The sequence below is a fragment of the Miscanthus floridulus genome, chromosome 8 (assembly GCF_019320115.1).
Source record: "Miscanthus floridulus cultivar M001 chromosome 8, ASM1932011v1, whole genome shotgun sequence".
NCBI lineage: Eukaryota > Viridiplantae > Streptophyta > Magnoliopsida > Poales > Poaceae > Miscanthus > Miscanthus floridulus.
This window is the reverse complement of record NC_089587.1, coordinates 59,715,335-59,785,403: the sequence shown is the minus strand read 5'-3', so window position 1 is coordinate 59,785,403 and position 70,069 is coordinate 59,715,335. Positions and strand designations below refer to the sequence as shown.

General features: G+C 47.3%; 5 protein-coding genes, 1 long non-coding RNA gene and 1 pseudogene across 8 annotated transcripts in view; 4 read left to right on the top strand and 3 right to left on the bottom strand.

The window, feature by feature from the left end:
- Positions 1 to 13,191, bottom strand: part of LOC136476480 (general transcription and DNA repair factor IIH subunit TFB1-1-like) — a 13,991-nt gene extending 800 nt beyond the window's left edge. Inside the window, exons 1-18 of one of the 3 annotated variants that reach the window (XM_066474336.1) lie at positions 13,048 to 13,191; positions 12,493 to 12,571; positions 12,180 to 12,244; positions 12,033 to 12,096; positions 11,504 to 11,642; positions 10,128 to 10,203; positions 9,933 to 10,025; positions 9,728 to 9,772; positions 8,916 to 8,972; positions 8,584 to 8,739; positions 8,426 to 8,491; positions 8,150 to 8,273; positions 7,639 to 7,695; positions 7,436 to 7,560; positions 7,158 to 7,349; positions 772 to 885; positions 605 to 682; positions 1 to 4 (exon numbers count right to left, since the gene is read on the bottom strand). The exon at positions 1 to 4 is cut by the window's left edge and continues 44 nt beyond it. In XM_066474336.1, coding sequence (XP_066330433.1) covers positions 1 to 4; positions 605 to 682; positions 772 to 885; positions 7,158 to 7,349; positions 7,436 to 7,560; positions 7,639 to 7,695; positions 8,150 to 8,273; positions 8,426 to 8,491; positions 8,584 to 8,739; positions 8,916 to 8,972; positions 9,728 to 9,772; positions 9,933 to 10,025; positions 10,128 to 10,203; positions 11,504 to 11,642; positions 12,033 to 12,096; positions 12,180 to 12,244; positions 12,493 to 12,571; positions 13,048 to 13,122 — 1,609 coding nt within the window. In that variant the 5' untranslated portion in view covers positions 13,123 to 13,191. Of the gene's footprint in view, positions 5 to 604; positions 683 to 771; positions 919 to 7,157; positions 7,350 to 7,435; positions 7,561 to 7,638; positions 7,696 to 8,149; positions 8,274 to 8,425; positions 8,492 to 8,583; positions 8,740 to 8,915; positions 8,973 to 9,727; positions 9,773 to 9,932; positions 10,026 to 10,127; positions 10,204 to 11,503; positions 11,643 to 12,032; positions 12,097 to 12,179; positions 12,245 to 12,492; positions 12,572 to 13,047 lie in introns of those variants that run through there. The other 2 variants (XR_010763592.1, XR_010763593.1) reach the window with 2 other exon arrangements.
- LOC136476482 (uncharacterized) lies at positions 3,827 to 4,911 on the top strand. The gene is made up of 2 exons (XM_066474337.1): positions 3,827 to 4,296; positions 4,372 to 4,911. Exons 1-2 carry the CDS (start codon positions 3,841 to 3,843, stop codon positions 4,909 to 4,911), a joined length of 996 nt encoding a protein of 331 aa, XP_066330434.1. The 5' UTR covers positions 3,827 to 3,840.
- A 72-nt stretch (positions 13,192 to 13,263) lies between the features above and the next one.
- On the top strand, positions 13,264 to 14,131 carry LOC136469157 (uncharacterized). The gene is made up of 2 exons (XM_066467466.1): positions 13,264 to 13,275; positions 13,481 to 14,131. Exons 1-2 carry the CDS (start codon positions 13,264 to 13,266, stop codon positions 14,129 to 14,131), a joined length of 663 nt encoding a protein of 220 aa, XP_066323563.1.
- Positions 14,132 to 33,942: 19,811 nt separating this feature from the next.
- LOC136476479 (uncharacterized) lies at positions 33,943 to 38,883 on the top strand. The gene is made up of 3 exons (XR_010763591.1): positions 33,943 to 34,078; positions 36,950 to 37,167; positions 38,702 to 38,883. It is a non-coding gene; the product is annotated as an uncharacterized lncRNA (long non-coding RNA).
- LOC136476478 (ABC transporter B family member 11-like) lies at positions 34,073 to 39,378 on the bottom strand (annotated as a pseudogene).
- Positions 39,379 to 44,368: 4,990 nt separating this feature from the next.
- On the top strand, positions 44,369 to 45,238 carry LOC136469156 (uncharacterized mitochondrial protein AtMg00810-like). The gene has a single exon (XM_066467465.1). It carries the CDS (start codon positions 44,369 to 44,371, stop codon positions 45,236 to 45,238), a length of 870 nt encoding a protein of 289 aa, XP_066323562.1.
- Positions 45,239 to 47,571: 2,333 nt separating this feature from the next.
- LOC136476477 (ABC transporter B family member 13-like) lies at positions 47,572 to 53,739 on the bottom strand. Its single transcript, XM_066474335.1, has 10 exons — positions 53,219 to 53,739; positions 53,056 to 53,110; positions 52,416 to 52,591; positions 52,122 to 52,322; positions 51,735 to 51,994; positions 51,141 to 51,454; positions 50,737 to 50,960; positions 50,103 to 50,455; positions 49,350 to 49,771; positions 47,572 to 49,230 (listed from the first exon to the last, which is right to left on the bottom strand). Exons 1-10 carry the CDS (start codon positions 53,513 to 53,515, stop codon positions 47,753 to 47,755), a joined length of 3,780 nt encoding a protein of 1,259 aa, XP_066330432.1. The 5' UTR covers positions 53,516 to 53,739; the 3' UTR covers positions 47,572 to 47,752.
- Between the last annotated feature and the right edge of the window lie 16,330 nt (positions 53,740 to 70,069).

The following is a 70,069-nucleotide window of genomic DNA, read 5'->3' as shown; positions in this document are numbered from 1 at the left end:
GAACCTTCAAAATAAGTAAATTAACATCAAAGCAAATGGCATTAGAAAGAAATGCATGTCCAGAGTGAAGCTTTGCTATACCAAAAAAGACTACAAGCATGATATGGCGCACTCAAAGCTTCTCTTCTTGACATCTTAAGTTTTTAATACTCTGTGACAGTCTTCCTGGCTTTAGCCTTCCGAAACTAGCACCATAACTACATTGGTACAAAACCATCAGAACTAGGGCAACTCATAGTTTGGATAACATACTGTACAACACAATATTACAGTGTGCCACAACATTTTTCTCAGTGATGGTCCTCTGACTAAATCAGTGCACCATGCAAAATACATCAAGCAGCTGAAAACATTTTTTTAATGCAAGCTGCTGAAAACATCTAACAGAAGAAACATGGTGGATGTACAAACACTTCCTCTAGTCCTATAAATCAGCTAAGTTTGCACTTATAACATGAAATCAAGAAGTTTGTACTAATTTCCAACTAAACATTTTCTTCTTAATATAATGATATGCAGCTCTCCTGCGTGTTCGAGATAAAAAAATCCAACTGAATACACCATGGGTTACAAAACAGTGCTGATAACGATGGGGGAGATATACCTTGTTATAAAGGACTGCACTTGTTATTGGATACGATGACCAAAAATGCCGTAGCAATTCCTGGATAGCCATCCAATGCTGAGAAAATAGATAGTTTACAGAAGTTCCATCGACACAAGAGTATCCATACATACAAAACGAAACCAGTAGTGAATACAGCATCTCACATCCATAAGCTCATCCCGTGTATGTTGAGGCAGCTGACCAAGGAGACCTTCTTGAGGATTCTTGAGGTTAAGTCTCCTTGAAAGAGAAATCCCTTCGTTCAATTCATTAAGAACCTAGGCCCATACCATTTAGGTAGTTAGGATTTCCTGCTCATGCAATTTAATAGCTTAAGAACAGAGAAGCCACAGTAGCAGTAACACAACATCATGCAAACAGTTGCAAAAATATGACGAATGGACCTTTACATACACATATTACTAAGAATGGGATACTAATAAACCAAATAACATGTGTTTCCTTCTTCCTCTCTTTTTTATATGATCTTTACGTGATACATTTAGGGCGCGTTTGCGACCCTGGCCCGGAGGCCCGGCTGCGCCCGTGGGCTACAAGTTGCCATGTTTGTGGTCGATGGCCCACAAGCGAGCCTGGCTTCGCAGAGCAACACTCGACCTCTCCGCCTGGCTCTCTGGAAACGACCGAAATCCTCGTTTCTTCGGAGCCGAGCTCGTCTGCGACCCACGCGGGCGATTTTGGGCGGCGGCGGCGGGGTGGCTCGCGCGGGCTCTGGCGGGAAGGGGAAACGTCTTCGCGCGCGTCCCCGCTCTCCGCTCCCGCTCTGGCCGCCGCGCGCGAAGCGAAATGGCGGCGATTTCGCCGGCCTTTATATACGGGTTTCCACTCTCCACTCTCTCCTTCCACTCGGTGCTTGCTCTTCCACCTCCCTCGTGAGAGACCGGCGGTGAGTTGTGGTGCGTGGCGGCGGCAGCGACGACCTCCGGCTGGTTGTGGGTTAGGTCACTGGCGCCGAGTTTCTTCGCCGCTTCCCCGCTCCGGCTGCTGCTGGGACTCCGTGGCAGCGGTGTTCCTCTTCTTCTCCGTCCGCATCTGCTTCGTCTTTTTCCCGATCTGCATCCTCTACTTCCAGATCTGCCTCCTCTCCGTTGTTTGGACCCCGAGCCAAGGTGAAATCGACCCCCAATCTTCTTTTTTGTGGTGCTTCTTGAACCTATTAGGGTTTCTTGTTCGTTGCTGTTCATGATCTGTTAGGGTTTCATACTTGTTATAACTGCTTCATGCTTCTATTAGGGTTACTTGTACCTTGCTGTTCTTGATCTGTTGGGCTCATGATATGTTAGGGTTGTTGATCTGTTTTAGATTTGTATTGTACCTTGCTGTTCATAACTGTTTGATGCAGTTGTTAGTGTTACTTGTACCTTGCTGTTCTTGATCTGTTAGGGATGTTGATCTGTTTCTGATTACTATTGCTTTGAGTTTTTTGTTCCATCATTGGTCGATGATGTTGTCCACATAGTACTGGGAGGCATCACATAAAGATGCAGCCGTGCTTTTGTTGGCATGCATTCATTTCACATTCATGTTGATGCCTAGCAGGGCTCATTAAGCTGAAATTATGTTACATTTTTACATGCTTGTAGATGGATCTGTCTTTGAGCCGTGACATGCTGTGTAGGAAGGCAGCTGCCTTGACTGTTGTTATGGTTACCTTTGTATCCACTAGGCTGAAAAGGAAAACCCCTGAACCTGAAACCCCACTGCCTGATCCTATAGCACTGGCCCTGATTAGGGATGAAAATGAACAGCATAGACAGAGAACACTGAGAATGATATACAATTCCACTGATTCAGAGTGTATTTCTATGATTAGGATGAAGAGAGTTGCTTTTTTTAAGTTAGTGAGAACTTTTAGAGAGAGGAGTCTTGTCACTGATAGGGAGGGGGTGTCAGTAGAAGAGCAGGTTGCCATGTTTTTACATGTTGTAGGGCACAACCAAAGATTTAGGGTTGTCCACCAGTCCTTTAGGAGGTCCATCCAAACTGTCCACAAGCACTTCCATCAGGTGTTGTATGCTGTGGGTGAGCTTAGGAATGAAATGATAAAGCCAGCTAGCACTACCACTCACCCAAAGATTCTTGAAAGCCATACATGGAATCCATATTTTAAGGTAATTGTATACCCTGGGTTCATTAGTTACATTAGACCTGTTGCAATTACTGACCCATGCTTTTTAGGATGTCATTGGCTTTATAGATGGCACTCATTTCCTAGCAAGGGTTCCTAGGCGCATGCAACAAGCTTTTAGGGGTAGGAAAAAGGATCCCACCCAAAATGTGATGGTAGCTGTGAATTGTGATCTGAAATTCACTTGTCCTGGCTGGCTGGGAGGGCTCTGCCCATGATGCAACTGTTTTGGCAAATGCTGTAGCCAGGGAAGATAGCTTGAGTTTGCCAGAAGGTAATTGCACACCAACACTAATTACATATTCCATGGCCTATTAACACACACTCTCACAGTAGATGTCTTGTGTAGGTAAAATGTTCTTGGTAGATGCTGGGTATGCATGCAAAAATGGTTTCCTACCTCCCTACAGGGGGGTTAGGTACCATTTGTCTGAGTATGGCCCAAGGAACAGGCCCACCAATGCAAGGGAGCTCTACAACCTTAGGCACTCATCACTTAGAGTGACTGTGGAGAGGGCTATAGGTGCACTGAAGGGCAGGTTTAGGATCTTGGACAACAAACCCTTCCACAAGTATAGGACACAAGTGAAGCTTGTAGTTGCCTGTGCCATTTTGCATAACTGGATCCTAGGTTTTGGCATTGATGAAGTAGTTCCTGATGAGGAAGGTTTCACTACTTCTGCTGATCCAACCAACCTGCCCCCAGCCCATCTGGACCAAGACTCTGTTGACATGGCTGAAATAAGGGATGCCATTTGCAATGCTACGTGGGAAGGGAGGAGAACAAACACTAGTTGATGTAATATGTTCTTGAATTTAGTTTCTGTACCCTGCTATGGAACTCATGTGTGTCATGGTGATGTAATAATTTGGTGGACAAAGCTGAGACCAATTTTATGCTTCATTCATTCTGTTCTTGAAACATTCTGTTCTTCATGATCTATTAGTCTGTGGTTAGTTCATACAACTGTTAATATTGTTGTCAGTCTGTTCTTGACTAATTCTGTTGTTGATTTCATTACATGCCAGTCCTAGGATGGATTCAGGTGCATTTGAGGGTGGGTTTGTTGCTGGTACTTCAGTGATGGAGCAGCTCATCAATGGTGGTTCTGCCCCTGTTGTAGCTGGTGCTGGTGCTAGTGCCGCTGCCCCTGTTGCAGCTGGTGCTGGTGCTGGTGCTGCTCCAGGTGCAGCAAACCCTGTTGATGTTGCTGCTCCTGTAGCTGGGAATGGGGCTGTGAGGGCAATGAGGTGGACCAACACCACCTCTGGCTTTGTGCTAAGGAGGATGGCTGCCCTTGTTAGTGATGGTAGCAGGCCCGAGAAGGTTTTCAAGGACAAAGATATAAATTCTGTGGCCAAAGCCCTCAAGCAGTTCTGTGGGGAGGTTGTTAGCCCAACTCAAGTGTACAACCACTTGAGGAAGTGGAGGCAGAAATGGGCTAGGGTGAGCAAGTTGAAGGACCTTAGTGCTGCTCTTTGGGATGACCAGGCTCATGCTATCATGCTTGAGCAAGAGCACTACCTTGGCCACTGCAAGGTAGCAGTTTGATCTCGTCTTTGCCTTGACTACCTACATTTGCCTTTCTTAAACTACATTTGCCCAACTCTGCAGGACCATCCTAAAGATGCAGAGTTTCTTAACTGCCCTATTAGGTTCTACACTGAGATGGAGGCTATCTTTGCTAATGCCATGGCCACAGGCAAGTTTGCACTTGGGTCTGGTGAAGCCTTAGGGCAGAACCAGGCTGACAGTGTTGGTGCCAAGGCTGATGGTCCTCCTTTGACCCACACCAAAGTTCCCAGTGAACAGGGAGGGGATAGCAAGGCCACTGAACTGCTTCCTACCTCCTCAGCTGCTGGCCCAAAGAGGAAGAGAGGGAACTTCTATGAGGAGGAGATGCTCATGTTGACTAACATGTCAGATGCTGTGAACAATGTGGCCAATGCTCTTAGGGAGACTGGACCTGCCCATGTTGATGCCAATCTGTACCTTGCTGTGATGGAGATGCCTGGCTTCAGTGAGGAGGCACTTATTGTTGCCTACACCTTCCTCCTGGACAACAAGGCCCAAGGCAGGGGCTTTGTGAACATGAGTGATGCCCATAGGGCCCTTTGGCTTAGGACCTTCCTAGCCAAAAACTACTATGTGTAGTTCCACTACACATGAAGGGCTAGAAGGCCAGGAGGGGGTTGACTGTAGAGATGTATAGTTCCTCCACCCCCCTCACCCACTCTCTCTTCTTTTGACAACATGACCTTTTGTGCAGTTTGCTTGTTCTTTTGACACCTGACCTTGATGGTGTAGTTTGCCTAGGAGGGTGGCTAACAATAGGCAAGGATTTGGGAACATTTGAGCCCTTGCTGTTGGGCTGAACTTGGTATTGTAAGAAACTTATCTGTAGCCTCTGTTGGCTACTTTTTATTTGATAACTAGTTGCCTATTTTTGTTGTTTATGCCTCTGGTGGTAACTGTGGGATTTAAAGGCCTATGATGCATAAAACAAACTTGAGGTGGCTACCTTATTCTTGTTTTGATGGTTTTGTTGTTGTGCTTTCTTCTTTATTTGCCTATCCTTCCATTCTACACTTATGCTCAGTTGTACTCCACAGCAACAACATCCTCTTGTGATGGCTGATGGCAGTGAGTGCAACTGTTGTTTATTTGCCTCTTTATTTGGTTCTTACAATTCTTGGTAGCCACCAATGACTAAACAAGGAAAATAACAGCTGAGGCTAATTTTTTTATCAAGTTGCCGATGATGTTCACCATCATTCAAACTGAATGGTCGACTGAGGCATGTCATTCAGACCACTTACATGTTCTACATTTGGTTGGTTTCAGAGAATGCCTCCCTGCTATGTGGTCTTTGAAGGGAAGAAACCTGGGATTTATTTTACATGGTATGAGTGTGCTAAGCAAGTGCTTAGGAAAGAAGGGGCTATCTATCAGAAGTACAACAACTATGATGATGCTCTTAGAGATTTTAATGCAAGGGTACCTCAAGAACCCTTGCTGTTACCCATTCATGCCCCTCATGGGGATGCATCAGCATCCCATGAACTGGTGACAGGTCAAGGTTCTGAAATCTATCCTCATTCACCTGGGCTGCAAGGCTGTTGCAAAAATGCTGTCATCTTGATCTTATTTATGGTTGTAGTTGGTCTGTCACTCAAGCCGTTCATGTGCCACAGCTGTTGTTTTAATTAGGCCGATGATGACACAATAGGATGGATGCATTAGCTGGCTACATGCTTTCTGTTAACTTGTTGCCCTTCTCGGCTTGCCAAGGCTGATGGTTGTTGTATTTTGGCCAATGATGACACAATGGATCGATGCATTAGCTGGCTACATATCATTTTGCTGTCTCTTATCTGTTTCTGTGAACTTTTTCGTTTGTTGGCTTCAAAACTTGACTGGCCCATGCTTCTGTTCTTCTTTACTGACTTTGATTATCCCATGTAGCCAGTAATGCCATGAATTGTTAAATTAGCATGTCTGAGGCCAACTATTTCATGCTAAAACTTTGATTTGTTGTTGTAACGGTTATGGAAGAGCAACCTCATTCTCCTTTCATTCATGTCCATTTCTGTTTGTTGTTATGGGCCTGGCCGACCACAGCCAAATGACAAACACTATCTCGGTGTGGTAGTTGGTGGCGGTTAGCCTCTCAGCCCGGCTGCCTCTTCGATGACAAACACAGCCTCGCCTGAGCCGGGCTCATTGGGTACACAGGCGCAAACAAGAGCTGTTGCACCACTTGGGGCAGGCCTGCCCAGGCCTAGGCCGGTTGGGCTGGCCAGGCCGGCCAGGTACAGGGTCGCAAACACGCCCTTAGGGTTCCAAAGCTCCAGCTCCAAGACCCATGCAGAATTTAGAGATTGAAAGAAAAGGTCAAGTGGTTTAAACATCTGGCGTTCAATATAAATGATTCAACATTTCAATCAAATGCCCTCAGTTTGGCCACACATCCAACAATACCTGGACCTAGGGAATTCTTGGAGTTGGTGCTCTGCCAAACAGGCCCTTAGATACATCCTAATCGCCAATACATCCAACAGTTAACTAATTATGTTGATTACACCAATGGTAGCCTGCCTTTTACCACTGGCTTCTGTCTGTTCCCAGTTGACTAGTGGACTGAGACTGACAACCATATTTGCAGTCCTGGTGCTGGTTGACCTTTGAAACTTATAATTGGTGACGAACTGATAAAAGGATTCAAGTTGCTTTGTAGTCTTCAAAGTGTCATTATCCTAAACTATGTCTGTGCACTCCTCTTGATTTGACCGCTAACCCAACAATTTATTTAGTGCCGAATCAGCTATTACTCAATACACTGAGTAAACTAAGAAAAAGTAATAAATAAAAGAATCAAACTGTCCAGTAAAATTGTTTACCTTAAGAGCCATATCAGACTGAATAATCGGACAGTTAAGCTTATTAACTTTAATAGAAGACATTTGGTCCATTAAATGATGGAATGCTTCTTCAGTGCTCAAGCTGCAAGTACGAGCTTTTCTTCTGGCATTGCTGCCACCTAGAGATCTCAGAGCATTTGCTTGCTGGGAATCAAAATATTCTCTAGGATCCTAATAAGAAAAAAGAAGACAAATTAATACAGTATTTCTTATTTTGGTTGATATATCTACTATTACGCCATGAGCACAAGCTTTACCTTTATACAAAGTGGTGCATACGGAAGGCTTCGTGGAGCTTGCAGATCCTCTATCTCTGTCATTCTAGCCACCTTCACTAGTCTCTCATGATTAGCATCATCAACAATAGAAGTGGAAGGTGGTTCTGCAGTTAATAATTCATCAGAACACAATATATTACATGTGTAAAAGGATTCAATTGAATTCCGATGCCATCTCTAACCTTTCTTGGACCTTACAAGGGCTTCAGCTGAAGTCTTTGGATCAGTCAACTCAACATCTACAAGACAAATAAAACATAGTACACTTAATGGATTGAAAGATAGCTTAAACAATTGGCAGAATGAAAATGAACAAATAGAAATGCAACATGAAAAACGAATCTGATCAAACGAAAAAGGGAAAGAATAGACACAACAGAAAGTCACAGAACAATTACTACAATAAAGGTATAGTTTGCAAACCAAACCCAGGCTAGTCAACTTGTATAATCATGAAAGAGCTATGGCCACAATAAATTATTCAAATGGGTGGCAAACAAAATAATTTAAAATCATTTCACTCCGTTGCTGATGTGCCCTGGAATCCCTGAGAACGGTACCATCTCAAAGTCATAAATACTGAGAACGGTTACCATCTCACCCTGCTAACATCATAACATGCTTGAGCGATCAATTGTATTAAGGAAAACAAAAGAGACATCACGAAGTTTCTTCGATTGGCTCCATAACTACCAAGAGATCTCCCTTCAAGAACAACAGCTGCATGACGGTTCAGGTCCTGAGACAGCGTCCTCCTCGCCAAGTCACTGTCAGCATCGACTGTCTCTTTGTTACCATAACGGTGAATCCCATGGTCCTGAGTGTCCAAACACATAATGATTGAGCAGTAATTTTAACATAGGATAGCACTTCATTGTAAACAGCAAGCAAATATGCTCAATATGAGAAAGTCTAGAGACCGCATTTGTCTTAAAAATATAAGAAGATAATAGTAGAAAAAAATCATACCGGAAGATGAATGTAATCATCTCCAGTGTCTGCCTCCATGTCTAATGTTGGATCGACTCGTTTTATCTGCAACCAAAAATCGAGTCACTTGAAAGAAATGGCACCAACACATGGTAACAGAAAATGAATTACAACAGCAATCATTGCTAAAACTAAACCTTCATCTTTGACTCCTTGGCCAGTATATCATCATTCTTCAGGAAGATAGCCAATTCCTCATCTCCAGCAGCCTCAGCTGTTGCTGCTGCAGTGTTTTTTGTTCTAACTAGATACTCAGCTCTACAGTATTTTTCCCAAAATCGGGTTTCTGACATCTATCCTCAGAAAATATAATAAAATGAGAAGATTATGACAGAATACAGCAGAATATATAGAGCATAATGAGAAATCAGCATCGACTCATACAGAATCAGTAATAACACTAGGAAAATTTTATGCCTGAATTTTCTACAGTTCATTTTAAGATATTGATAATATAAATAGGTCTTACCTTTTTTGGAACAAAATCTAAATATGCTCTACGGACAGCAGGCTTTTCTGCAAAAATCTGGAAAATGAAAGGATATATGGCGTTAACAAGTTGGAAGAAGTGTATCTTCAAGACTTTACATATCAATTCATTGCAAAATTCAGATATACAATCATAGAATCCAGCACTTGCTTCCGTGAACAATATATGCCTCAGGTATAATGGAGTATTCTTGGGGAAACAGGACCCAGAGCAGGTAGGATTCAAAGCAAGGAAGATGGACTTTGCAGCTATGGACTAATCCTAACCTGACTGGCTGGGGTGGAAGCATAATTTTCAGTGTTCCTGCTCAATAATTACCTTTGATCGCATCAAACTCACATGCACACAATGGAAATTATATTTTCAAGATATAAAAATTGCTTAGGCCCTGTTTGGTAGGGCTCCTCCCTGGCTCCGGCTCCTTTGGAGGAGCCCTACCAAAAGCTTTAGTAGGAGGAACCGTTTGGAGCCGTTTTTCAGTGTAAAAAGGAGGAGCCCTGCCAAACACCCCCTTAATAAAGGATCACGGCATCATGCATGAAAGCTACTAAGGAAACAGAGAAGTTATAGGACTTGCTACACATTCATATACAGATTAAAAAAATCTTTGAAAGCCTTTTACTAACAAAAATGTTCAGAAACTCCATAACTCACAAAATGACATAATTTTCATTTTACAGCATAGCATAGAAATTTTGCAATTATAACAATTGAGGAAATAGAAAAATTGATGTTACCAAGCAGCATATAGGTATTAGTTCATGATAAAGAAGCAGAGTGGAAAGGCAGACCTGATGTATCATCTCAGGTGTGATCTGGAAAGTAACTTTGTTTGTCTGAAATTCTCAACATAGAAATAATAAAATAAAGTTAATTACCATCAGCCATCAGCAAATTCAGTGTCTTAGAATAGAACATAAGAAATAACATAACTTATCAATACTCTGGTACAGAATTATGGTCTACAACTACAACAATAGTATTTCAGTGACATACCCGACCATCAGTTGTTGGCTTAATATCTACTAGTGCATTCTTGAAACCTGGCCTTTGTTTTGATCTTTTATTTGCTTCATCATCAAGTAAATTCTGCAAAGATCATAAGGAAATAATGGATCAAGTGAAGAAACATAAAGTGTACAGCTAAAAATCACTAATCAAGTAACAATATACAGGATAAGTGAGTTTTACCTTTCTTGTTGCCCAAAATTCAGATTCTTGCAAAATATTTCCAAGAACAAACTTCTTATGTAATTTCTGCAATTCGCTGTAAAGGGAAATGTTAATCAACAAAACTGAGAAACATAAGAACATTTTGCCTTTTGTTGCGTATGATAATTTGCAGATTTTTTTTTTTTGCCATGTTTTCTCTAACAAATCTATGGACTTTCAAAATCCATACATGTAGCATGTTCCAGAACGGGAACAATTAATAACAGTGGTCAAAGAGATTAAAATGATAAAATCAATGGTATAATTAAAAAACAAAACAGAAACACCATCAGAATTATATGAGAAGAACAGATAGAAGAAAAACTTTGTGCTTCGTTTTAATCCTTTAGGTGTAACACTATCAATGTTCAAAAAGGTGCTAGTCGATTTCTAGGCGAAGACCCATAGCCTAGAGCCTAGGCGGGCCTAAGCGAGCCTAGGCGTTTTAATGTTTTAACTTTAATTAATACACATACATATATTACCTTAGATTATCTTAAATAAAAGAAGAAATATGAGACATGTGGACCTAAAGTTGGAAGAAAGGCCCATCAAAAGAGCCCAGCCCATCTTATTATCCATACTCCTCCGGCCCCTTCCATCCTTTTCTTATAAAAAAAGAAAGAAAAGAAAAAGCCCCTTCCATCCGCATGAACTAGCTTATCCTTATCCATCCGCGTCTCCTTCCAGCCGCACACACCCTCCGCAGCCGCAAACGCCCGACTCCGCCCTTCTCCGTCGCCGCCCGGCTCTGCTTCTTTCTCCACCGCGGCCAGCCTCCTCCCTTCCGCAGCACGTGCCCGCATGCGCCTGCCGCCGCCGCCCGCACGCGTCCGAAGCTCCTCCTCTGTCACCGGCGACCTCCACCAGGCGCTCCTCCTCCCTCACCGGCGCCGCCGACGAGCTGGCGCCGCCTAGGGGTCCGCCTACCCCCTAGGCCAGGCGGGACCCCCTCGCCTTGTGCCTAGTCGCGCCTAGGCGGACGCCTAATGTCGCCTTTTTGAACATTGAACACTATACAAGTCATTTCCACTATGGCATCCATACTACCAAAGCCAGCTTTCTGATATAGCACCATTTGCAACAAAGCTCACCAAAATGAATAATAGAGACAGGTAAAAGGTGATGCTCTAAAACTTTCTTTATCTACAAGAGCATAGGGAAAACCAAATCTTTGTCTTACAAAAAGAAAATCTTAAAGAACACTAATCAACCAAACATCTGAAATCTCAAAGAATGTAAATGAGCTCAACAATTCTAGCAGATTAAATTTGTGCCCATAATAGTGAACTATCATCAGAACATATTTCTGTGACCAAAAGAAATAGTCTGGATATATCAAATAATCACATCACCTGTCTTCTCGCAACAGTTTCACCCGTCTCTCCACTTCAGCAGCACTGAGTTGTTCCAGAGCAGCAGAAGCAACTGAGTTTTCAGGAGTCACAGTTGGTCTAGGAGGCACTATCCCTTGATGTTTGCCTAAAACCCTAGCTGCGAAGAGGATGTATTAAGTTATGGATGCATCTTATTGGGTAATAGATGCATGAAACTCAATATGGTAGCTTTCATGTGAGTCAGTGTCATATCGAACTTGGCACAGCAAATAACCCTTAATCCAGAATTTTATTATATTCCTTATAAAATAGTCACTGTTATGTTATAGTGATCTATCTTATCCTATGTAGCAAGCCAAATGCGGTCTGGCTGGAATGTGGTATCTAGTCCAATTCTTATATTGCAAGTAACTGGCATAGGAGAAAAGTTTATGTGAGAAACAGCTAAGTACTTCACCTTACTTTCATTTCATGCCTACATTAGATATCTTCCAAAGAAAATATTATCTGTTAAGTTGGCATCCACTAGCTACAAAATGAGCATTACCTACAAAGTCTCGACACAGGTCGCGGTTACCAACATTGTCAAACTCAAATATGTAGCCTCCAGCCTGAGAAAAATATATATGCATCTCATATTAACCTTGAAAACAACTAGAAATAAGGCAGAGAAAATGCTATAAATTGCTCAAACCTTGTCTTCTTTTGAAAGGTTCAATAATGCTGCTTTGTTACCCTCTACTTTGTTGAACTTGTGACCTGGATCACAGGCAACAAATCAAACTGTTTCGTTATGCAGGAAACTCTATCACAGCTTAAATTGTTATCTTGAGTCTAGTGATCATTATTTAAGGTTAAATAGTTTAAAATGACCCTGCAGTAGATATGTTATAGGTACGTGAAGATAAGTTCCACAGTTAATTAGGTATACTTAAGTACTTAACAAGTTTGTATGCCAAATCACCAGCATAACAACAGAACTTCCATGGACAAAAGTAAGTGCATACCTTTGATGGTTCGGAAATCAACATTGAACTTCATTGCCGACCGTGGATCATTAGGGGTGAAGGTGAACCTATCATCGTTCTGTAATTAGAAGGACAAGGAACCGATCATAATTGGACCCAACAGTGTATTGCTGAGCAAGGAAACGAAGCCAGACGCTAATGCAAATGGTACTAAAATTGAACAGCAAACTAAATGGTGACCATCCATACATGAAAATGCTGAAATTAGCTTGGCTCACCCCTCCGCATCCGAACCTCCAGGATGAGGAGGGCAACCCACAAAGCTACCCCTGCCCCATGGCTAGGATTTGCTACCGCTGATGAGCACAAACCCGCGGCGCCTCCACCTCCACCGATCCAATCAGCGGCTAGTCTCCACCGGGCCCTCGATTCAATTTGCCGCGCGCCCCAGAAGCCACCAACCAAAACCCTCGCCAGCAACAGCGGCACACCCCGGAGCCAGCTAGCGAACCGCGCGCGCGCGCCGGGAGGAGAGGGAGGGGAGATAGAGCCGCGCGGAGTGGGAGAGAAGGGGGAGGGGAGGGTGGCACGCACCATGCGGAGGATGCCCGCGGTGCCGGGGTCCTTGATCGTGGTCTTGTACTTGGCGCCGATCGTCATGGACCCCATCGCCGCAACCGCCGCCGCCGCGGTGGCTCGCCTCGCCTCGCGGTCTCGCTCACCGGCGTCGGAGCAAAGCCGAAGGTGCGGGGAAAAAGGGCTTAGGCAGCAAGCCTACAAGTAGAAGCAGGCTAGTGTGATTTCGGCGCGATGGGCTGGGCCGTGGGCCAGAGATTCGGTCCAGGACGGCCCATTTAACGAAGGAGAAGTGGGCATGCATTTGCCCCTTTTTCCCTGTTCATTCATGATTGCCAATCAACCAGACGAACAAAAACCAAATGTACAAGCCAAGAAGTGATAAATTGGAGCAGAAATCGCCAGGGTTTTATTGATCCTTGCAGTAATTTGCTTGTGGCTGCATTCGCAGGAGCCGTCGGGGAAGCACGCGGTGCTGGCGGTGCAGACGATCCGCAACAACATCATGGCGTCGACAGCCATCACCCTGAGCTCTCTGATCGCCGTCCTCATGTCCAGCGGCAACGGCGGAGACGCCACTGCCACCTCCAACAACAACAGCAACAGCGGCGGGCTCCTCCCGGGCGCGCCGCTGGTGGTGGGCGCGACGGGCGCGCCGGCGCTGTCGGCCAAGTTCTTCGCGATCCTGGTGTGCTTCCTGGTGGCGTTCCTCCTCAACGTGCAGTCCATCCGGTACTACAGCTACGCGAGCGTGCTCGTGAACGTGCCGCCGCCGCGCTGCCGGGCTGCCGTCGGGTACGTCACGGACATGCTCAACCGCGGCAGCTACTTCTGGTCGCTGGGCGCGCGGGCGTTCTACTTCTCCTGCCCCGTCTTCCTCTGGCTCTTCGGCCCCATCCCGATGTTCGTGGCGTGCGTCGCGTTGGTCTGCGCGCTCTACTTCCTCGACGTGTGTGGGAGGAGGAGGAAGGCGGCGACGGCCATGGCCACCATTGTATTAGTGATGACGAGAGGTCAAGACAAGGGAAGGATGCAGAGCAGCAAGTGTAGAGATGAATGTGCTAGCATTTTTAGGCTAGAAGCAAACAATATTTCGAGATGAGTGAAATACACTGGCGGCCTTTAACTTGTCGGCCTGTGCCAGTCTGGTCCACGAACTTACAAACGCGGAAAATAGGTCCCTGAACTTGTCAAGTTATTCACCGTAGGTCCATTTCCCATCCGGCGCGGCCTCCAGGTGACGTGGCAGCGCCAGCATGGCGGACGAAGCACGTGAGCCGCATGTTTCAATGTAGGCCCCTCACGTCAGGGTCGCCCCCTACCTCCCGCTCCACACGGGACGAACGCCGTCGCCGGCAGCGCTTGGACCACGCCTGGACACGCCCTTCTCCCGCGTCCCCTGCACAACCGAGCACCCTGCGTGGACCCTTTCTATGCGCCGCAGCCCCTCGCCCCGAGCCGCTCGTCCCGCAGCGCCGAGTCAGAGATCCGCCATTGTCGGCATAGACCGAGCTCCTTGACCGGCCTTTCCTCTCCTCCCGCGGTCTCTCTCTCTCCCTCTAAAATGGTGCCTAGAGTGTCGCGTGAGCACTCCGCACTCACTCCGCTTCTCCCCATGCTCCCTCTCTCGCTCTACAGGCGCCGCCGCCTCATCCCGAGCTAGTAGCGCCGCTGCCGCCGTCGCCGTCGATCTCCTCCTCTGCCGCTTTCCAGCATACGCGAGCTTGTCGACGAGCTTCGGGGCGTGCTAAGGCACCCTCCAGTGCTCCCGCGCTCTTCCTCTCCCTCTCTGCGCGTCACTCTGGCTCGCCGGAGCTGCGCCGCCGCAGCCGAGCCGCCTCGCCGCATGTACCGCCGCCTCCGGATGTCCTCCGCAGCGGGGAATGTCCTAGGCGAGTTCGCCTCGTCGCGCTCTCCACCCCCGTGTAACCCGCACAGGCGCTAGCGCTCCACAGCGCCACCCTGCCGAGCTCGCCGTTGCCGGCCATGGGCGCCGTCGCGTCTCGCGTCTCCCGGTCCACCAAACAGTGTGGACGCAGCGCCACCCCGCCGCGTTCGGTATTGAAACGTGCGGCTCACGTGCTTCGTACGCCACGCTGGCGCTGCCACGTCGCCTGGAGGCCGCGCCAGATGAGAAATAGACCTGCGGTGAACAACTTGACAAGTTCAGGGGGCCATTTTCCGCGTTTGCAAGTTCGTGGACCGGACTGGCATAGGTCGACAAGTTAAAAGGCGGCCAGTGTATTTCACACATTCCAGATCGATATGGTACTGGCTACTGACGAAGTGAGAGTGAGTGGATCCGATAGATACATAGTTGCATATACATAGGACCACCTTGAAATACCAAATGCTTGGTATAATTTGTTCTTTATTTGTTTTTTCTTTCTTTCAATCTATCATGTATGTAAAGCAAACTTGTAAATGATCAAATATTTCGACGCAAACCACGGAAAAATGAAGGGGGTTGCTAGCGCCCGGACATCCGGACGGACGCCTGCGTCCGGACGCCAGTGCCAGCACCCTGTTTCCCGCGCAGCACCCCAGTGCACCCACGCAGGGCCCGCTCAGTCCACACCGCACGCGCTGCCCACACGATCTACAACACACTGAGGACTGCTAGTGCCTCGTACGTTTTCCACGCGCATGCAGGCTGGGACATTCTGTGCCCTCTCGATGGCGCCCCAGCAACTGTAGCAAGCGGCTGCAGCAGGTGGTTCCATTACAACATGCGTAACGTCAAATTTACTTTTGCAACATCCAAATGAAACACTTGCAACATATGTCCGAAACAGTTGAAACACTTGCCACGTAGGTCTGAAACACTTGCAAAACACCCGAAAACACTTGCAAGCTATTGCAAACGCATATAACATCCTGATTTACTTTGGCAACATCTAGATAAAACACTTGCAACATACGTATGAAACACTTGAAACATACGCATGCATGTTATGCAACATCCCAATATACTTCTGCAACATCTAGATATACCACTTTTTTTTATGAAAGGCAATTTTATTAATTAGCAGCAAGATGCTGCTATGAGGGTGAAAGAATCACCCAATACAGAGTTTATAGCTGTCAAAACTGGACAGCTGCTTACATCTAAAGGATTAGTACAAACATAGTGGCCTTCAGAAGAGTGTTCAACAGTTGATTTGTAGGCCTGACTAGCTAGAATATGAGATGTTGTATTTAGTTTTCTGTCAATCTTGAAGATTCTCCCCCTGTTAGCTGTTGTATAATTGATGAAGCACTGCGTCAAAGGTTTGATATCCCACCTAGGAGGATTGGCATGATCCTTCCCATTAAAGAAGTTAACCAGCAACTGGTTATCTGTGAGGAAGAAAGGCTGTTGTACGTCGAGTGCCTTAAGCAAATGAGCAGCAATAGCCAAAGCTGCAGCTTCAGCCATAATGACAGAAGAACATTCTTTTTGTTTGATTTTGATGAAGATTGTCGATGCAGCATTTGGCAAGGTGCTGACAATAAATATTCCAAGTCCTGCAAATCTTGAAACCTGCAAGTGGTTGTCTGGAGAGGTGGATGCATCACAATAGCATCTAGTTCAAGGGAGAAGAGCAGGTAAGGAGACTTTGTAATTAGGTGGGCCTGGTAGTATCATCAATTGATTAGAGCAGAGATGATCTGCATTTGGAATCCTCCTGTTTGTTGCGCCACCTACAAAAACACAGTTATCGTTTTCTTTTGTAATTGCATCATCATTCATAGTAGCTGTTCTAATATCCACCTCAACAGCATGGTGAACCTGCAAAACAGTCCATTTTTTATTTTTGAAGCGGGCATCATTCCTCGCTTTCCAGATGTACCAGAGGATAGTAAGTATTCTATGAAAATCATCATCTGTAGTGGTAGGGGTGATAAGAATTGATATTATTTCTTGAATTCCATCATCTTCCTGTGGCAAATTTGAAGTGATCAGCGGAGGAGAGGCTGAGAACCAAATTGCTCTGGCAAAAGTGCAGTGGAAAAAAAGATGTGAGTCATTTTCAACTAAGTTGCAAGTAGTGCAATGTCTGTCAATTTTAGTGGAGAAATTCCCAGCTCTGACACCGGTTGCTAAAGCTCTTCTGATCAACCTCCAGGTAAAAGTCCTGATGCATGGAGGATTTTTTTTGTGTTTCCATGCTCTTTGCAAAATGTGGAGAGCTTGCTGTGTGATTCCTCTAGCCCCCTGAGTAGTGATTTGAGCCTGAAATTGTTGGTTAAGAAATTTGAAAGCTTCTTTAGTAGTGCAAGACCCCTTCTTACCTGGTTTCCATCTTAGAATATCAGGAGAATCAGCTGCAACAACAGGCGTTTGAGTGATGTTGGAAGTGGCAGTATTATCAAAGATCTGGGAGATTAGAGCATTGTTCCAAGTTCTAGTATTAGGAAGCCAAAGATCAGATATTTTTTGTGGGAAAGTGTCAACCGAAGTAGGCAAATTAACATGATCATAAATATTTTCCCATATAGAGCACCAGGGCATAGATCAAATACTGGAGTTGCCATTGTGAATCTGAATGATGCAATTTTTATGTAAAATATCTTTAATCTGAATAATGGAAGACTAGAAAGCAGACTTAGTGGCGTTGTTCTTAGCAGTCCAGAAACTATTATTAGGATAATATTTAGATTTGAGCACATGAGTCAAAAAACTATTGTGGTCAGGAGCAATCTTCCAAGCAGTGTTAATAAGAAGACTATGATTGATTTTGAGAACATCTCTAATACCAAGACCACCCTCATTTTTAGGTCTACAGATGTCACTCCAGGAACGAAAATTAAACGGCGAGGTTAAATTATCTTCTTGAATCTGAAACACGGCGTCGCCAACGGTCACAACCTACCTGGTGGGGAACTGCGGTAACCAGCAAGCGGCGCTTCTGGTGCAGTGTGGAGAGGGAGGATGGCGGCAGGCAAGCGGCTGGGCGCGGGGAAGAATGCCACGCCAGAGCAGTTTGCCGTGGACCACTTGCGTCAACTCAAAGAACTCGGCGGCGAGTGGTGAGTGGCGGTGGGGAGATAGGAAGGCAGGCGATGGCGCTCGGGCGCGGTGTAGCACGCCGCCTCGTTTTGGCCGCCGGTAGTGCGATCGGGGTGGAGCACGCGGCGCGCGGTGCAGGCGCGGCGGCGATTCAAGAGTGGGCGTGAGAATGGATGCGGGTGCAGCGGCGATTCGAGAGAAAAGTGACAGATATTTTTTATTTTAAGCAACACAAGATGGGTGCGTCCGTGCGGATGGCAATGTTGGGTCTTTTAGGCGGGTGTCGAAGCCCACCAATGCGCGTCCAGACAAAACGAGCGTCCTATCCACTGTATTTCCTAAAAATGAAAGGTCTAGGCAAAACTACGGCAAATATACATTTTTTTGTCATCACAACGGCAGGACCTGTACCCGGAATGCAAATGCCACGCTCTGGACGAAACATTTTTTTAAAATATCACCTACAAGCAAAATAGTTGCATTGATTTAGAGCATCTCGAAGGGTTCCTAAAACCCATCCCCAATCTTGACTTTTTGACAAGATTTTAAAAAAACTCTCTCCAACTACTCTTTATCTCAAATCTTAATCTTTCTGCTGTTGGAAAACCGATCCAATCATGTGGAAATATACACGTGCGAGTCCAATCGGGCGATCCGAATAAAGAGAATGGACAGGGTTCCCAATACAAAAGAATCATTAAAGAAATGAATCATTATGCTCGATCAGACCCAGGGATGGAAGCATACCGCCAAGCTATAGATAAACAGCCTTGACGACAAGTTTGATGGAATTGAGTTTTCACATGTTCTTATGCCAAGACAACGATGCAGTAGATACACTCGCCAAGATGGGGTCCTGACTAGAGTCTTCCTCTAGGAGTCGCATAAGCTATTGATCCAACTGGAGACCGAAACGAAAAGCAAAAATGAAGATCCAATCAACAACACATAACCTGATTAATGGTGTCAGATACATTTTATATCAAAGGTGTAGCTCTTAATGAGATCAACAAGTTTTATTTAAAAAGTATTTTTATGCGACATCAAATAAGAAATATATGATTTTTCAAAAAAGACAAGCTTTAAAAAATGTTTAATATGCTATTAAATTTTGTATTATTTTTTGGGTATCTTAACTATCTCAAATGAAAGGCCTCAAAATAAAAAAGTTGTTGATCTCATAGTTAGCTACAACTTTAGTATAAAAAGTATCTTCATTTGACACAAAACATGAAAAAATATAAGTTTAGTAAAGCGACAAGACCTGGTGCATGATTATTATGCTACTAAAATTTTATATTATTTTTCCGTGCATCTTAACAACCTCAAATGTAAAAATTGAAAATTATAAAGTTGTAGGTATCGTTGAGAGCTACAACTTTGATGCAAAAAGTATCTTCATTTGATAATATATAAAAAATATATTATTTTTCTAATGCGACAAGCACTAATACGTGATTATTATGGTTCTGAAATTTTATATTAATTTTTAAGCATCTTAACGTCCTTAAATGAAAAACTCAAAATTAGAAAGTTGTGGATCTCTTCGAATATAAATTTCATCTTCATCCGACGTTACATTAAAGAGTTATGATTTTTCAAAGTTTTAGTCTTGTCACGCCGCTCTCGGTGGCGTGACAGAACAATACTGTTATGCCAGCAAGAGTGGCATGACAAGGGTTTTTCACGTCGAAAACGTCGTCCAACGTAGCACATCTTGTCGCGCCAATGCACGTGGCATAACAACGTTATTTGATCACGCCAGCCCCACTGGCGCGACCAAAAGGATTAGATCTGATTTTTTTGGAGCGGTTATTATTAAAATATTTAATAAAAAATGATTATAAAATATAAAAATTCTCCGAAGAACTCCAGACAATACCAATCATGTTTCTAGATGACACGCACTTGTGAGGGTTGTGTAACACCCCGGTGTTACGATCTTATTTAGCGCCGCAATTTAGGCCTAAGTAAAACTTCTGAAACGAGTTTCTCGAATTTTGAAATTTGACTTATATTTAAAGTACCACTCGTGGCGAGTTATATTGAACTAACTAGTGGAGTAGCTCTTGGATGTTAGTCCGAAACTAAAAGTTATAATTTTCTAAGTCGGAAATGATTGACAATGACGTGTTAGCATTTAAAATTCTCGCTAAAATTTCTTAAACACTAACTTTATATTATTGTATCACTGGTTGTATCATCGTAAGTGTTTTGGTGTGGGTGGTTCGTTGAATGGTTGGACATAGAGGGGTTATCCCTAGAATTGCTCGAAACTCTTAGAACGCACGAAGAACTACGTTCGGTGCTCGGTTCGTGAACCGGCGCGCTGTGCGACGAACCCATCTTGGCCTTCCCGTATCTCCTTCCCTAGTCGCTCTTTGGTCGCGCTGAGTGCTTCCCTAGCTAGCTGGTGGCATGGACTTTGGGTGAGTGAAGTTGGCCGAGCCTTAACCTCGCTGCTTGGTGGCCTTGGCATCGCTTTAAAAAGCGTGCACGGCACTGGTTCGCCCGTTCGGCCTTTGGGCCGCGGTCACCACGCGTCTCTGCACGCTTTGGCTGTGTCTGGCCGTGCCGTGGCCTGGCCCGCCGGCTGAGCGCCTGGCCGAGCCGAGCCACCGTCGCCGCGCTGCCGTTCCCGCTCGCTTGGTTGCCCGCCTACCGTGCCTTGCCCCGCTGGCCAGCCTGTGCACGTCGACCGCACGCCGGTCCCGATAGGGTCGCATCTGCCCTCTGCTGTGCGTAAGCTGGCCAGACGCGGCGCTGCTCCCGCATTGGCATAGGTCTGCGTCCTGGCCCGCTTGTCACCTTGGCCGCTATAGAGCTCGTCCTTGCTTCACGAACCGCCTACCTCGCTCTGTTCGCGACATCGTCGCGTTGCCTGCGGCGGCGCTGTTGCTTTTGACCGCGCACATTCACAGCTTTTGGTGCTATCCGTGCTAGCCGACGCGCCTTGTCGGCCACATTGTGCCACAGGCGCCCTACCCCCACGCCTGGACCACTCGCTCTGTCAGCTCGCCAACCCGCTCTGCTCTAAGTTTTAAATCATCTCGTCGTCGCCAGTCGCCATGGCCGCCTCTCCTTCCCTTCCAAAATTCATCGTGCACGGAGTGCTTCCCTCCGATTCCTTACGCGCACTGGTGCCCGAGGTCCTTATCTTGCCACTGCAGTCAACCGCTATGGAAATCGCCCACCAGCGCGCGTGCACGTAGCGTCGCCGTCGCCGCCAGTCAGCTTGCCGCTGGAACAGAGCACGGTTGGGGGCAAGGTCTTAACCATCGGCAGTGGTTCGATTGATGGCACCGGTAGTCATGATTTGTTCCCCTCTATAGGGTGCTCACCTATTTTCGGCCAGGTTCCTCGCCAAGCGACGCGGTGGCGTGGCCATGTCCGCCATGGAGCGCGCTGCTCTGGTCGCTCGCACGTGGTCGGGCCTGTTCGGAGGTTCTTCGCTTCAACCGTCATCTCTGCGTAGACCGCGGTGAGCCCCTTCTGCTTTTCCCCCGCCTCTATCCCTCCGTTAGCAGCCCAGGACGCCCGCGTGCTCGCGCCACGGTGGCGGATGGCTCGGCAGCGTGGGCAGGGCGCCGAGACGGTTGGTTTAGCTCCAAGTCACCGTCTTGGGGCTCGTCTTGGCCCCGCGGCGCGCGTCGGCCTATTCGGAAGGCCGGTGCTCCGCTCTGCTTTCCGGCGTGGGTGCACTGTGCCGGCCGGAGCCACGCCGCCACGCACAGAGCGTCGAGGGCCGACCTTGTGAGAAGGTGAGGACCAGGAGGGTGCGAAATGAAAAACGGGTCTCTTGTATAACAGTGCACGGGCTCATCGTGTAATAACCGCGTAGTATGGGGTTTTTTCTGCAAAAATCACCGGCGCTCACACGGGCTCTCCGCTCGTTGGTCTGGCCTGCTTCACGTGTGTTCATTCCGCGTGGGCCGTGGGTGCTGCTGGGCCGCCTGCCCCGCTGGTTACACTGTTTTCCCTGTCTGTATCAATTAAGGACCGATCGTTGCATATGACTCTAGGCAGGTCACAGATTTATTATCCCGAGCACATACTTATGTATGGGCACTTGGAAGACTTGTTGCTCTCTTGTCGTGGATCCAGCTCTTTCTGGACCGACTGTCAGGGTTTTATTTTGGTGGAGGAGGTCCTTGCACCGCACTGAGTCTGGGACTCAGGGGCGGGGGCTTGGAGTCCCAGTTTGGACGGGGACCTGGACACCCGGGACAGGAGAGTGATGGGTTGGTCCTGCTTGTGCCTGGGGTACAAGCTGGGCGTGTGTTTTCTTGGTACCCAGCTAGGGGCATTGATTCGCGAATCGCCGGGTGATCCGGTACGGCTTGTTTACGGTTTAGCATCGTAGTAAGAACTGAAGATGAAAGATGGACAAAGGAAATCTGATTGCTTACCACCTGCTTGAAAGTAGCACATGTGCTTACATAGAATGGTTAGTTAATGAACCAATGCGTCTATTAATAAAAATCGAATATAAGGACGCACGCTTAGTAATGCTTCCTGCAAATGCAACCCACAGCCAGATAGCCTTGCATATCCTTAGAGTCTTTTCTTTCCTCCTGTCGGGTAAGTCTTGCTGAGTACAATTGAGTACTCAGGGTTTTATTCCCCCTGTTGCAGGTGACAGGTGAATGCTAGAGCTAACTCTTGTGTGTGGATACCTCCTGGTGGGCTCAGAGAGGATTTCCTTTACGATGTGATCGTAGTTGCTATTTATAACTCTCACCAAATAATTTTATAAATGAAAGTTTCATAATCTGTTGTCGTAGTGTATATATATCAATACTTCATCATGTCATTAATAGATGTTTATTTTTGCTGTAACTCTGTTCACATGTTTAAATTCCGCTGTTCAATTAAATTATTCATAACTCTGATAATATGATTTCATTCCGCTGTTATATTAATAAATATTATACTCTGATGTGGTATTAAAAGTGATGTAAGAAATGATTCAGAATGATGTAAGCTTTATTCTCTCATTTGTGATCCTGATGGCAAAAATATGGATTTTCGGGTTCTCCCCTGGGGTGTGCCCGACGGAACCGAGTAATTTAGTGTTCTCTCTCGAGTGCTTAGTGTCTAATGGAAGACAAGCACTCCTGTGAGGCATTAGATTAGGTGGTTCTGCCACAGGTGGTATCAGAGAGCAAATAAGGAAATAAGGTCTCGAAAACCTTTTCTAAACTAAAATTTGACAACAAATTCTTTTCAAAAAGTTAGGACGTTTGTATACGAAGTTATATAAGTAGCCCTATTACTATGGTTATGTATCCAGGATAGATGGCACTCTGCTGACTTAGATAGGCTTAATTAATTTTTCTGCAGGTATTCTGACTCGAGCATAGTTTGATAGTATCGACTAGTTATAGGGAGAGAACGATATGCCAAAAATCTAAGAACGGTTGCCCTATATATTGGCAGCAGTGGAAGGACGTATAGGACGTGCATTCATGCATATCATGTTTGTGCATTATCGTGCTGTATTGCTTGCAGATACGCCAGCCATAGGTGTCACGCGTGTCGTATTGTGCACGACTAGCCCGTCTCTGTTCCAAAGTTAGGTCTGCACTATGGCTTCGTGCTCCGCATTCGCCATGGTTCACGCCGGTCGTGCCCCACGTCTCTCCGTACCCCTTTTCTGCGCTCTTGTCGGACCCTTGCCCTACAGTCGTACTAGTCAGTAATGGCATCACACGTCGCTCGCCTCGAACGCGTGGAATTTGGTCAATTTGTCGTAGTGATCCGCGTGGGAACCCTGGTGAACCGCGCCAGGACCACTGAACGTTCCGCCTTTATAAGTAGAGCCTGACTTAGCCCTTGGTACCACCACTCGGCACACTTTAGCTCGCTTAGTTTTTCCTTGAGCCAGCTTTTCGCTCAGCCTTCCTTGCAACCACCGCCAGAGATGTCAGGGGCCTAGGTTAGTACCTATTGCCTGAACATTGAGGGTTTTCCCAGAATCCTACATGCTACTGTGCAAAAGCTCGAAGTTAGAGATCGTCCCGAGTATGAGGGCCATGAGTATGAGGAGCATGGCACCGAGCGGTGTGAGGTTACCGTCTACATTGGGAAGAGTGAAGAGTTCCCCGACCTCACTGAAGCCTGGAGTGTGACCGCAACCGGGTTTTGCTTCATCGACACCTACCAGGTTGTGGCCCACAAAGCCTTGCGGTACCTCTGCCAGATCTATGAGGAGCCCATTGCCCGTACCCCGATGAGGTTCTTCCCTCCTTTGGACAAGAACCGGCAGGCATGGAGGGCTCGCATGGAGGCTTTGCAAGGGTGGGATGCGCAAGAGGATAGTCCCACCGTGGTGCACTTGACCATGTATCTGCTCGCTCTGGATGAGCAGCACGATCGTCAAGCCTTGGAACTGAGGAGCTGCCTCCATCGAGCCGAGGAAGCCGAGATCTTCAACCAGATGCTCTAGGTGCAGCTCGCCGAAGCGCATGCCAGTGCTGCAGCTACTGAGAGCCGGGAGACTGCCATGTCGGAAGCCCTGAAGGAGGCTGAAGATCGGCATGTCCATTAGCTACAGGTGGCCTATCTTGTCACCAGGGCCGAGCGGAGGACGTTGGCTGCTGAAAGGCAGGATGCCCCGATCTTGGAAGGGGTCCCTATCCACCCGCCAGAAAGAAGAAGAACTGGTGTTGCAGCACCGCCAGCACCTCCACCCTCGGAAGTGTCAGAAGAAGAGCCCTTGGTTCCTCTCACTCAGCTGTTGCCCCGGGAGGATGTAGACTAGTTGCCTTGGGATTGCTGTACTCGTAGTAGTAGTGCTTTTTGTCGCTGTCCTTCGTAGTGTACTCTTGCTGTTGTTGTCATCCGTAGTGTTGAGATCGCCCGACCGTAGGTGAATGCTATGTCATGAATGGGAGCTTGAATGTCTGTACGTTGTACCCGTATAAGATCATTGGAACATGCATTTTGTTATTTTGCTATGTTTATGGCGTCCATCTATTTTAAGTCCCGTTAGATGTGCTTAAGGTTTTCAAAGGCAATGTTAAGTGTTTTACAAGAGAAGTTGCCATTCAGATACCAACAGATCAGCAGTGGTTGGATAATATAGGACACTATATCGACTAATTATGGATATCACAGCAGAACACTTGAATCTCTTTAAAACAAATCCGCCATTGGATTTAAATTCCTTGTCCCTTGTTGTGAAGGGAACCATGTTTGAAATTTTCCTTTGCAATACTCCCCTTACTCTGTGGTCTATGACCCCATCGCCTTCATGGTGTGTAAGTTGTTAGTAGTTGCCGGGTTAAAAGCTTATGGTGCCGCGACGAAACCGAGGGCTCCCTGTGGAACAGCTGCCACATGGGACGCTGCTCAGCACGCGCTGGTATCGAGGTTTTTGACCAAGTACCTTTACCAAGTTACACCGCCGTACCGTTTTGTTTTAAAAATTTTCTCCTTGGAAATGTTCAGGTGTTTAAACGGGAAATCCACAACGGGTTGATGACATAGTGTTCTCTCAAGGTAAACAAGAGGAGGTGGTTTTGAAGGAAGAAGGTATGACATGGTCTCAGTCTACTTGAAAGCCGGATATGGTCGAGTAAAGGAAAGAAGAAGAAGAGTAGTAAGGAAGGTTAGCCGTGGGTAGTCGTAAAAGTCTAAGTGGACGTCTTGTCCCAAGCCCTGTGTTTAGTTGACCGCGCTACGCATGCTGGGTCATTTTGCTGCGTGCCCTACGAACGCTATCTGTATCAGGTCCTCCGCTCCCTGTTTCGTGTGGCCGCGGCATCGTGCTGTGCTCGCCGTCCTTGTGCACTGTGCGCTTTTTCTTTTCCTGGTGTCCGATCGGCTCTCTACCCCGCACCGTCGTTCCCCGTACCGGACCCCCCCCCATTTCCCCTTCCTTGATTTCTTCTTTTTGGTGACATGACCACCTACACGCCTGCCTCGTCGAGTGGACCCCCTCTCCTCTCCTTTATTTCCCTCTCCGCCGCTCACGCTGGGAGCGCAACATGTCCAATCTTATCTCCACTCCGGTGTGTTGCTCCCCACCTCCATTCTCCACTATAAGTAACCCTTGGTCCTTGTTCTTCTTCTTCATCCCCATTCCTCTCACATTCATAGCAGAGCTACGAAATCCAGTCGACGTTGTGAAGCTAGGTTCATCAGTTTGAGGTGATGGTGTAATCTGAGGAGAAGAAAGGATCCGGTTCGTCGAAGAAGTTCAAGTTCTCTTTTGGGTAGTCAATCTTAGGGTTTACAATGTTTTACTTCTCAGTCGACTGTTTCTGGATCTGTTGGTGGTACGCCATATTTTGGATAATCATTATCTTATTGTTTCTCCATTGCCCTCGTCTATCTCGACTTCTGGATTAAGTCTCGGTAGCACCAGGTTGCTCTTAACCATGTATCCCTAGATCCCTGTGTGGTTTAGTATTCGAAGTTGTGTAACCTTTCGTGTAATCCCTGATCTACGAAATGTGATCGTGTTTCCCCCTCTTCTGGTTCTTGCTTCGAATCTCGGGATGAGATTCTTTTTAAGGGGGGTTGGTTGTAACACCCCGGTGTTACGATCTTATTTAGCGCCGCGATTTAGGCCTAAGTAAAACTTCTGAAATGAGTTTCTCGAATTTTGAAATTTGACTTATATTTAAAGTATCACTCGTGGCGAGTTATATTGAACTAACTAGTGGAGTAGCTCTTGGATGTTAGTCCAAAACTAAAAGTTATAATTTTCTAAGTCGGAAACGATTGACAATGACGTGTTAGCATTTAAAATTCTCGCTAAAATTTCTTAAACACTAACTTTATATTATTGTATCACTGGTTGTATCATCGTAAGTGTTTTGGTGTGGGTGGTTCGTTGAATGGTTGGACATAGCGGGGTTATCCCTAGAATTGCTCGAAACTCTTAGAACGCACGAAGAACTACGTTCGGTGCTCGGTTCGTGAACCGGCGCGCTGTGCGACGAACCCATCTTGGCCTTCCCGTATCTCCTTCCCTAGTCGCTCTTTGGTCGCGCTGAGTGCTTCCCTAGCTAGCTGGTGGCATGGATTTTGGGTGAGTGAAGTTGGCCAAGCCTTAACCTCGCTACTTGGTGGCCTTGGCATCGCTTTAAAAAGCGTGCATGGCACTGGTTCGCCCGTTCGGCCTTTGGGCCGCGGTCACCACGCGTCTCTGCACGCTTTGGCCGTGTCTGGCCACGCCGTGGCCTGGCCCGCCGGCTGAGCGCCTGGCCGAGCCGAGCCACCGTCGCCGCACTACCGTTCCCGCTCGCTTGGTTGCTCGCCTGCCGTGCCTTGCCCCGCTGGCCAGCCTGTGGACGTCGACCGCACGCCGGTCTCGATAGGGTCGCATCTACCCTCTGCTGTGCGGAAGCTGGCCAGATGCGGCGCTACTCCCGCATTGGCATAGGTCTGCGTCCTGGCCCGCTTGTCACCTTGGTCGCTATAGAGCTCGTCCTTGCTTCACGAACCGCCTACCTCGCTCTGTTCGCGACGTCATCGCGTTGCCTGCGGCGGCGCTGTTGCTTTTGACCACGCACATTCACAGCTTTTGGTGCTATTCGTGCTAGCCGACGCGCCTTGTCGGCCACGTTGTGCCACAGGCGCCCTACCCCCACGCCTGGACCACTCGCTCCGTTAGCTCGCCAACCCGCTCTGCTCTGAGTTTTAAATCATCTCGTCGTCGCCAGTCGCCATGGCCGCCTCTCCTTCCCTTCCAAATTTCATCATGCATGAAGCGCTTCCCTCCGATTCCTTGTGTGGTGCCCGAGGTCCTTATCTTGCCACTGCAGTCAACCGCTATGGAAATCGCCCACCAGAGCGCGTGCATGTAGCGTCGCCGTCGCCGCCAGTCAGCTTGCCGCTGGAACAGAGCACAGTTGGGGGCAAGGTCTTAACCATCGGCAGTGGTTCGATTGATGGCACCGGTAGTCGTGATTTGTTCCCCTCTATCGGGTGCTCACCTATTTTCGGCCAAGTTCCTCGCCAAGCGACGCGGTGGCGCGGCCATGTCCGCCATGGAGCGCGCTGCTCTGGTCGCTCGCACGTGGCCGGGCCTGTTCGAAGGTTCTTCGCTTCAACCGTCATCTCTGTGTAGACCACGGTGAGCCCCTTCTGCTTTCCCCCCCCGCCTTTATCCCTCTGTTAGCAGCCTAGGACGCCGGCGTGCTCGCGCCACGGTGGCGGATGGCCCGGCAGCGCGGGTAGGGCGCCGGGACGGTTGGTTTAGCTCTAAGTCGCCGTCTTGGGGCTCGTCTTGGCCCCGCGGCGCGCGTTGGCCTGTTCGGAAGGCCGGTGCTCCGCTCTGCTTTTCGGCGTGGGTGCGTTGTGCCGGCCGGAGCCACGCCGCCACGCACAGAGCGTCGAGGGCCGACCTTGTGAGAAGGTGAGGACCAGGAGGGTGCGAAATGAAAAACGGGTCTCTTGTATAACAGTGCGCGGGCTCATCGTGTAATAACCGAGTAGTATGGGTTTTTTTCTGCAAAAATCACCGGCGCTCACACGGGCTCTCCGCTCGTCGGTCTGGCTTGCTTCACGCGTGTTCATTCCGCGCGGGCTGTGGGTGTTGCTGGGCCGCCTGCCCCGCTGGGCTGGTCGGCTGCTCACCCACGCGCGCCCATGGGCCGTCTCCGCTGGGCCGGCCTGTGACCGCCCCGCGTTGGGCCGCCGCCCGTGGACTGCGCCTGGGCTGGCCGGGTGCTGTTTCCGCTGGGCCGAGTAGTGGATCGCTGGCCCAATTATTTTTCTAAAGCAATTTATAAATTCACGTATAAGGCAAGTTTGTAAAATCAATACAAAATGATATAGGAGTCCAAAAATTATGAAACCAGTTTTGTTAGGCTCCTAAAATCATGATCTACCTGCTAGTATAATTTGTTCATATAGTTGGATAATACTCTGGAAAGCTATATAATTAATTTAAGGCACTTGATATTGCAAAATATAAACTTATAAGAATTTCCATGATAAATTGGTAATGTTGTGGAATCTGAAATTTATACAGTAGGCTCTTAGCAATATTAGGTACTCGTGGTAATTTTTGTAGCTCCAGAATAATCAGTTTACTGGGTAGTTAATGATGCTCTATTTCGAATAAGGATTAAATCGATAGAATAAAATAAAGAAACACCTTGGTTTATATGACTGAAATGTTTGTTGGGAAATGATGGCTTATTCAACAACATGGCTACGTAGACCAATGTTAGAGTTATCTCGTTAGCTTGTGAGGCGGGATCAGATTTCTAAGCATTTCGGCTGTCGTTGATTATTTACATCTATGCATTTGCATCAATGCATATCATACAGGTACGATGATGGATCAACAGATCAATTGAAGGATGATTGGGAATCCGAAGACGGTGCGATGGGCTTTCTATTCGGATGATCTGAAGATGCAAATGCTAACTTTTGATTATATCTTACCCAGACAAGCCCCGGTGCATAAACCCTACTTTCTGCAGTTTAAATTATAATTGTGCATTAAGTTTTAAGGAGTTGAATGAAACCCACTTGCATATATACCTTTATCCTATGAGTCTTACTCGTATGGCAGGATCGTGTAGAATGCTATGCTACAGGACTCCGGTAGAAATCGAGTGATTGCCTGTCACTCACGAGCTATAGGAAATATGTTACTATATCATTATCACTTGGAAAATATAAATTGTGGAAATGAAAAATGATGACCGGGCAGGGATATGGTCTGGATATTGGTGGGTGTAAGAGGTTGTGTCGCCGTGGACGCGGGGCATGGCCTGGTTACACTGCTTTCCCTGTCTGTATCAATTAAGGACCGATCGTTGCATATGACTCTAGGCAGGTCACAGACTTATTATCCCGAGCACATACTTGTGTATGGGCGCTTGGAAGACTTGTTGCTCTCTTGTCGCGGATCCGGCTCTTTCCGGACCGACTGTCAGGGTTTTATTTTGGTGGAGGAGGTCCTTGCACCGTACTGAGTCCGGGACTCAGGAGCGGGGGCTTGGAGTCCTAGTTTGGACGGGGACCTGAACACCCGGGACATGAGAGTGATGGGTTGGTCCTGCTTGTGCCTGGGGTACAAGCTGGACGTGTGTTTTCGGGGTACCCAGCTGGGGGCATTGATTCGCGAATCGTCGGGCGATCCAGTACGACTTGTCTACGGTTTAGCATCGTAGTAAGAACTGAAGATGAAAGATGGAAGATGGACAAAGAAAATCTGATTGCTTACCACCTGCTTGAAAGTAGCACAGGTGCTTACATAGAATGATTAGTTAATGAACCAATGCGGCTATTAATAAAAATCGAATATAAAGACGCACGCTTAGTAATGCTTCCTGCAAATGCAACCCACATCCAGATAGCCTTGCATATCCTTGGAGTCTTTTCTTTCCTCCTGTCGGGTAAGTCTTGCTGAGTACAATTGAGTACTCAGGGTTTTATTCCCCCTGTTGCAGGTGACAGGTGGATGCTAGAGCTGACTCTTGTGTGTGGATACCTCCTGGTGGGCTCAGAGAGAATTTCCTTTACGTTGTGATCGTAGTTGTTATTTATAACTCTCACCAAATACTTTTATAAATAAAAGTTTCATAATCTGTTGTCGTAGTATATATCAATACTTCATCATGTCATTAATAGATGTTTATTTTCGCTGTAACTCTGTTCACATGTTTAAATTCCGCTGTTCAATTAAATTATTCATAACTCTGATAATATGATTTCATTCCGTTGTTATATTAATAAATATCAGAATGATGTAAGCTTTATTCTCTCATTTGTGATCCTGATGGCAAAAATGTGGATTTTCGGGTTCTTCCCTGGGGTGTGCCCGACGGAACCGAGTAATTTAGTGTTCTCCCTCGAGTGCTTAGTGTCTAATATAAGATAAGCACTCCTGTGAGGCATTAGATTAGACGGTTCTGTCACAGGTTGTAAGTACTATGCTTGCACCAGAGGCACATACAAAAAGAGCAGAGGCTGTTACATCGTGCGTGGCACATTGAACCCAGCAAGTGCACACGCCTGACGCATGCAGTGGAAAGCGATAGATAGCGTCGTGGATGGCTGGGTAGGATGATACACACCATGGGGAGTATGCCCAGGTTTTTGTGATCTTATTAGTGCTCGGCAGCGATATTTGTCACCCACCAACTCGCCACGGTGGTGCCTTGCTTCTCCGCTGTCCTCGGTCTTCAGCCTCTGGAGCAAAACTGACGAGAAGAAGGCTCAGGAAGCCTTATTTTGGAATGGAGAAAAAAAACACTACTAGCAGCATTCGTGTACGACTACGACCGTTGTGATATGATAAATTTGTACGGATATTGGCAGCCATCGTTCACCATGAAACGGCACACGGTTTTGTAGGACTCACCCTCCATTTGGAGGCAGCCGGTGTCCACGTGGCGCCCCCTCCTTTTTGGCTCGGGTCTTTCCATTCCCCGCACCGCAAGTACTCCTATGGTCCTACCACGTCAACGGTAGTGATGCGGGGGTAGAAATTAGCAGGTCGGGACGGTCATTATATTGCGACTCGCGGGATTATTCCTTGACATAGAGTAATTAGCGCGTGGTTTACTGTGCGCACAGGACAGCATGCTGACGCTCACTCGTGGGTCTGCGTCGCCTGTCTGCCGTATCTGGGCATTCTAGGGAAGCTGGAGGGTGCGCGCGGACGAAACGGTTGGCAGGCAACCATATCTGCCTGCCAACCATTCGCCCGTGTGATCCGCCTCAGGGCACGCGCCCCTCCAGCTTCCCCAGATACGGCAGGCAGGCAGGCGTCGCGGGCCCACGCGTGAGCGTTAGAATGCTACCCTACGCGCACAGTAAATCAATAAACCACGCGCTAATCACTTCGTGCCAAGGAATAATCCCGCGAGTCGCAAGATAATGACCGTCCCGACCTGCAAAATTCTGCCCCCGCACCACTGCCACTGACGTGGTAGGACCGTAGGAATACTTGCGGTGTGGGAATGGAAAGCCTCAGAGCTAGAAAGGAGGGGGTGCCACGTGGACGCCGGCGGTGGGCCGGGGCTCGGGCTCTAACCGCCTCCCTCCAAATGTGGAGGGTGAGTCCTACGAAAACGTGTGTCGTTTCATGGTAACGATGGCTACCAATATCCCTACAAAATTATCATATCACAATGGTCGTAGTCGTACACGAATACTGCTAGTAGTAGTATTATACTATACACTGGTACACCGTATCTCTGACATGAAGAAGGCTCTGGAGTAGAAATTTTGGAGGGTTGAATTCGTAAAGAAAAATTTTCTTTGAGAGCTCTTGGAACAAATAACTGCTTTCCAACAAATCCTATGGATTGGGCTATTCCAAAGGAATTTGGAGGAATAGACATGAGGTTCAACCTTATTGTTTTGCTTTCTATGTGTTTCTAACTAATGTTGCTTCCAAAGGTTTCTTTCTAAACTTTCCCTTACATCACGATTTGATGTATCAAGGTATATGTATATCCTATATTTTGTTTTTTTTCCGTACATGTGTTCCAAATGAGACATGAGCAAAAACAACAAGCTAGTGTGGTTTCGCCACAATGGGTTGGGTCATGGATCCGTTATTTAGCTAAGGCAGTCCCATTTAATCGACAGAGAAGTGAAGAATACATAAATCATATTTCTGATTTTTATGAATACTTTATAGATATTTCCATACCTATGTTTGAGATTTGTCATTCAAGCAATAACGTATATCGACTCAATGCATTTCTCTAAGCAATAACGATCCAACAAGGTTACTGTGCATTGTTAACTCTGAATTGGAGTTTTGATGGCCTCAGATGGCCATGTGATTTGTATTATCCCCCTGCAATGATAAGAAATGGTGGACAATCCATTGTCTCGCCCTCCTCCCATATACGATGCATGGTGCGAAAAGGTAAGCTTTAACAACTTATAGGATGATTGACACATGATATTTATTGGCTGATACCTTATGGATCTAGGGTTTTATGAAAAAACCATGAATGAGATGTGCAAAGCAGAAAAAAACAAACATTTTGTACTCCCTCCATCCCAAATTGTAAGTCATTCCAAGAATCTTGGAGAGTCAAAGCATCTTAAGTTTGACCAAGTTTATATAATAAGATAATAACATTTATGATACCAACTAAGTACTAATAGATTCTTTGTTAATTATATTTTTATAGCATACCTATTTGATGTCATAAATCTTTGTAATTTTTTTTATAATTTTGATCAAACTTGAGAAGCTTTGACTCTCCAAGATTCTTGGAATGACTTACAATTTGGGATGGAGGGAGTAGAATATTATTTAAGAGAATTAGGTGTTCGAATCAATTGTAGGAAAAACACAATAACATGAGGCTTGAATAGATGTGCTTTGCCATGATTTTTCTGTGAAATTAAACACAAAAGAAAGTTATCTACGTTTTTTATGCAAGCAATTTCTGCGAAAAATCTAACTCTCCAACTCATCCATAGCATTGGAAATCTTATTTTTTTCTTGTTTTTCTACCATCCAAAGGGTGGCCCAAGAATCATAAATAGCCGCCACTCATAATTTTATTTTTAAAATATTATTATGACATTCATTCATGATATTTTATAGGTACTTTTTAATATAATTCATTAAGTTAACGATATTTGTAATTTTAAGATTTAATATCTATTTTCTAATGATATTATGATTTTTATTTTAGAAAAAAAAAGCCTGACACCGGAGTCTCCGAGTCGGAGTGGGCGCGGAAGTGTGTGGGTGTGGCAAAACACCCGACTCCCCGTTCCCATTCCTGGTCGTCAGATTACGATCGGGAGGCCCACACTGGGCAGCGCACCAACGGGCGCCGCCGCCCCGCCCCCGCGGCCCCGCCGCCGGAGAGCGCTCCGTCTTCGGCGGCACACCGTCCCCCGTTCTCCCCGCGCCTTCCTTTCCCCGACGGAAGCGGCGCCATGGTCGCCAGTCGCCACGCGCTCGCCGTAGGAGCAGGAGCAGCGACTGCGGCCCGCCATCCTCCGGATGGGTAGCTGTTCTGCGCAACAGCTGGAGGAGCGCTGAGGGAGAAGGAAGGGACCAAACAGGAGGCGAGGGGAATCGGAGGCGGCACGACTGATGAGCGGGTGAGTGCATTTTCTGCGTCGATTTCCCGTTCGTCTCCCGGAAAATAGTAGCTTCAAAATACTTCGGTTTCCTACTTTCCTTGCTATGGTGTAAGTTTAGTTGTGATTCCGAACAACAAGAAATCATAACTTTCCGAAGAATGACTGCGTTCATTGAAGAGAAATGGTGTTATGATTCCGAACAACAAGAAATCATATTTTTCTTTGTTAATTGCAATTGCGAGAGACACAAAGTTATGGTTGTCAACAAACCTGAAAAGAGGGCCTCCCTTAGGTTATTCATTGCCCTTTCACCAACCAGGCCATATATATAGTGCTGAAAGATGTTACTGAAAAATGTGAGCAGTCCAATGAGGAATAAAATTACTGAGTACTTGCTGACTATACTCTTTGCATCTGGTTTAATGTATGCTATGCCAACTGTCATGATGTAGAAAGCAAATATAGGCCTTGAGATCCCAGAGATTGCTGCTGCTGTGGAGCCCAGCAGAACCTTCTCCGGGAGCAGTTTAAAAGTTCCAAGGAATATTCTATAGAAAGTTGATGTTCTCTTTCTGATTGCTTGCTTTGGTTGCTCGGTCTGTTCTAGTGTTTTTCCTTGTTCACTAGAAGTGAAAGATGGTTTGTTGTATGTTCCATGTTGTGATTCTTCTTTTTTCTTTTCTTCTTTGACCTGATCAATAAATCTGTTTTACCAATCAAATAAACAAATGAGTAAACTGTACGCCAGTTCCATGTAAACCAAGTTAGGTATCATCGATCTACTTGCAGAAAAGCATATTCTCAGTGTTACATTGTTGCATTTTCAGTACAGTGCCATGATGGATTCAATGCGAGAACATTTTACAATGTGGAAAAAAAAGTGGACAATTGATTGCATCTACCTTGTCTTGCTCCTGCCAGAATCCTTCTCCAGATTTTGCATACTGCATATACTTGAGTATAATTCACTTTTCTCCAGCAATTCTTCGTGTGTTCCAGATTGAGCTACTCTTCCATTCTCCACAAGAACGATCTTGTCTGCATTTATGGTTGTTGACATTCTGTGGGCAATTAAGATAACTGTCCTTCCTTGCATAGCTATGTCAAGAGCTTCCTGAACTATCTTCTCAGATTCAGAATCAAGTGCACTTGTCGCTTCATCAAGGAGTAGAATTGGTGGATCTTTTAGAATGGCTCTTGCAATTGCTATTCTTTGTTTCTGACCTCCTGATAATTGTACACCTCTTTCTCCTACCTGTAGTGGTTAATCAAAGAAGCGATGATTGCTATTTTCTACTTCTGGAGTCTAACAAAATTTTATGAAAATTAATAAAGAGCATACGCAGCATATTGCTGCTTCACATGATTTCTTGGTACTGAGCTTCCTAGTTGACAACAAAATCAGTTCTTCAGTGTCCAACTTAATTTTGCTGGCTATTAAATATATTAATAATTTGATATAATTTCATCCACAACCATGGAAAAAAAGAAAGGAGATTCGTGAGGTCTTCAATGGTCCTTGCTTAAATAAAATAAAATCTCACCTCAGTTGCGTATTGGTTTGGAAGTTTGGATATAAAAGAGTGCACATTAGCTGTTTTGGCTGCTTCAATTATCTCTTCATCAGTTGCATCAATCCAATTCTCAAGTTGTCCATGATGGTACCTGAAAATAGTGATGGCTCTTGGGAGACTGAACCTATATTTGTCCGCAGGAACTTCAGATCGAGTGTTTTAATGTCTTGGCCATCAATGAGAATCGCACCTGCATTTTATAACAACTTATTCACAAAAACATTTTTTCAAGAAAACTAGCAGACACAATATTTGACTGTTATATTCTATGCATAAGTTTCCTTTCCATTTTTTTTTGTTTCTGAATATTGTATTTTGTTTGATATACCCACATTTCATTCCTGTGTTTGTGTAGAATTTAATATGTGAAGTGGTCTTGTAAGGTTGTAACCTCAAAAACTCTGTATCTCATAAGGTCAAGAACTCTTGGACACAACCACATATATAGGATATAAGTCAGAATTTAATATGTTTGTGTAGAATTTAATATTTGCAGTGATTGAATAGTATATCCATAAATGAATGCTTCTGCAATGATAAGCATGTGCCCTATAATGTCACCTGATATAGGATCGTAGAACCTTTGAACCAGAGAAATCACTGTGCTCTTTCCACATCCACTGCTCCCCACAAGAGCTAAAATATTGCCTGCCTGTATAGCCAGTGAGAAACCTTGGAGAACTGGCTTATCCTCACGGGACGGATATGTGAAGTGCACCTCTCGTATTTCTATATCTCCAGTGACCTTTTCCAAGATTTTTCCTTTTGATTCGTAACTTATTGCTGGATTTCTTTTGATAATCTTAAATACTTCTTTCCCAGCAACTTTTGCTTGGCTGAAGGCCTGAAGATCTGGTGCTGCATTCGATAGATATCTGAATCACAGACAACTATATAGGATTAATATATATTTAAACATTTGAGTACAAGATAATCATGCAATATCCTACATTGCTGAAAGGAGATTTCTCAGTATTACATTGCACCGGAGAGGACATTAATGACGGCTGCAATTGTTTCACCAGGTTTTGCTTTTCTGTCAATTACAGCAGCTGCTCCAACCCTGATTACCAATGAATATGAACAGAATGTTGCGATCTGTAACATTCCCAAACCTAGACCTTTCGCCATCGACTCTTTCTTGCTTAACGTGTATTGATTATCCATGCAATTGTTGAAAGATTTGATAGCTGACTTTTCTCCAACAAATGAGAAGACGGTCTTTATATGTGCAAGATTCTGTGGACAAATATATCATATGATTACAAATTCAATTTAAACCTACTTAACTTTAACATGGCATTCATTTGCATAGGTACCTGTTCTACAACAGTGGTTGCTTCAGACACGAAAGATGTTCTTGTGAGGGACATGCGAATCATTATTTTGGCATAAGATGCTCCAACCATGAGGAGCATAGGTACAACTAGCAGAGAGAGCAGGCCAACCTCCCAACAGCATGCGAAGGCAACAATGATAGCAACTAAGAATGTGGAGAAGTTTTGATATAAAGTGACCCATCTGAAGAAAATAGTAAGCCAACTTTTTAAGATTGGTTATCATCGAGCAAATTTTTGGTACTTCTCTTTGGGTTAGTGACTCTTGCAGTGATATACAACAACAACAACAACAACAACAAAGCCTTTAAGTCCCAAACAAGTTGGGGTAGGCTAGAGTTGAAACCCAACAGAAACAATCAAGGTTCAGGCACGTGAATAGCTGTCTTCCAAGCACTCCTATCTAAGGCTAAGTCTTTAGGTATATTCCATCCTTTCAAGTCTCCTTTTATTGCCTCTACCCAAGTCAACTTCGGTCTTCCTCTGCCTCTCTTCACGTTACTATCCTGACTTAGGATTCCACTACGCACCGGTGCATCTGGAGGTCTCCGTTGCACATGTCCAAACCATCTCAACCGGTGTTGGACAAGCTTTTCTTCAATTGGCGCTACCCCTAATCTCTCACGTATATCATCGTTCCGAACTCGATCCCTTCTTGTATGACCGCAAATCCAACGCAACATACGCATTTCCGCGACACTTAGCTGTTGAATATGTCGTCTTTTCGTAGGCCAACATTCTGCACCATACAACATAGCAGGTCTAATCGCCGTCCTATAAAACTTGCCTTTTAGCTTCTGTGGTACCCTTTTGTCACATAGGACACCAGACGCTTGCCGCCACTTCATCCACCCTGCTTTGATTCTATGGCTAACATCTTCATCAATATCCCCGTCCCTCTGTAGCATTGATCCTAAATATCGAAAAGTATCCTTCATAGGCACTACTTGACCTTCCAAACTAACATCTTCCTCCTCCCGAGTAGTAGTGCCGAAGTCACATCTCATATACTCAGTTTTAGTTCTACTAAGTCTAAAACCTTTGGACTCCAAAGTCTCCCGCCATAACTCCAGTTTCTGATTCACTCCTGTCCGGCTTTCATCAACTAGCACTACATCGTCCGCGAAAAGCATACACCAAGGGATGTCCCCTTGTATGTCCCTTGTGACCTCATCCATCACTAAAGCAAACAAATAAGGGCTCAAAGCTGACCCTTGATGTAGTCCTATCCTTGCAGTGATAAGGACTCTTGCAGTGATATACTAGAAGGAAAATTAATACCTTTTCACCAATTGCATCTTGTATGACACTCATGTGGTTGGTTGCCCCAGCTATGATATTTGCAGTGGTTAAGTCAGTGTCGAAAGCTCCAATATCTTGACTGAGCACTGATCTCAGATATGCTATCCGCATGCGTGCCATTTGCCTCTGACTTGTATACATCCAACTTGCAGTTTCTATAGCAGGGCCATTGTGAGTTTGTGATGAAAAGATTAGAGAATTCATTGGAAAATAACCTAAGCTATTTCATATCATTTCAATTCCCATGATGCTGTGTTCTTGCTGCATGTGTGGACAAGTAGTTACATAGGGAATGACATTACTATGTATTCCTCTTTCTTACCACCAAATGAATTGTTTTATTTGCATGCTTATTTCTTTTTCAGTTTGCTGCTTGCCTGCTACTGTATTCAAATTTCAAAGATATTTTTTTGGCCAATTATTTTTAGGTGTCCAATAAATGATGTTTGGTGAAATACTACTGCATCCGTCCTTCAAAGAGCTTCAGTATGCTTCATAGAAGGCATAATTACTGGTTTGCTTTCTTTGTCTTACATTGTTGATAACATAGCAAAGTTAGAAATTGAAGACTTCACTCACCAATAATTCCGCCAGGAAGGGTAACAATTGCTAAGGTCCACATATATGGAATTAACTGCAAACAGGAACATGTAAAGTAGATAATGTTAGTGAAACAACACTAAAATCAAACAAAAATCAATCAGCAGAATCGAATGGCATTTAACAGGGTAGCTTGAAAATAAATCAGATCTGAGGTAACCTTAGAGAGTTCATGGACTGTGGCCTCGTTATTGCCCATGTTGTTCCTGACCACGTCAAGAGTTTTCCCTAGTATGTAGTACGACATTGAAGGCCCCATGCCATGTATGAAGGACCCCATGGTTCCTGATACCATTAGCAGCCAATCTAATGCATCCGCGTAGCAAAGCAGGCCAAAGAATGGAAACGATCTGTCTTCAGCCTCTGTTTCTGGCGCCATAGATGCTGCTGGTGTGCTTTTCTTGCCATCTGCAATGTTAGGTTCAGATGATTCAGTGGGCCTACCCTTCTCTTCGATGAGTGGCATTGCTTTTCCCGGATCTTGTGTTAATTTGCAAAAAGTGAGTAGCCGGCACACTGAGCTTTATAGCACTAGTAGCTAATAAACACAATAACAACCACATAGCTACAAATTTGCACCGATGACACTATCAAGATTCATAATTAATTATTCCAGCTCCAGCCTCGAAAAAATAGTTTATCTATTGCTCATCCTAGCGGCTCCCATTTTTTGTTCATGACTCCTTTGCTGACATGCAAGACGATGTCAACCTGCGTATTCAGACATGAAAGTAAACTTTCTTGATGATGTCTCCGACTTTAGTTTTGCAGTAAAAGTCACATCTTTGGGAAATACTAAGCATGAATCATTTGTCCTCGTAACCATATTATAGGGCATGCGGCAACATTGTTTTCATCTACACGTTACATTACTTTACTCCAGCTACAAGTCTAATCCAGAATAGCAATGCCACTTTGCTGCCTGGCATATTTGGAAGCAGAGAAACAACTTCATATTTGACAGAGGCCGGCCTTCTTTCTCTTCTTGGAAAAACCTCTTCTGTGAAGAGGCCAAACTTCAGGCTTTTAGAATGAGAGATGATAAACGTGTAGTTTTTCTCCTCTGTTTAGATCTCCTCTCTTAGGCCTCTTTGGTTTTTGGCCTGCGGTTCCCTTCCCACCGTGGCTACCTCAGCCCTCCGGTTGGTTGGTTTGTTGGGCCTCCCTGGTTTTTGGCCTGCGGTTCCCTTCGCACCGTGGCTACCTCAGCCCTCCGGCTGGTTGGTTTGTTGTTATTTCTCTATCTTTTGCACAGGTTTCTGTTTTTATTTAATAAAATCCTACAGTGGGGGCTTCCCCTGCTGTATTTCCCGTTCAAAAAAAAAAAAGCAATGCCACTTTGCTATTGGAACCCGATCTTAGTCTACATATTCCTTAGCAATGTTTTCAGATCGTATTATCGAGGCTAGTCGTATGTGTTAGAATATAATAAGCCCATATTGGGCGTATGGCCCATTGGCCTGTGTACATTGTAACCCTAGCCTATTAGGCTATATAATGAAGGCCACCCCCCTGATTAGGGTGTGCGGTGTTATTCTACATGGTATCACGAGTTCTGGGGGCCTGATCCCGGGTCTTCCCTTTCCTTTTCCGCTGCCCGTGTTCCTTCTCGAGGGGACGCGCAACCGCACCACAGGGCTGCCGCCGCCTCTGCCCCGCGCGCCCCTCCAGCCGCTGCCGGGCTGCCGCCGCCTCTGCCCCGCGCGCCCCTCCAGCCGCTGCCGCGCTAGCCCGCTCCAGCCGCTGCCGCCTCCGCGCGCGATTCACCGCGTCGCTCAGGCCGCGCCGCTCGCTGCTGCCTTCAGCTGCGCGACGCACCTGCAGGCCGCCGCCTCTGCCGCCCGACGCGAGTCGCGCTGCACAGGCCGCTGCCACCCGCGCCCCTGCTTCTAGCGAACAGGCCGCGCGCGTCGACTTCGTCATGACGTCCTCGACGCTTTCCTCTGCTACCTCCGGTGTTCTCGGCTCCGGAACCTCCGGCGCCATGGGGGACGGCATCGCCCCTGCCTTCTACGCCGCCTATGCCGCCGTCAACGTCAAGCAGCACGTCCCGATCGCCCTTAGCCTCGAGCGCCCCAATTACTCCAAGTGGAAGGCGTTCTTCACCGCCCTCTGCGCCAAGTACGGGCTGCTCGGCCACATCGATGGCACGGAGGCTGCACGCCCGGCTGATCCCACGTGGTCTCAGCCCGACGCTTGCATCCGTGGCTGGATGTACGGCTCCTGCGACAACACCGTCCTCGACCTCGCCATGGAGCCTGATCAAGACGCGCGTGCCCTGTACGTCTCCATCGAGGCCCTGTTCCAAGCGAACAAGGAGCCTCGCGCTGTCATCCTTGGGCAGGAGTTCCACATCATGCTACAGGGTGATCTCTCGGTCGATGCCTACGCCCAGCAGATGAAGCATACTGCTGACGCCCTGCGGGAGGTTGGTCACACCATCTCTCCCGCGCAGCTTGTGCTCAACCTCCTGCGCGGCATCAATCCTCGCTTCGCCACCACCGCCGACATCATCGCCAACACGTCGCCGCTCCCGGACTTCAAGGCTGCCACCAACATGCTCCGTGTCAAGGAGCTTCGCCTCGGCTCCGAGGGCAAGGAGGCTTCGGCATCAGCACTCGTCGCCTCCTCCACCTCCTCTTGCACTTCGCCATCCTGCCGGCCCACTCCCGCGTCATCCAACCGTGGGGGTGGTGGCAAGGGCAAGGGGGGCAAGGGCAAAGGAGGACGTGGCGGCAACGGCAACAATGGAGGCGGCGGGCGCAACCAGCAGCATGGCGCCAACCAGGGCGCTCCAGGCGGACGTCAGGCTCCTCAGCCGGCCGGTCCTTGGGTCTGCTATAACCCTTGGCCCGTCCAGCAGTGGCCTCCTCAGCAGCAGCAGTGGGGCGCGCCATCCGCGCCTCCTCCACCGCCGCCCCCCCCCTCCGCAGGCGCACACTGCCTTCGCGCCGGCCCAATACTCCACCGCGTCGCCAGGGTACGGGTACGGCTCCTGGGACGCGACCAGCCTGATTGCCGCCCTCAATCAGATGGCGGTTCAGGGGTCTTCCCCCTGGGTCATGGACAGCGGAGCGACATCCCACATGTCCTCCAACGACGGTATACTTCTTTCCCGTCTCCCGTCACCACCGTCCTCCATTACGGTTGGTAACGGGCAATCTATTCCTGTCTTTAGTCGTGGCACATCTTCCTTACAAATAGCTGATCGTTCCTTTCATCTTGATAATGTTCTTGTCGCTCCGCACCTCACCCGTAACCTGTTATCTGTTCGACAGCTTACTCGCGACAATAATTGTTCAATTGAGTTTGACGCCTCTGGTTTTTCTGTTAAGGATCTCAAGACCAAGACAGTCCTCCTTCGGTGCAATAGCCATGGGGACCTCTACACCATTCCACATCGCATGCCACCTCGCTGTCACGTCGCTGTCGTCTCCCCGGAGCTGTGGCACTCCCGCCTTGGTCATCCTGCCCCTGCTGTCGTCGCTACTCTAAATAAGCTATCAGCTATCCAGTGTAATAAAGCAGCTCGCCGCATTTGTCATGCTTGCCAGCTCGGTAAACATGCTAGGCTGCCTTTTGCTAGTTCGGTCTCTAGTACATCAGCACCTTTTGAACTTGTTCATTGTGATGTTTGGACCTCTCCAGTTGCGAGTATTTCTGGTTATAAATTTTATCTTGTGTTAGTTGATGATTATACACATTATTGCTAGGCATTCCCTCTTTGTCATAAATCTGAAGTTCATGAACACATTGTTCAATTTGTTGCTTACGCTCACACACAGTTCAGTTTTTCTGTCCGCTGTTTTCTGGCAGATAATGGCACCGAGTTCCTCAACAATGCCACCGCCACCTTCTTGGCTGGCCGTGGCATTCTCCTTCGCACCTCGTGCCCCTACACATCCGCTCAGAATGGCAAGGCTGAGCGCATGCTCCGGACTCTGAACAATGGTGTTCGCACGCTTCTGATTCATGCCGCCATGCCTCCATCCTATTGGATCGAAGCTCTCTCCACCGCTGTGTTCCTCACGAACCGGCGGCCATCCTCGTCCAAAAATAACGGTATACCATATCATCTTCTCCACCACAAGATGCCAGACTACTCCATCCTCAGGGTTTTTGGCTGCCTATGCTACCCCAACCTTAGTGTCACGACTCGCCACAAACTGTCTCCTCGCTCCACGGCATGTGTCTTCCTCGGTTACCCTCCATCACAGAAGGGTTACCGGTGTCTTGACCTCTCCACTCGCAAGATTATCATCTCGCGACACGTCATCTTTGATGAGGCTCACTTTCCGTTTGCGGCCTCCAAGCCTCGACCGGATTCTCTTGATTTTTTGTTACAGGACTTACTTCCCGCGCCGGCCCCGTCTACCTCAGACGTTCGGCACTCGCGGACCTCGGTGGCGCCTGCCTCGTCTGGCTCAGACGACGCTGGCGATGCCGGCGATCCCGTCGGACTCGACCCTGCCATCCTGTGGCATGGCGCTGCTCACCGGCTGCCCTCGGCTCCTCGGCAGGCCGCGGCTCCTCCTCGGCAGGCCGCGGCTCCAGCACCTCCTCCGCCAGCAGGTGTTGTCGCCCCTGCCCCTGCCCGGCAGTGGTTCGGCATCCACTACGGTCGTCGTTCAGCTCCGCCGCCGGCGGCACCTTCGGCCCCACTGCAGCAGGCAGCGGCGGCACCTTCGGCCCCACTGCAGCAGGCAGTGCTGCCCCAGGCTCCAGCACCGCAGGAGCCTCCTGCGCGGGCGACTCGTTCCCAGATGGGTTCCCTGTCGCCGCCCATGCAGCGGTATGGCTTCACCGCAGCGGCCTCCGGTCCGGCTTCTCCGTTGCCAGGCAACTCTCGCGCCGCGCTCGCCGATGCGAATTGGCGTGCGGCGATGGCTGAAGAATACAAGGCGCTCATGGACAATGGCACCTGGCGTCTCGTTCCTCGACCGCCTCGAGCCAACGTCATCACCGGCAAGTGGGTCTTCAAGCACAAGTATCATGCTGATGGCTCTCTGGCTCGTCATAAAGCCAGATGGGTCGTTCGTGGGTTCTCGCAGCAGTACGGCATCGACTACGACGAGACGTTCAGTCCGGTTGTCAAACCGGCCACCGTCCGGGTCATCCTCAGCATCGCCGCCTCTCGTTCCTGGCCAATCCATCAGCTGGACGTGAAGAACGCCTTTCTTCACGGCCATCTGAACGAGACCGTCTACTGCCAGCAGCCGCCCGGCTTCGTCGACCCGACGGCTCCCGACCACGTCTGTCTCCTGCAAAAGTCCTTGTATGGACTCAAGTAGGCGCCCAGGGCGTGGCACCAGCGGTTCTCCGGCTTCATTCAGCGGTCCGGCTTCACTGCTTCGACCTCCGACACGTCCCTCTTTGTTTACAAAGCGGGTGCCGACATCGCCTACTTGCTGCTCTACGTCGACGACATCATTCTGACAGCCTCGTCGACTACGCTTCTTCGTCGCATCACCGAGCTCCTTCATTCCGAGTTCGCCATGACAGATCTCGGGGACCTTCATCACTTCCTCGGGATCTCTGTCACGCGTTCTGCTGCTGGCCTCTTCTTGTCTCAGCGCCAGTACGCTGTGGACATGCTCCAGCGCGCCGGCATGACTGAGTGTCACTCTACGGCGACTCCTGTTGACACTCAGGCCAAGCTCTCAGCTATGGACGGCGCTCCGGTGGCGGATGTCACTCAGTACCGCAGCCTCGCCGGTGCTCTACAGTACCTCACGCTGACTCGTCCGGATCTTGCCTATGCCGTTCAGCAGGTTTGCCTCTTCATGCACGACCCGCGAGAGCCTCATCTTGCGATGCTCAAGCGTGTCCTGCGGTATGTTAAAGGCACCCTGTCCACCGGGCTTCACATCGGCACTGGCAGCATCACAAGCTTGACTGCCTACTCCGATGCTGATTGGGCTGGCTGTCCCGACTCTCGGCGCTCCACTTCAGGGTACTGCGTCTTCCTTGGCGACAATTTAGTCTCTTGGTCCTCTAAACGACAGACTACGGTCTCTCGTTCGAGTGCGGAGGCTGAGTATCGTGCTGTTGCACACGCTGTGGCTGAGACTTGTTGGCTTCGTCAGTTACTTCAGGAGCTCCACGCACCCATCTCTTCGGCGACGATCGTCTACTGCGACAATGTTAGTGCTGTCTACATGACCGCCAATCCAGTTCATCATCGTCGCACGAAGCATATTGAGATAGATATTCACTTTGTCCGTGAGAAGGTTGCTTTGGGACAGGTTCGGGTGCTCCATGTTCCTTCATCTCATCAGTTCGCGGACATTATGACCAAAGGGTTATCTGTACAGTTGTTCACTGACTTTAGGTCCAGTCTTTGTGTTCGTGACACTCCCGCTTAGACTGAGGGAGGGTGTTAGAATATAATAAGCCCATATTGGGCGTATGGCCCATTGGCCTGTGTACATTGTAACCCTAGCCTATTAGGCTATATAATGAAGGCCACCCCCCCTGATTAGGGTGTGCGGTGTTATTCTACAGTATGACCACCGATCAGACGACTAATCGCGATTAGTCGTCGATAAGGGTCGATTAGTCGGTCCTAATCGGTCTAATCGGCTAGTCGGACATTTAGTCGTCCTTGTGCCTAGATGGTCTGATCGACCATGTATATACTATATATATGATGTAAATATATGTAAACATGGCCATAATAAATAGGTAAATGTTAGAGGCAAGCAACCAAGCACAGTTTGGCATGTAATCATGTTTGCAATGAATCATTATCATGGTGATTTGGCCACTTACCTGTAACTGCTGCTTGCTGATTTGGCCACTTACCTGTATCATGGTGGCTCATCTTGATGCTTGAGGCCTCCCGTGTCCGTCTTCCAGGAGTCGAGGAAGGAGCCTCAGAGGCGGGCGGAGCTACTGGGTTCCGGCAGGGGAGGAGACAGGAGCGAGCGGAGGTGGAGGCGTGGGCAGAGCTGTGGACGCCGGCGAGAGGCGCGGACGGAGCTGCGGACGCCGGCGAGAGGCGCGGGCGGAGCTGCGGACGCCGGCGAGAGGCGCGGGCGGAGCTGCGGACGCCGGCGAGAGGCGCGGATGGAGCTGCGGACGCCCGACAGAGGCGCGGACGGAGCTGCGGACACCGGCGAGGGGCGCGGACGGAGCTGCGGACGCCGGCGAGGGAGATCCAGAGGCAGGCCGCGGGGGGGCTGCGAGAGAGAGCAGCGGGAGCAGAGAGAGCAGCGGCTGCGAGAGAGAGCAGCGGGAGCTGGAAATGCGGCTGCAACTCCCACTAGGTCACTCACTCCTCTTCTTCTTACCCTAATGGGCCAGCTAAAGGTGGGCCGAATTCTTTAGCTTTGCCAAATTCTCCCTCCCCCGAACTAGTCGTCCGGCTAGTCTGATCGGACGACTAATCGTGATTAGTCGCAACTTATCTGACGATAAGTTTTCTAATCGGTCTAAACTAATCGAGGGCCCTTATCGAGCACCTGGTTACGATAAGGACGACTAATCACGATTAATCGCGATTAGTCGTCCGATCTGAAAACACTGTTCCTTAATCCTTCCAAATTCCAAATAAATACACCGTCTATTTCCTCGTACGTATACATGATGCTTTGCTAAATGTGTTTGATGTTTCTGCTGCATACAAAAAGGGAAATTGCATCATCAAGACTACAAGAGCAAGGTGTCCAGTAATAAACAAGGTAGTTTCTGCTGCAAGTCTTATTACGTCCTCTAAAACCACATGCCATCATGTTAGTGCCTGGAACTTTCACAATAGTGAATAGTCATCCAACAGCCTGATTCTCTGATTTCAGTTTTGATCTGGGTGAATAGTATGATCATTATGTGAACTTGCTGTATCTTATAGATTCATAGTTAATTCATAGTTCATTGGAAATAAAGCATCTCAGCTTTTTTATGTAATGTCCATTGTACCGAATTTGGGTAATTCTATTTTTGGCATGTAATATTTTAGGTAGCTCAATTTTTTTTGTTCATGATGTTTTCTTTCTTTCTATGTTTGCCAAGCTTCTCGCGGTGTGACCGGTTAGAGCAGTGAGCTCCGGGACTCTCCCGTCCGACCGGGTTCGAAGCTTGGCACCTTCTTATTTCAAAGACATAGGGGAGTCTTCTCCTATGGTCTAGTTTTATGTTATATTTCTTGCCTATTTATTTACAAAAAATAGATATTCAGCTAGTTTCTTGTAGAGAGCTTTGTTCAAGTTGTCCTCAACCTTAAAAGATGGTTAAACTAGTTGATGGACCGCATGCAGGGGAACCAGCTTATATTAGTATATTACTGAATCCCTTTCCTGGCTTAAATACTGTTACTCTAGCTTCGATATTATTGAGTTGCATGCACCGACTGGTACAACCCAAAAGCTTAAGCTGATGGAGAGAGGTGGACAATTCACTTATATTCCAACACTCCCCCTCACGTGGAGGCTCCCTCAGGCCTCAGACGTGGAATAGGAGCGAGCAACAATTATTTTATTTAATTGCGCTAACCAGGATTCGAACTCGAGACCTCTGACTCTGATACCATATTGAGTTGCATGCACCGACCAGTTCAACCCAAAAGCTTAAGCTGATGGAGAGAGATAGGCAATTCACTTATATTCCAACAGATATTTTGGCTAGCCTTATATTGCATAGGAAGAATAAGGTGAAACATATGGCAGTGGAGGCGCTCCAAACAGATATCATTCAAGTAATAAATAGCAGTTGTTTTTTGCCCTAACTGATGGACTATGCATCATCGGTATATGATGAGCTAGCTATGTTATTACAATTTGTGAAGTGACAGCAAGTGCATTTAAGCGATGCTTAATCTCCTAAAGCTATTCTTGCTAAGTGTCTTTGGTCTTTGGCCACATTGGAACTTGAATAGATGGTGGTCAATCTTTCATGTTGCTTTGCAAGTGGAATAATCTTGAGTAAACGCCATCTTCAGCGGAGATCAACGCTTGGTGATTACCAAGTTCAACAACCTTTCCTTTTTCCATCACAACTATCGTATCTGCATTTATGACCGTGGACAATCTGTGTGCAACTGTGATACTTGTAATCATACTGGCTTGCTCATCTTTGTCCTTCCACACTTTGGCCCCTAAAGAGCTCATAACCACCCTCTCAGATTCACCGTCAAGTGCGCTGGTTGCCTCATCAAGAAGCAGAATGGCAGGCCTCTTTAGTATTGTTCTTGCAATAGCAATCCTCTGTTTCTGCCCTCCTGAAAGCTGGCTCCCTTTGTCTCCAACAACAGTGCCATACCCTTCTGGTAGACCACTGATGAATTCGTGAATGTTTGCCTCCATTGCAGCCTGGATGATTTCAGTCTCTGAAGAGCTTTCACTTCCATAGCTAATGTTATCTCTGATGGATGTGTTGAACAGGATTGGTTCTTGTTGAACTAGCCCAATCTGCTTCCTGAGCCATCGGAGATTGTAGTCCTTTATGTTCTTGTTGTCAATTAACACTCTACCTCTGGAAGGATCGTAGAATCTCAGTATTAAAGCCAGTACAGAGGACTTTCCTGCACCACTGGGGCCAACCAATGCTGCTCTTTGGCCAGGTTCAATAACTAGATTGAAGCCATCCAGAATGGTCACCTCTGGTCTTGATGGATAATTGAAGCTCACATCCTGAAACTCGGTTCTACCGATAAGCCACCCTTTGCCTGGGTTTTCTGGTTTATCCGGCACAATTTGTGTCTCTCTGTCAAGTGTGTCAAATACAGGATTCAGTATTGAAATGGCTGACATGACCATAGGAATGAGGGTCCATAACTCTGTGATGGAAGGCACTGTGAGTGAGAATATCTGGTATGATCTTATGCTGTCCTTAAATGAGGCTTGCTTCCTCTGAACCAAAACTGTGGTGTACCATAGCGCCACTGCATGTGCAATATTCCAGAGGCAGAGCGAGATACCTTGGATGACCCCATACTTCATGCTCTCAATCTTGGTGATCTTCAAGGGTTCTTGCAGTGACAATTCTGCTTTCTTGATTATTTCATCTTCATAAACAAAGGATGCCACAGTCCGGATGTTGCTAGCAGCCTCTGAAGCTAGGGAGACAAGTTCCCGGTGAGCAATAGCAGAGTCACCATAAAATCCTTTTGCTGACTTGGCTTGAATAAGGCCACCAATGAAATGGCATGGCATGACTGCCCATGAAACTAAAGCCATTCTCCAATTGACCTTCATGCTTACTATTGTTGCTATCAGAATTGAAGAGATGCATTGCACAATAACTGCCATTCTGTCAGATATGATGGTCTTGACTGTTGACGTGTCACTGACAATGCGTGAGGTAAGAAATCCTACGCCATTATTTGGTTTCTCAAACCAACCAAGCTCATTTCGGAGAACAGCTGCGTTGCATTGAGCAAAATAATTTCATATTATCAAGGGTATGAGGTATGTATATAATGTTCTCTTGTGAGAATTTATGGTGAACACTTAACAAATTCAAGGTTTTCATGTGACATACCTGAAAAGAGTGCCTCCCTTAGGTTTTTCATTGCCCTTTCTCCAATGATACCATAAATATAGTGCTGCAAGATGTTACTCACCATTGTTACCATCCCTGCTGTGAAGAATATCAAAGAATACTTGGTGACTTTCTTTTCTGCATCCGGATCATAATATGCCACACCAATGGTCATGATGAAATAACCAAACAAAGGCTTTGAGATTCCAGAGATGGCTGCTGCTGCGGAGCCAAATAGAATCTTCACAATGTCCTCTTTACGCAATCCATACCAAAGTCTAAAGAAAGGGTGTGTTTCCTTAACATTCTCATTCCTTGGTTGTTTTGACTCCAGTCTTTCTAGCTTTTTCTTTGGTCCCTGATTTGTAGAGGACTGCTTGATGTGTGCTTCGCCAATTTGTTCCTCCATGTTATCAGAAGCGCTGTTTAATCAATCAAACAAAAAACGTAAGTTCTACTTAGTAATCCTACTTATATGTAATAATTTCACTAAACTTCCTAGCAAGGAGTTTGTGTGTCTTTTTTTTTGCACTTTCTTGTTCTGTTCATCATTTGTAAATAGTAACTCTTACTTTGATTTGAAACTGCTGGCGTCCGTTTTGAAAAATCTTCATTCATTGGGATTCCAAGGTACACCCCCAACCCATGCATGATGCATATACTTTTGAAGCGATAAGTTATATTGAAGAATTTCTTAACTGAGTATAAAACATTGGTCAAGTAAAACTTTCCATTGGCTACATTTAACTTTACCTTGCCACTTTATTTTCAGCTTCCTTGTCTATATTTTGCATGCTGCATACATTGGAGTAGAATGTGCTTTTGTCAAGCAACTCATGATGTGTCCCAGTTTGTGCTACTCTTCCATTTTCGACGACAACAATAGTGTCAGCGTTTACAATTGTGGACATCCTGTGGGCTATCAAGATAACAGTCCTTCCGCGCATTGCTCTCTCAAGTGCATCTTGAACTAGCTTCTCTGATTCTGAATCAAGGGCACTTGTTGCTTCGTCGAGAAGTAGGATTGGTGGATCCTTCAGCATTGCCCTTGCAATAGCTATTCTTTGTTTCTGGCCTCCCGATAACTGCACACCCCTTTCTCCTACCTGAAACAATTTAATTGTAGGAAGTTCCAGCGGGAGTTATTTTTATATCTTTGAATGTCTAATAATGTGGAAACATCCATGATTCTCCTATGGGAATAAATTGTGACTATCTGTAATTTTAAAGTTCTATTCTTAATGCATCACTCAGTTGACTTCGGTCCTTGAGAGATCTTGTTGGAATTTAACAAATCATGAGTCAAAACCCTAATCCATGTTTGGTTAAATACGATGGTCGACGACCCCAAGTATTTTATAAGTTTCCATAGGAAGTGGTGAAGTACCTCGGTTAAGTACTCATTTGGTAGTTTGGATATGAATGAATGAACATTAGCTGTTGTTGCTGCTTCAGTTATCTCTTCGTCACTTGCATCCATTTTACCAATCTTCAAGTTGTCCTTTATGTTACCAGAAAACAGTGATGGTTCCTGAGAGACTGAAGCTATATTTCTGCGCAGCGATTTCAGATCAAGTTTCTTGATACTGTGGCCATCAATGAATATGTCACCTGCAGTATTAGGCCTTGTTACATGACTGAAACATTTTAATACTACTTAAGCTTACAGTTACTAATGCTTCACAGAAGTACGACTAATAAACAATATGTAACCTTTTTTTGTTCAGGGTTTAATCGAAAAATAGTGACTTAGATCAGGCTAGTTGCACTGGTAAGACTGTAGAAGCATACCTGAAGTTGGATCATAAAACCTTTGAAGTAGTGAAATGACAGTGCTCTTCCCACAGCCACTGCTTCCTACCAGAGCTATGACTTTGCCTGCGGGGATGGATAATGAGAATCCCTGGAGAATCGGCTTATCCTGGCGGGAAGGATATGCAAAGTGCACCCTACGGAATTTGATCTCTCCATGAATCTTGTCTAGTACTAATCCACTTTTTCCATAACTTATGGATGGCTTTCTCTTTATCACCTTGAAGACCTCTTTTCCTGCAGCTTTTGCCTGATTGAAGGTCTGAAGGTCTGGTGCGGCATAGGTAATTGATCTGAATCCATGCAGTAGGGAAATCCATGAAGTCTAGAATACATGCAAATAAAAAAATTAATGGCAACTTTGGCTAAAGGATGTGAGTTTTTTTCTTTTTTCTTTTTTGAAGGTAATGGCAGGAGCTCTGTCTTTCAATTAAGTAGAATAGAATTGGCCTAGTTTTTAAGGAAAAACCTAAAGGATGTGAGTTGCTTCAATGTTTTGTTTGAATGGTAACTATATTTGAAAAAAAATATTTTTAGTGCAACGAAACCAATCAGTGAGTTTGTGATTATTACATTGCACCAAAGAGGATGCTCATGATGGCAGCTATCGTGCCACCTCCTGTTGCCTTGTTTTTGGTTACTGCAACTGCCCCAATCCAAACCATCAGTGCCCATGAACAAAAGGTCACTGCTTGGAACATTCCAAGTCCTATTCCATTTATCAATGCTTCCTTCTTGCTTAGATTAAATTGGTTTTCCATGCACTGGACAAAGGACTTCAGGGCCCAGCTCTCTCCAATGAAGGAGAAGACGGTCTTGATATGTGACAAAGTCTGTGAACAAATGTATACGAAGGTTTATAAACATATTTAACGAAGCGGGAGATGATCTGTGTATCAACATTTCTATCTATTCAGGTAACTTGGCTTGAGGTATGGGTGTTAACTGATCTCACAATACCTGCTCTACAACCGATATTGCCTCTGAAACAATAGCATTGCGTGACAAAGATAAGACATTCAACTTTTTCGTGTATGCTGCTCCAATGACGAGGATAAGTGGAATGACCAGGAAGGAAAGCATTGCAACTTGCCAGCAGCTGATAAACGCAATTATGATGCCAGCAAAGAAAGTGGAGAAGCTTGCAATGAAATGACCCAGCTGCAGAAGAGTGAACTTAAGATGCAGATCTGACCGCAGAGTTTCAGAAGTCTTGCATCAATATAATGCTCATATGATTGTGAAATCCATTACCTTCTCTCCTATTGCATCTTGTATGACACTCATGTAGTTGGTTACTCCGGTGATGATGGTTGCAGTAGTCAAGTCAGTGTCGAAGGCCCCAACCTCTTGATTAAGGACTGATCTCAGAAACGCGAGCCGCATGCGTGCTAACTGTCTCTCACTTGAGTATATCCAGCAGGAGATCTCTGCATGCAGCCAATTCATCAGATAAAAGGTTAGCAACATTTCACCACTGAAGTTGCCATGTTGTTTTTTTACTAGTAGGTCTCCTATATTTGTCATTTCTGAACATAGGTGTATGCTGGTAACAAAAATAATATTTCCTTGCAATTAGTGCGCCTTTACTGTACTCGTCAAAGTTCAGAGATGTGCTTTTATGTCATATATAATGAATATAAGTGGAAATTAATTTCCAAGCGCACCTGTAAAATAAAATCTCTCCTGAGTTGAGCTAATTTTATGCTTAGTGGGCGAAGAAATCAGTGAGCAATGTTGCCAGTTCTACTTTATATCTTTGTTTCATAGAGCCAGACCAAAAAATCACAGGTATGCACATTTTGCCTTTTCCCCTATATTTGTTCTTTCTAAAGCACCACAAGGAAAATCTACATTCATCATGGAAGGAATGGACAACAGATTCTTGACTTACCAACCATTCCAGCTGGAAGAGTGGCTCCTGCCATGTACCACACAAAGGGGATCACCTTCAAGCAACAAGCAGGAAATCCTCATGCAAGTTGAAAACAATTGCAGACCAATAGAATCGGAATTCGAAAGGCTAATGATATGATAAAGGATTTTAGCAAGTTCACCTTGTACAGCGCATGGACCATGACCTCCGGATCATTTATGTTGGTTCCAAAGGCATCAAGTGCCTTTCCAAGAAGGAGATATCCAACTGGGAATGCCATGCCATGGATGACAGACCCAATGGTTCCCAGGGCCATGAGGAGCCAATCTACTGTGTCGGCGTAGCAAAGCAGCTCAAAGAATGAAAATGGCTCCTCGTCGGCGCCAGCCTCGGGGGAGACTGAAACTGTGCTTTTCCTTTCATCGGTATCATCAGCATGAGATGATGACATTGAGTGATCTTCATAGTTCATGGACATTTTTTCCCAGTGGATCTTGTGATCGTTTTGCGGTATGGGAAGGGAGATGCATAGATGGCATCAGTATTATAGGCATAGACGTTGCATTTTGGGCATGCCAGTTTACATTTAGGGGGTGCTTGGTTGCTCCTCCTAAACTTTAGTCGCTGTCCCATCGGATGTTTGGATACATGCATGGAGTATTAAATATAGACTAATTATGAAACTAATTACATAGCTTGTGACTAATTTGTGAGACGAATCTTTTAAGCCTAATTAGTCTATGATTTGACAATGTGGTGCTACAATAAACATGTGATAATGACGGATTAATTAGGCTTAATAAATTCGTCTCGTGGAGTATTGACGGATTCTGTAATTTATTTTTTTTATTGGTATCTGAACACCGCATGCGACACCCTCATGTAACACCTCCTAAATTTTAGTCACTGGATCTAAACACCTCCTTAGATGTAGATACTGACAACCATATCTCCCAAAATGGCTTCCAAAAAACACAGCAGTAGGCATTCCCAAGGTTGAAAAAAAAAATAGTCTGGCTTCAAACAAGCACTATAGTAGGTACTCCCAAGGTTCTACTTCCACATAACAATTTTGCTTAAGCTGACAACAGTTTATTATCAAATCGATTCTTTCATCCACTTGGATATAGGTGGCGAATAGGGGAAACTTTGGATTGAGAAAACTGAAAACCCAGCAGCAATCCTCCCAGACAAATAAGAAAAAAAAGGTAAACACTTAATTTATATTATTTCACATATTATCTCTACGAAACAGAGCAATAAGCCATACCATCAGATAGGCTACTCAGGTGCTCCCTTAGTCACAAATAAAAGAGTGAGAAGACATTGTTTCATGCATTCAATATTTTGTGTCAGTAAAGATTCTCATTCATTTGTATAATAAGTTAGGGTACTTTTGATGAAAAATATGCTGGTACTTATAAAAAATCTAAATAACGTTTACGATTATTAGTTTCCAAAGTTTTAATATTGACATTGCAGACATTTCCTATGACAATGGAAGTTCCATCAGAAAGTTAAATCAGTGTCTTGGATCTCACTTTAAAAATCCCTTGCCCTGATCAACTAAATAAATCCCTCGCCTCTTGCTCCTAGTATGACACAATCATGCATGTTAGCAATGCAGAAGGTCTGATCTGCATGTATACAATAGGTTAAAGAGTGCTTACATTATCGAGGCGGGTGTCAAGGAATAATTGGGGCATAATTCGAGCATATGCCCTTTGAGACTGCACATAGGACATACGGCTGTCCATGTCGTGTCATTGCAACCAGCCCTGAATGTTTGTTTGCACCTGGTCTGGAAACACTTCCAAGAGAGAAGCACCAAAAAGGAGAGTTCTGGCAGTGTTCCTCCTCTTGCTGCTAACAAAACTGACGATAACAGAAGCCCGGACATTGGTCGTCTGAACTTTATCTGACCTGCCATCAAAACTGACGATAACTAACAGCTTCACCGAAACTTGTGCAGGCTGCTTTTTGCCACACGGAGGCTCTCGACAGCTGGCTAAGGTGGCGGTTTTCGACAATGTTTGAAGTTTGAACTGGACACTGTTTTGTCTGAGGGAACCTGGGCTCATTCTCCAAAATTTGGGGACAAATAATGCCTCGGGTTTGCAGTTCTGCAATTCTCAGAGCTTGGAATTTCAACTGGAAACTAGGTAGGTGACATGCACTTTTTTTTTGCTGGAGCGCTTCTGTTGGATTCATCTGCAAACGTACTAAAAAACTTCATTAGAAGACGGTTCTCGGATGGTAGCTGCAGCACCACTCAGAAACATCTCAAGTTTTGTCATGGCGTAATCTGAGTCATATCTCGTTCATGGCATAAGCTGAGAATATCCGGGATGCCATGAACAGGCCGGGGACGACTCGTTCAAGCGGCTTGTTTAAAAATTCAAATATCTTTATGTATCTAATGTGTTTGTTTGACCACCAATCATCAGTCGCGTTATATTTTGTGCGTTGGTGGCCGGAGCCGCCTGCTGGATTATGCTGGGGAGCCGAGACGCATTCTGTATGTCCGATCCGTGTTGCATCAGCTCGGCAGATTTGGTTTCTGATTTGTATGCATCAATCGCTGATTTCGTGATTCATCAGATATTCAGATGGGACCCCTCGTAGCAGCACATATTTACCTGGAGCCATGTTTGTTACACGGCAAATTTCGTACATCGTATATGTTTGTATTCATTCATGTAACAGTGCTGCCAAATTCCTGTTATATATGTATACGTTGTTTTGATCATGTGTTTTAATTTTCAGAGCCTGTTTTGAACACAGGAATTTCACCGAAATCAGTTTAATTTCACATGAAAAACGTAAGGATAGGGGAAATGTCCCGTGTTCCAAACAAGCCCTCAAACTCTCTGAAACATAGCGATCAAGTAGCCCTAAGAGAGGTGTCATAAGATTTATACCACAAATTAGGATCACACAACATGGCTTGCACAAAACTGTTTATCTCTCTCCATGCTCATTTTTACTAAGAGTAGTAGTATACGACGAATTAAAGATAAGAGTTCTCACTAGTTTACACCCGTATGTGTATTGTTTGATAAGAGGCCTCAAGCACCTTTTTTTGTGACCTGAACTCACGACCCATGCTCAAAGAAAATAGAACAACGCATTTCCAGCCATAGTACATGTCTGGCCCTAAGATGCATTAGACCAGATGACTCGACCGTTGAATAGATCTTTGAGCTGCAAATCTTTCAGTGTTTCAACGTGTGAACATGTTGTCCGAATTTTTTACATTTTAGCTCTTTTTTGAAAGTTTCTCACAAATAGACCCCTGAAGGAAAGATTTCAGAATATGGACCCTTAGCTCGGCGCCATTGATGCTGGCGCCGAGCTAACACGTCTTGGCGCCAGCGTCCCTGGCGCCGAGCTTCTGGGCTCGAAGCGAACGTGGAAGGTGACATGGCAGGGAGCTCGGCGTCGTAGATCTTGGCGCCGAGCGCGCCAGTGACCCTGCCATTTAACCCCGGCCCAACCTTTCTGCCCGAGCGTTATTCCTCTTCTTTCTTCTCCCTCTCGGGTTTTTTCTCTCCCCACTTCACCCTACCTCACGAATCGGCATATTGGACCTTGGAAACTTTGATTTGATCCATAGATCTTCGAGAGCAAGGTATCCTCGCTCCCCTCCTAGTTTTTTCGCATCGATTCGGTATATATTAGTTGGATTTTTCAACGTAATAATCGTCATCACTTAGGGTTTCATTCTATCCCTCAATATATGTATTATACAACCGTTGGATGATGTCAATGCGTGGAAAAGCTAGCAAACCTAGGCGCATGTAGTTATGTTATGGGTTCATTGTTGTGCATCAAATGGGAAACCATAGGTTTAGGGTTTAATGTTAACTGCTTTCGGTTCTTAGAACGAAATTGGTTGTATTGTAGTTATGGTTCTCATTGACATTTATTTGTGATGTTTTGATTTATGTTTGTTAAATTACATCCGTTTTGTTAGATGCAAGAAATGTTTCGGGAGGAGTTTTGGCGAAAACGGGGTCGTCCTCGAGAATTATACCCCGACGCGTCTAGCAAAGATGCCCTCGTCCCTCCTGACCTCCTTGTCCCTAACTGTGACTGTGGTTTCCCGGCCCATGTTTTTCAATCGAAACATCCGAACACAGCGGCGCGTTGCTTCTACACATGCAGTCGTTTTAATGTAAGAAATTGTTTTCACTATCCTTTTTCTTTATTTGTGTAAGTATGCTACTAATATTTTGTTGGAATCTTGTTGTGTAGGACTATGAGAGGTGCTTTTTCTTTCAGTGGATCGACGGTGTAGACAAGTTTGATCCTAGGTATCTCCTTTTCGACGATTGGTTTAGAGGGAGACATCCACGTGAGCACTTCAAGCGGTGGGTTCCACCCCTCCTAACCCTCCGCCAATGACGGCTAAGGAGAAGCACCTAGCTGTAGTTAGACGACTCGAGGAATCTCCTCTGTGCGATTATGGAGATCGAGCTGTGATAAACCCTGAGAATACGTTGGAGTTTGTGTGTCCAAACAAGCATGAAGTAAGTGCAAAGTGTATGCGTTGAAATGTTGAGCTATATGTGTTCATGTACTAATGTCTACTTATTTAGGTGTTTTCAATGGTGAAGTGTCGTTTCAAGGAGTGGTTGTATGGTCCTAAGAACCAATGGCCGGAAGAACCGCGAAAGGTTAAGGAAAAGAAGAAAAAAGGGTAATTTACAAAGCACCTCCTGTCATGTGCGAATGTGGTGTTAAATCCAACTATGGCATAGTCCCTTCAGAGCTTGGAATAGGCCATTATTGCGGCCATATGGTTGAGTATGATGAGGTTGGTTATTTTTGTGGTAAACATGAAATCGTATTTTGTTTCTTTTGCTAAGACATATATGATATAATTTTTCGTTTGAACAGAGCACTAGGAAATGTAGGTGGGAATGTTATGATGGTCAAGCTAAGTTCTTGGATGAATTGAAGAAGAGGCAAGTAATTGCACGGAAGAGGGGATATGGACCTGACTACGTCAACCTATTCGTTAAACATCACAAAGAAAAGATGTGTGAGTTTGCTAGACAACGCGGTATTTGTAACCCGATCGATGTTGGGCTTAACAAATGGGGATTGGAGAGACGGATGACGTTAGAGGAGGAGAGGGCAAGGAATGAGGCAAGGGAGGAGACAAGAGTATAGATGCAGGTCTTGAACGAGCATGTTGTTGCATTATGTGCTAGTGAGTGCTTGAAAGCATTTTTTTTCGTTGCCTGATTTTAAATGTAATATAATCACATTGCTAACTGATTGCATTTTATACATGAAGGGATTGGTTGCAGCGAGGAACATGCTGCAGAGCTAGCTCGTGCAAGGTATGAGGAGAAGAAGTTAGATGAGCATAGATCGCGAGTTGGTCGCACCGTTCAATCACCGATTGTGTTGTCTGATGAGGGGGACGAGGATGAGGACGACACTGACAGACTGAGTGAGCTCATTGCTCTAGCAAAGGCGGGCTTGCAGGCGCAAGAGGCTGAGGACGATACTGGCAGACTGAGCGAGCTCATCGCTCTAGCAGAGGCAGGGTTGCAGGCGAAAGGAGGCCGAGGAAGACACTGGCAGACTGAGCGAGCTCATTGGTCTAGCAGAGGCGGGCTTACAGGCGGAGGAGGATGACGACGCGTTCTTCACTCAGGCCGCAGCGGCCGCAGATGAAGCGGAGGCCGCTTACTACAGGCGACAGGCAGGTCAGAGCAACGCAGGTGAGCCTAGCCACATCAATAGGGTTGTAGTAGAGGACTGGTACTCGGATGATGAGTTGCTTACTCAGTATGTTTCAGACTGAGGATTTGGAAGTGCATTTGCCCCTATGTCTACTGTCGGCACGTACTTCTAGTATTATTATGTTGTTTAATGTGGCATAGTATTGAACTTTTCATTATGTGGTTATTTTCATTATTTATGGTCTCAATATTCCGCTTAATGTTACAGACGTATTGAAATGTGAACACGTGCTGCAAATAAAACCTAACGACGTACGACATTATATAATTCAACACACAAAACACATGAAATGGCATGTGAGAACATGTACCGAACCTGGGTACAGAGTTTCCTTCGACTAAACCTAACATGCCTTAGGTAATTAAACCAAACAACAAACACATAGATGTGGCATGTGAATAAGATAAAGTCATCCTAATAGTGTGGCCACATAGCAAATTGTGTTGCACCTTCTCCATAGTAGCCTCCCATTGTTGGTGGTGGTGGTGGCGGGGGTGACGGGGGAGGCCCCTTGTTCTTGTGGTTAGGACAGGTGCAATATGGATCATTACAGAGTGCCTCCTGTGAATCGGCACCATTATTGTTGTCGTCCTGTCCATCGTCCTTGTAACCGCTGCTAACTTCCCTTTCTAGATCGAAGATACGGTCCTGGAGGTAGTAGATGTACGCCGCATGCGGATAAATAGGTCAAGGATCGACCCACCTAGTGAACCCATAGTTTTCTTCGGCCAAGGAAGACTACAATAAGTATGTCATGTAAGTTATATAGAAGAGGAACATATTGAAGAAACAAATAGTAATAGTAATTACCCATGCTCGCAGATATTTGAAGAAACGACGACCTCCATCTATTCCCTCGGTGAACATCTGCACTAGGCAGTCCTCACCATGCATGCATTTTGGCTACTCTTCTTTCCTTTCATTGTATCCTCTCAGTGGTGCCTCTTTGGTGAAATCACTTTTGCTCTCAACTGGGAACCTCTCATAAAGAGCTTCCTCAAAGAAATCGGGACCAAGAGGACCCTCCCACCTAATGGTAGTTCCCTTCCCCTTTCCTCTCCCTCTGGACGACCCTCCAGACATTGGTAATGCAAAGAAAGAAAATGCTGAGGAGTGTTCTTCTTCCTTGTTGTGTGTGTGAATGAGAGGGAGTGAGTGGTTATTTATAGGTTGAGAGAAGGAATGGAGGCCTCTCAATGTGCCATGTCAGCGATCCATGTGCCTCTTCACCTCAGCCCTTGGATCAAACAGTCATAAGATGGATGGTGGATATAGAGTGGAGTTGTGCTTCCTTGCATGCCAGTACTATGTCAGTGAAGTGATAAATCGCTACTGTCCTTGTATCTGAAAAGTCTATTTTTATTATCTGAAAAGCATAGATTCGTTCACTGTTGCTTGGTAACCCTAGATTCATCTACAAAGCGTATGTACGATACGTTTGGATTATACATGTTCTAATAAATTTACATTTAATATGTGTACTACATTTGTGCCTTTTTAGCAGTGTAGTATGATTAATGATTCACAGAAAAAATTCGCAAGAGTTTCCCTTGTTTTAGGAGCATCCACAGTTACAAACAGAGACATCATTATATATTCCAAACATTTAATCATCCAAGGAGCAAAATGCAACCACAATGAACATCACAACCAACATAATATGTCCTGCACAGTCCAAATAGTCCACAATGTCCATACAGTCCCAAATAGTTACAGAAAACTAAATACAAAATCCATAAAAGTGCATACTAACAACTACCACATCCCTCACTGCCTCCTACTCTTGCCCTTACCCTTGTGACCGAGAGCGCTCGTACCTGGAGTGTAAGGGTCACGCGAACGGCGTCGCCTAGTGCCTAGAGGCGGTGTAGGATGAGTCGAGGGAGCGTCATGGAGCTAAGAGGGGCCAAGCTCCTCGTGCCTCTTGTCCACGTCGTCGTCGTCATCGTCTTCCTCGTCCCCTGTAGCTACTTGGCTAGAGGAACCCAAGCCTCCTCTGCCTGCGGAAGGAACATACACGTCTTGCATCGTGTCTGTCCTGCAACCACAATGACCAGCCGCATGGCGTAGACGACGTGACAGCCTCTGTTGTACAAAATTATGTTAACTGAAAGAATCTAACGTATCAATGATATGTTTGAAAGAATATTTTTAATCTTACGTGCAGGAAGCTAAGCATGTAGTCATCCCTGACTCTCGGCTGAATGCGCTCGTACGTCGGGTCGAGCAGGTGGAATTGCGCCATCCTACAAAAAAGTGAATGAATTAGAATTTCAATATATAATGAAACATGAACTTAGAAATGTATAAGTAATTGACACAAATACAAGCATAAATTGAGACATGCATAATTAATTAAATGAATACGACAAATATAAAATAATAAAATCAACCAATAGTCGCACCTCACTAATCTGCCAATGGCAACTTCGTGAATTGTGGCCAAGTCTACCGCACTTGCCGCACTCGTACTACTCGGGGTCAGTAACAAAAGAAGTTCCTCTCCCACGCCTCGCTTTTCTGGGTATCTGATCCATAACCATCCTATGCCTCGTCCTCTACCTTGATCCACGCTTGTTCCAATGGTAAGCTGGATCCGCAATGTACTTTGGCCCATCATATGGAGGCCACTCTCCAGGGTCCCGGAAAGGCACGAAGCGGGGGGTCCATCTGTGCACAAGCGTGTCGACACTGAACTCGTGAGGTATCCTCCTCTCGACATTATAGTTGCGATGCCTAGCTGCTGCCACCAAATGAGAACATAAAAAGTGGTACTGCCTTGGTTTACCACAAGTGCATTTGAAATCTTGGAGGACAACCACATGGATCCTCGACTCTCGAACCTCGCCGGTGGACATTGTACCGCCCCTATGCTCAACCTGATAAGTCCCTGTGGCATGGTCAAAGCATGTAACCTCATGTGTGCCAGGCCTTTCTCTTGCCTTCTCTAGGTGTGCCTTTGGTTTCGGAGCCCATATCTCTCCATCACTCCGCAACTGCAATGCATGGGCGTGTCTATCGTTGAACCAGGCAACAAGCTTATAGAAGGTGAATTGAACGATTGCATTCACGGGCATACCACGTATCCCCAATAGCAACTTATTGAATGACTCCGCCATGTTACTGCACTAAAACTCATACCTCCATCCACCGGCATCATGAGCTCTCGTCCATTTCTCCAAATCCCTCATCAAACCTATCAACCATTGTTGGGGACCTGATACCGGGGTACCCAATGAGGTAGAACTAACAACCATCGAACATTGACACTTCCGTTCAGACAAAAGCGCTACCACGCTTCTTGCCCAAACAACGGAAGCTTGGTTCCACCTCGCTCGACCCCCGAGGGCTAGACTCTACCTCGCCCGACCCCTGAGGGCTAGACTCCACTTAACCCGACGGCTGAGGGCTGGCTCCGCCTCGCCCGATGTCTGAGGGCTGGCTCCGCCTTGCCCGACCCCCGAGGGCTAGACTCCACCTCACCCAACGGCTGAGGGCTGGCTCTGCCTCGCCTGACCCCTGAGGGCTAGACTCTGTCTCGCCCGACGTCTGAGGGCTGGATCCGCCTCGCCCGGCAACTGAGGGCTAGCTCCACCTCGCCTGACAACTGTGCCCTGATCCTTCGTAAAGACGAGCACAGGGTACGATAGGACATTCGAGTCAACCGCAATATCGAGGGCCATGCCCTGTGCGCATGCAGGAAGGTACCGTTAGGATATGATGGGACAAGCGCTTTAAGCCCTTTCCATCATAACACTGCCTAAATAGTGTTGTAGGCGCCGACTTTTGTCCCACAGTGTAGTAGGCGCCGCCTTCAGCCCTTAGGCGTGGATACCAACACAGGCGTATGACGAACACTATGGTCCAAGATAGAACTCACATCATCTATAGTGACGGGCGTATGGTCACTTCCCCGATTACTCCCCGAGGGGTCACAGCTCGGCTCTCCGGCACGCCGCACCGTCCACCGGCGTAGGATGGGACGCACCCACTTGCTAAATGGGGCCAGGGCATGGCCCTATGAGGATCAGCGATCACGCTACCTCTAACATGGTCTGCCATGTTAGCAGGGTAGGCATAGGAAAAAAGGAAGACCCGGCTCCCTCGAAGGACCTTCTATACCTTTAGTATTTTCCTCTTTCTCCCATCTGTAACCCCTGCTCCCCCTTGGTCTATAAAAGGGAGGGTAGGGCACCCCACTAAAGAGACTGACTTTTGATGGATCAATTCAACATAACACATAGCCAAGTAGCAACCGAGCTCTTAGCGTCCCTTCGACCTTTCCATCAGAGACTTGGGACCCGTCCCTCTCTCGACCGTTTGTAGCCCCTACCACAAACCTTTTTTGGTACTAATAACACGAGCAGCAGCAAACTAGATGTGGGGACATTCTGCCTGAACCAGTATAAACCTTGTGTCCTTTAGTACACCATCCGAGTCTAACGTGCATCAATTACAAATTTACTAGCCGGTGTTTGTTCGAAACACTGACAGTTGGCGCGCCAGGTAGGGGCCTTTGCGCGTTCCAAATCAAGCCTCGGATGGCTAGCCACGCAATCAGCTGGGTCCCGGGTGCACATGTGCGTTTCGGTGACTTGGACTTCATCGTCACGTTGGGAGGAGAGTTGGCGCTGGCCCATGCTGCCATCCAGTCTCTCCCCTCCATCAGCTTCGACTACGGGAGGCTCGAGCGCTAGCCCGATGTCTCCCTTGGACCCCAGCTATCCAGGGAGGACCCATGCCGCCTCACCCTCTCTCTGGAACACTCCGCACAGAGCGCCCTGATGGCGCTTCCGTTTGGTCTCCGTAACGCCGCGGCGACCGTTAGCCACCTTGTGGCACAGCGCACGATCTCGTCCCCCGTGAACAACGAGTTCGTGGGAACGATCGAGAGCTTCACGGAATCCCTCCACGGCCTCCTTGTGGAGGGGCCGGGGTTAGACTCTGACTCTAACTCCAACAGGGGGAGCCATCATCCCTCCCGAGAATGTTTCATGGCGGAAACCCCCAAGGGACACGTCGAAAGCGTCTCCGCGGATGCGGCTACCCCGATAGGCAACCTCGGCGATAGAACTGAAGGGGGAATAGCGGCCCCACCTCATGTAGGGGTGGAGCAACTGAGAGCCCAAAAGTGGGAGATAAACGAAGCCAAACGATAGCTTGTTCGGGAGTACATGGAGGTCGATCAGGAGATCGAACACCGTGGAAACGGTGGGCACGCACGTGCCGTGGCCCGTGACGTGAACCGAAGGATCATCGCCGATGATGAAACCCTTCCTCACTTTGCTCAGGCAAGCCAGAACATCACTGCCGCAACGGCATTGCTCCATGGCCTTCTAGAGGCCACAACGCCCAAGGATCATCGGGCCCACCGCGAAATTCACATGCTACTAGAGCGTGCGGCAGCGCAGTAGGCGGAGAGCTCATTGTCTCGGCAATGCGAGCTCGACACTAGCCAGCGTACACCCTCGGTGCACCCCACCAGGGACGCATCGGTCCACCAAGCACCGTAAGGCGGTGGGTAGCGCGCTGCGATCCCGGTACATCAATGTCTCGGCCACAACCGCAACGCACGCAACACCCTCAACTCCCGCAGATGCACCTACAGTGACCTGAGGGAAGGAGCCCGCCGTGGCTATCATCCTCGACATGGCGGACGCTACGACAGTGGCGAGGACCAGAGCCCGAGCCCCGGCCTACCAGGGCCTCAGGCCTTTAGCCGGCACATCCTCAACGCTGCATTCCCGCCAAGGTATCGACCACCTACCAATATCCCTAAATACTCTGGGGAGACAAACCCCAGACTTTGGCTTGAAGACTATTGGCTCACCTGTCAAGCCGGTGGTGCGGATAATGATGACTTCATTATCCGCAACCTTCCACTGTTCTTGGCTGATTCGGCCTGGGTATGGTTGGAACACCTGCCGTCCAACGCAATCTAGAATTGGGCGGATCTGAAGGAGATCTTTGTGGGAAACTTCCAGGGCACGTACAAATACCCTAGGAACCCATGGGACCTCAAGAACTATCGTCAAAAGGCCGGCGAGACCCTCCTTGGGTACATCCGGTGCTTCTCCCGGCAGTGCAACGAGCTCCCTAACATCGCCGACGTCGATGTGATAGGAGCCTTCCTGTCCGGAATGACCTACGAGTCCTTGGTTCATAAGCTGGGACGCAAGGGCTCGTGAACCACCAAGGAGCTCCTGGACATCACCACCAGCCACGCCTCAGGAGAAGAGGCGGTCGGAGCGATCTTCAATCGCCTCGAGGGCAAGGCAAGGCGGGACGAGGGTGCCGGTGAAGGCACCTCCAATCATTCCGCCAAAAGAAAGAATAAGAAGCAACGGCGCGAGGACCCGCTCGTGGCTATTGCTGACCGCAAGGATGGTCGGAAGCCCATGGAGGGCACTCCGAACCACTTCGAAAAAATGCTCGAGGGGCCATGCCCGAATCACGCCTTTCCCGTAAAGCATCCGCTCAAGGACTGTAGCCTCATGCGGAAGTTCTTGTCTGGAGGCTCCAACAAAGGGGAGCAGGGGAAGGAACCTGCCCTCGCTACGGACGACGCCGAGGAGAAGGACGACGGCTTTCCAACGCCAGATAGCTGCCTCATGATCTTCGGGGGATCAACGGCCTACGACTCCAAACGTCGTTAGAAGGTCGCACGCCGCCAAGTCTACACGGCCCAACCGGCCACACCTCCCTTTCTCCGGTGGTCGGAGTCCACCATAACCTTCGATCGGACCAACCATCCGGATGCCGTCCCACACCTGAGAAGATATCCGCTTGTGGTTGACCCGATCGTCGGCCCGAAGCGCCTCACCAAAGTACTGATGGACGGAGGCAGCAGCCTCAACATCATGTACGCAAAGACGCTCGACGTAATGGGCATCGACCGGACGCACCTCCACCCAATCCGAGCACCTTTCCACGGCGTCATGCCGGGGAAGCAGGCCATGCCACTCGGGCAGATCGATCTGCCCGTTACCTTTGGGGATCAGTTCAATTATAGGACTGAGACCCTCACCTTCGAGGTGGTTGGGTTCCCCGAAACTTTCCACGCCATCTTGGGACGACCATGCTACGCGAAGTTCATGGCCGTCCCCAACTATATGTACCTCAAGCTGAAGATGCCGGGCCCCCACGGGGTCATCACCATCGGCACCTCCTTCCAGCGCGCCTACGAGTGCGAGGTCGAGTGCTGTGGCCACGCCATGGCAATCGTCGCCTCCGGGGAACTCGCCGCCCTCAAGGAGGTCTCCGAAGAAGCGCCCGACACAAAGAAATCAATCGGGTCATTCAAAGCAGCAGAGGGCTCCAAGGGGGTCCTCATAGATCCTAGTAGCTCTGAGGGTAAAATGGTACGCATTGGTACCATGCTTTCCTCTAAATAGGAAAGCGCGCTCGTCGACTTCCTTCGTGGCAACAAAGACATCTTTGGGTGGAAGCCCTCGGACATGCCAGGCATTCCGACGGAGGTCTCCGAGCATACCTTGAAAATCCATCCAGGCTCCAAGCCAGTGAAGCAATGCCTGCGTCGCTTCGATGAGGAAAAGCGTATGGCCATCGGTGAAGAGATAGCAAAACTATCGGTCGCCAGATTCATCAGGGAAGTACACCACCCAGAGTGGTTAGCTAATCCCATTCTTGTATGAAAGAAGAGCGAGAAATGGAGGATGTGTGTTGACTATATGGGTCTCAACAAAGCATGCCCAAAGGATCTGTTTCCTTTACCGTGCATAGACCAAATAGTCGACTCTACCTTGGGGTGCGAAACCCTCTGCTTCCTTGATGCATACTCTGGCTACCATCAAATCACGATGAAAGAGTCCGACCAGCTCGCAACATCTTTCATCACCCCCTTCGGATTGTACTGCTATGTCTTAATGCCATTCAGTCTGAAGAATGATGGGGCTATGTACCAGCGCTGTATGCTCAGATGCTTCGGGGACCTCATCGGGTGGACCGTTGAGGCCTATGTCGACGACATCGTAGTTAAGTCCAAACGAGCTGATCACCTCATCGCAGATCTTGAGCAAACCTTTGCAAAACTCCGAGCAAATGGCATCAAACTCAACCCCGAAAAATGTGTTTTCGGGGTCCCGAGGGGCATGCTGCTCGGCTTCATCGTCTCCAAACACGGCATCGAAGCCAACCCAGAGAAAATTTTGGCCATCACAAGGATGGGCCCAATTCAGAACATAAAGGGGGTTCATCGAATCATGGGGTGCCTCGCCGCCCTCAGCCAATTCATCTCACGCCTCGATGAACGAGGTCTCCCCCTTTATCAACTCTTGAAGAAAGCCGACCACTTTGAGTGGATGTCCGAGGCCCAGGAGGCACTTGACATGGTCAAACTGCTTCTGACAAAGGCCTCCGATCCTAGTTCCTCCAAGCAACGGAGAAACCCTCCTGCTATACATAGCGGCCACCATGCAAGTAGTCAGCGCCGCCCTAGTAGTGGAGCGGGAGGAAGAGGGGCACGCACTCAAGGTGCAGCACCCTGTGTACTTCATCAGCGAGTTCCTGACCAGCTCTACTACAAGTACTGCTATGGTCGCCACGCCACGCTCTCCATCGGTGACATCCTACCGCTCTACGAGATCCTCAAAGGCGCCGTCATCTGCAACGTCGAGCACCATGTAGGCGATTGTGGTGCCTTCCCCAGGGCATCCAGGGACTACGCCATCGTCATCAGCCGCAACCCTAATAACGGCACCTACGCCGGCGCGTCCAGGGACCATGCCATCGTGATCAGCCGCAACCCTGACAACGGCACCTACGCTGGCGCGTCCGGGGACTACGCCATCGTGATCAGCCGCAACCCTGACAACAGCGTCCGGGCGGAGGGTGTTTCTCGCCAAGAAAAGGCCGCCATGGACGACAGCAAAACCGACGACGCTCAGCACCCTCCGGTGCACCTCCTCCTTCGACGGAGGCGGCCCCTTCTCGGCGAAGGCGGCTGACACCATCTCATCTACGTTGGATGACCTCTAGCTCGACATCGCACCCCAGATTCATAGGTGGATATGTGAGTTTCTCTCTCCCTGGCATTGCCCTCTCTCACTTAGGGACCGCTGCGACGCACGAACGCATTCGGTGAAAAGGAAGGAGAAGAGGTAGCGGCTCAAAAGCAGGTGAAGGAATGGGACGAGAACTCCCCTCCCCTCCTTATTTAAGGAAGAGGCATAGCGGCTGAGGAAAGGCGAAAGGTTGGGATGAAAAACTCTCTCCCTTCCCCTAAATCAATGCAGATGGGAAATCAATGCTGACGGGAATCCGAGGGGACACGCCTGGATCGACGGGATGTGCTCTGATCAACGAGACATCGCCTGGTCAAAACAGGACGTTGCTTGGGCATGCCCCACCACTACCGCATGTCGGGCACGAGAATCAAGGCGCACCCGCATGCAGGCGACTCTCTGCTTCCCCAGGCAAGACCGTGGAATGACCCGATGACGGAACCCCCATCCAGGGGAGCCCAACGGGCCTCCTAGGTCGATCGCACGGTCTAGGTAAAACAACGAATGAACGACCGCTGAAAGATAAGCACCTCTGTTTACTTACTTGGCCTGTTAATTTCATTACCGAGCTCCCAACCCCAGCAACGGCAGGGGCATGGACATCGCTTGGGGGCTGCCGAGAGTGTCTACTTGTTTCGACATCCTCATTGCCCGACACCTCCTTACGTTTAAAAACCAGAGACACGGGGTGCGGGTGTAAAGCTTTGAGTAAAGCTGGACGAACCGCCAGACCCTACGCCTCGGCGGCTAAGGTGTTTCTGCTCACCAGCACAATCGAATTCACAGTTCCCCGTACCCTAAGCTTTTGCATCCGCCTTCTCAAGAAGGGTTAGGAGGGGTCCGCCTATAGAATCTCCTTCAAGGAGAAGCTGTTAGGTCACTTAAAGACAATCGGACGGCTCGAATCGCCACCGAGAGACAGAAACAAAAAAAATCATGATGCTCGTGCAGGTCACGCCGGCCCCATCGCAAACGTCAGACTCAAACCCCGCGTGGACATGTCCGGTAAGAGCCTCTCATTGCTCATGCCACCGAGGTAACACTGTCGACCCCCGCTTTCGTTTCAATTAAATTGTACATTAATCCCATCATCCAAACATTGCATATGCAATCCCTGCATCCCAACGCTTCGTGTCGCGTCACGAAGCGGTAGTCGCCTCATTCGATATGAGCGGCGAATGGTCGAGGTTCGAAGGCCGGCCTGCGAAGGGCTCGAGGCCACCTCGCGTTAGACAGAGCCAGGGGAGAAAACTGTGATGAGCCCCAGTGGCCTTGCCCGACCCCGCTCAGAAGCGGACAGGGACATCTTGACCTTTCTTGTTCGATTCTAACCCTGAGCCAAACCCACAGAATCTCCATTGAGGAGAGGCCAACGGGCCACCTGAGCCTATCGAATGGCTCGGGCATCTGCCGGGAGGCGGGTTAAGAAGTAGTGAAATGCCACATGAGGGCTTTGCTGACCCTGTCAGCGAATGTTGGACCCGGATTTCACACGAACATACCCGTTTGTGAGCTCATTGAGTGCAACACTCGAGCCGTCGAGGCAAGTGTCATCAACTCAGCCCCTCCGATTGCGGAAACCGAGGACGGGGTGACGCGCGAAACATGGCCAACCCCTATCAGACCCTAAGGGGCTCGGGGGCTCAAGCCGAGATCAAGACACCGAGGTTCGAAGGCTGACTCGCGAAGGGTCTGGGGCCACCTCACGTCAAACAAGAGCTAGGGGAGAAAACGCAGATGAGCCTTAGCGGCCTTTGCCCAACCCGCATTGAGGCGGATAGTGTCATCTCAACCTTCTAGTTTAATCTAGCCTCTAGCCAAGCCCATAGAATCCCCATTGAGGGGGAATCTGTTGGAAGGCGGGTTAAGGAGCAACAGAATGCCACCCGAGGGCTTTATCGACCCTGTCGCAAAGCAACGGGATCGGATTCCGTCCGAACATCCCCATTAGCGAGCTCATAAAGCGCGTCACTCGAGCCGTCGAGGCAAGTGACGTCGCCTTAACCCCTCCAGTTACGAAAACCATGGACGGGGCAACAGTCACAAAATAAGCCGGCCCTTGACCGAATCCCCACCACGCGTGGGGGCTCGGGGAAGGTCGGGCCAGCGATAAGACCAAAACGCACGGTCACGCAGCGATCGCCAAAATCCTAAGTAAGGGGTACATTCGAATACAAGAGTAAGTTTGGTACCCTCGCTTTGGTCTCCAGTAACATCCGGCCCCAGCGACGGCAAGGGGTCGGATCTCA

Coding starts and splice junctions, on each gene's coding strand:
- LOC136476482 (XM_066474337.1), top strand. CDS start 3,841: ATGGAGCAGCTCATCAATGGTGGTTCTGCCCCTGTTGTAGCTGGTGCT. Junction 4,297..4,371: donor ACTACCTTGGCCACTGCAAG/GTAGCAGTTTGA, acceptor CCAACTCTGCAG/GACCATCCTAAAGATGCAGA.
- LOC136469156 (XM_066467465.1), top strand. CDS start 44,369: ATGACAGATCTCGGGGACCTTCATCACTTCCTCGGGATCTCTGTCACG.
- LOC136476477 (XM_066474335.1), bottom strand. CDS start 53,515: ATGTCCATGAACTATGAAGATCACTCAATGTCATCATCTCATGCTGAT. Junction 52,592..53,055: donor TCTTCCAGCTGGAATGGTTG/GTAAGTCAAGAA, acceptor GGCTGCATGCAG/AGATCTCCTGCTGGATATAC. Junction 50,456..50,736: donor CAAATGAGTACTTAACCGAG/GTACTTCACCAC, acceptor AAATTGTTTCAG/GTAGGAGAAAGGGGTGTGCA.